Genomic DNA, 58,048 nt, shown 5'->3' on the forward strand with positions numbered 1-58,048 from the left:
ATTCCCTATCCCCCTTTCCTACTTAATTTTTTCTGAATAGCACTTACTTTCAAATATAATATTTTACTTTAAAAAAATGCATCTCTCTTTCCCCTAGAAAGTGCATTCCATGAGAGTAGGCATTTTTGTCTGGCATTTTTGTGCTGTGTCCTCGGTCCCTAGAATGGTGTGTGATATACAGGAGCCACTCAACAAATATTTGTTGAAATATTTGAAAAAAGGTGAATGATTCTGTCTCCAAGAACTTTATGTTTCTTCTCATTTTTTTTTCCTGTAATAAGTTAATGATTTGTGAGACTTTTACTAAAGATTAAGGAGTTATAATTAGCTCCATTGCTATGATTCTGTTAACATTTTCAAGGTTAAACTTAAACAGTAGCAGAGAGCAGTGGGAATCCAAGGATTCTAATGGAACTCCCAGTCCTAAACAAGAAGTGCCTTCCAAGGACTCCTTAGGGGACCTGGGTCTCACCCAAATTCAAGGAACCTCCTTAGAGGCAAAATACTACCCATAAAATTTTTTCTTGCTATTATAGCAATCAGGCCCCCATCCTCAATCAAACCAATAATGCTAATACTTTTTATTTCTGGCACGGTGGTAAAAAGGAAAACACATAGTCTTGGGGTTGTCCGGACTAGGTTCCAATTCTGCTATCACTTGCTAGCTTGTCTGACTACTGGTAATTCACTAAACCTTTCTGAACAGGTAAAATGGGATTTTTGTGAGGATGAAATGGGATGACTTGCATACTGCACAGCACAGAGCAGGTACTCTATAAGTGGTCGTCTTGTCCCTCTTCCATCTCTCTAGGACATTTTATAACTACCTGCCAAGGTTCACAGGATCCTGACGGCTGGAAGTAGGAGCCTGTCCAGTCTTTTGGTGCATGTAAGCCCCTTGCCACTAGACCCAATCAGAGAGGTTTCTTTAGACTGTGCCATTGTAAATTGGTGCCTCCATTCCCACTTTAGGTGTGTGCTTGAGACTGCCATCTGGACCTTGACCTTGAAGTCCACCATGTATGACAGTTTCTTTCTGCACTTCTTTTTTGCCCTAACTGGGAGCTCTTGTATATGTCCTCATGGAGGGCAAGACCGAAATCATTGTCCTCCAGTTTTTCAGTGTTGAGAACTTTCAGGGAGCCATTCACCTTTCCAAAACTTAAGCACCAGAGCAAGTGCTAATGTGCACCTTGCACTCTGAGCCAGGCCATGGTTTACACATATAAGCATGTATACACACATACCCCTTCAGGAACCCTCTAGCCATCCTGTTCTGCAGAAGAAGAGATGGAGAGATGAATGCGCTTGCTCAGATCAAGTACCTTCTCAATCGACAACCCAGGAGTAGAATCCAGGTATTTAACCATTTTGTTACATGCAAACAGCCTGTGACATGTTTTCTGGCACTGAGTTTGGGCTTGAGAAAATCCTAACAACTGACCACGCAGAGCTAGAGTCAGGTCTAACCAGAAGGTGGTACCCCAGTTCCTCAATCTTGCTAGATAAGCTTCCCCAGACTTTGTGAATGAAGGCCAAGGAAGAAGAGGTTGCAATGACTCCCCTTGAGCTCATATTTCTTTCTTGTTGCAAAAAGTGCTTATTTCTGCATTCATCATCTCCCTCTTTGTTGTGTAGACAATCTACCCTGTCAGAGGATTTGTGCTGTTATTATGAGTTTGTTTATTATTAGATTTATTTCTCCTATAAGCAAATGTGTTCACAACATTCCATCGGGGGATCTTTTTAATTGTCACATAAATGTCATCTTACTTAAATTGAGTATTTATCTTTACATACACGGGTAGTGGGGAGGGGGAAGGAAAGAAAGAATAAACAACTTTAAGTCTTGGAGAGGGACAGGTCTCCGTTCACAACTCACCCATGTGTCTTCAAAGCCAAAGGTGAGTTGAAAAAATTATTGGATTATCTTTGAGGGGCAGCCAAAAGGGAGAGGGAAAGAAAAGTTGGCAACGATGCTTTTGGGGATGTTGACCCAGGCTCCCAAGTCTCTCTACCAAACCCAGCCTGAGACCAGACCTCCTCCTCCTCCTCAGCTGGGAGCATCCGGAGAAGGCTGCAGCTTGCCCCCCACACCTCCTCATCCAGGAGGCCAGCCCAGCTCCTTCCTCGAGAGAAGGTGAGCGCGGCGGGCGCAGCGGGCTGGGTGGGTGTGGCCCGCGGCTCCGGGAACCGACCCAAGGCCCCGCCACCGCCCGCGAGCCGCCCGACAGCCCGCCTGCCTGGCGAGCGCAAGCGCTTCTTCCAGAAACTGCGAGGATCCGAGCGCACTGTTTGTGCACCACAAGGTCAAGTCGGGAAGTGGAGCCGGAGGAGGAGGGGCGAGGAGGCGACGGGTGGGGAGAGGGGCGCCCCGCTTCCTCGCCAAGTGCCAGCCCTTGGAAGTTGCCACCTCGGTTTTTAACCCTTTAGGGGTAATGGGAAGGTCGAGGTGGGGGGAGGAAGGGGACACCGCGGGGCAAACTCCTACAGGGACAGGGACAGGGACGAGCAGCTACCCACCCACCCATCACTGCGTTCCCCACCCCCCGGAAATGCGGGGCAGGGCTGGGAGCCTGGAGACACCCGGGCGGGGGAGGGGGCCACGAACCCGAGAGGGACCCTCTCCACGGACCGCCCCTCCTTCTTTGAGGTCGCCCACAATTTCAAGTTTCCCCCGCCCGGGATGTTAGTTTCCATCTGCTGTGGGTGGGGGAGGAGGGCCGCGCCCCCTCCCCCAGACTCGTGCGCGCGCCCCTCCCCTCCGCTCCTGCCAGCACTTTCGGCTCACTTCTGGCGCTGCAAAGCGCCACGCGATTTATTCGATTCGCATTTTTAAACTAGCGATTCGGGAGCAGGGCCTAGGGCGAGGGTCTTCCAGCCTTGGAGCCCCGGGAGGCGGGGTGCTCAGTGCAAACCTCGTTCCCTCCGCGAGTGTCGCCTTCAGGCTGTTATTTGCAAAGAAACGTCTTTTTGACGCAGGGAGAAATGGCAAATTTTAAGTACGTCATTAATATGGCGCCAAAAGATTTTTTTAAGTATAAGCTTGCTTTTTTTTTTTTTTTTAAGGTTGCGGGGGGCGCCGCCCGGGTCTGGGGCGCGAAGGGGGCGGAGTGTGAGCAGAAAGTGTGAGTGAGAGAGTGGAGGGGCGGGGTATATGTGTGAGTGTGTGAAGTGTGAGCAGACCTGATGGGACTTGCACGGGCGCAGCCGCCGCTCGGGCCCGGCCCTGGGGACAGGGCGGGCTGGGGGCGCCCCAGAGCCCATGGGGAGTCTGGGCCCGAGGTGCAGGCAGACGGGCAGACCGGCAGAGCACCCTCCCCCCGAGGCCTGCAACGCTACCTGGACCCGCTGCCGGAGCCAAACAACTGGGCGGGGGTGGGGCGGGCGACGGGGGGTGTCAGGAGTGGAGATCCGAGTGAATAAGAAAAAAGTGGCTACTCCCCCTCCCTCGCTCCTCCCGCCCGCCCCCACCCCACCCCCACCCCAACACATTTTTTTTTTTCTAAAGAGATCACAAGGAAGTCTTGGTTTAAAAAGAAACAGAAACATACACAGGGGGATTGGTGAATGGTGCCGACCGCGGCCATCGCAGTTGGAGGCTTTTTTTTGGGGGGGGGGGCGGTGAGTAGCGTCCATGGAGTTACTTTGCGCCCATTTCTAGCGGCAAGGGCTTAGGTCCAGCGGGCTGACCGTCCCCAGCAGGGGTGCGGGGCCGGGGACGCCACGGGCCCGGCCGCCTCCCTCGCCGCGACCCCGGATGGATGCGCGCCCCCCGCCCGCCCGCGCCGGCCCCAGGAGCTCCGGGTTTCGGGAGCATCCTTCCCGCGCCGGCCCCCGCCGCGGCGCGTAGTCCAGGGCAGCGCCCCTCGGAAGGGCACCGCGGAGGAAGGTAAGATCCAGCCCCCAGCGATGGGCCCTGCGCATCTCCACGGCGTTATTTTGTGTTTTTGCAACAGATCTGCCAGCGCTCCTCGCTCCCTCGCTCTCGCTCGCTCTCTCTCTCTCTTGCTCGCTCGCTCCCTCTCTCTCCTGCTGGCTGCCTGTTCTAGGAAGCCAGGGCGCGGAGGGGGGGGATGCACAGCACAGGGGAGAGAGATTGCGCATGTTGGTCAGTCCTGTTTTAAAGAGTACATTGCGGGGAGGCTGAGAGGGGCGCATGCAACAACAACTTTTGGAAGGGTGAGCTTGGCGACCTTCTTTATTAATGACTGCGGCAAAGCGCCCCCGGGCCGGTGAGGGGGCGCGGGCGGGCGGGGGCGCGCCAGGGCTGCAACTTGCCCCGCGGGCTCCGGCCGCGCGGAGGGGCTGCGGCGGGAGACAGCAGTGGTGGGGGGGGGTCGTTCTGCCGGGGACTGGGGTTCGGAGGACCTGGAGCTATCTGCCCTCCTGTCGCCCTGAGTTTCATTTTGTTGATACGCAGCACGTCCGGCCGCCGAACCGGGCTGAGCCGGTGCACATGACTCCGCGCTGGGCTCACGTGCAGCGGGTCCGGTCCCAGACACCTTCCGGGGGCCACCGCCTCCGCCCTGTCGCCCCCTCTCTGGGCTGGGTGCACGCGGGCGCTGCACGCGGGGGCAGCATGCTCAGCTCTCGGGCGCGGAGGCTCTGCACAAATTAAACACAGTGTTTTGGAGGGGCGGGGGACACCCTTTCCAGGTGAGTGTGCCGGGTGTGCAGCTCCGGCGTACGGGGCGGGGGCTGGGGTCGGGGGCGGCCCCCCCCCTGCGGGGCTGCGCGGGAGTCCGGCGGGGGAGAAGCGCCGGGAGAGTGGAAATGTACCGGCTGTGGCCGGAGCGGCGGGTGCGCGCCCGCGGGGCGACGGCAGGGGGCGTGGCCCTTGTTTACCTTCTCCCAACTCTGCCGGTTCGCGTCCCGCTTCGGGGACGGTACTGCAGTCCCCTGTCCTCCGCCTCCGTCCCTGCGCCCTGGGTGGTACCGGGAAGATGTAGGCAAGTGGTAGTCCCAGCCTGGGACATACACACCTGACCCTCAAATAAGTGACATTGCAGCCCCAGCCCCCACCGAGCACCGCTGCAGTCCTTCTCCCGGATCCCCAGCCGCGCCCCGCCCCCGGCAGTGGCATCTTCCCGGCCTCACCTCCTTCCTCCCTCTTTCCCTCCCTCCTTCCCACCCACTCGCCTGCGCCTGCGGAGCGGCTCCCTCCCGCTTCCTCCCCGCCTGGGTGCAGACTTGTGGCTCCCTCCGGTCCTTCCCGCCTATCCCTGGGCCTGAGACACTCTTCTCCAGGCCAAGGGATGAGAAGGGGTCAGCTTGGCGATTCGTAGCCGTTACATCAGAAGATGGGGATGTCTGCGAGACAGGCAGGAAGGCTTGGCGGTGGCTTCCAGAGGCCCAGGACACCCCCCGCACAGCCGGGCTCCCGCCCCACGCAGCTGCCCACTTCACTTCCCCGGAGGCCCAGTACCTCTACCCGCCTCACCCAAGCGCCCCCGCCCCCCGCCCTCGGCGTCTCGCCCGCCGCCCCGGGCCGCACCGCGTCTTGCCCTTCCTTCGCCTGGGCCGGAGCCCCCCGCGGCCACCTCCGGCTCCTCCTCCCGGCTCCCGCGGTCGGAATCACGCCGGCGCGCCTCCAGCCTGCGCTCCCGCCGACCGCCTCCAGGGGCAGGCTGGAGGCGCGCCACCCCCTCCCAGTCCTCTCAGCCTCCGCCGCGGGCTGGGACGGTTTGTTGTTTGGTTTTTTTTTTTTCCTTTTCTTTTTTTTTTTTTTTTTCTTTTTGTAACCACCTTGGCTGCAGGTCTCGTGCCCGGGGCTGGTGGGGGCGGGAGGGGCCGTGTTTCCCTTTGCCCCGAGCCAAGGGCGCGCTGTACCCGTCGACTCTGGTCTCTGCGGATTTCCAAACCTTGCTCGCGCGCTCAGCACCTCTCGCTCATCCACTGCGGGCACAAAGTTTTTACCCAGGGGCTGAGTTTGCAGGGGGTCGTCGGGAGGCTCCCGTCTGCGCGCGGGAGCGGCGCTAAGGGGGACTGGGGAGCGGCGGAGAGGGCACGACTGGCCTGCCGCCCTGCCTTTGTTGGAAGGGGGAGGAGCCCCGAGCTTTGAGCCCTGACTAGCCGGCAGGACGTCCCCTTAACATTTTATGTTTGCAAACTGAATCGGGGGCCCAGGTGGTGGTATGGCCGCCTGGCCCCTCCTCCCGCAGTGGCATTAACTCCCTCCCTTCACTGGTAGTATTCCCAGTAGGACATTTGGCAAAAGGGCCGTGCAAGGAGCTGCCAACCGGGCCTGGCCCTGTTTCCTGGGTTCCCAGGGTGCTGGCTTCTCCCCTACCCTGACTTCCTCTCTCACCTTCGGGCCCCAAGTGAACGCACCATCCCTCCAGTCTCTTCTTCCTCAGGCGGGTTGGGACTTGCAGAGCGATGTAACAAGCAGAGGAGAAAAATAACAACAGAATAACTGTAAGGGGAAGGAATGAGTAATAAAGCCGACCCAGGCAGGGAGGATGGCTTTCATGTTTAAGAGATGCTATTTGCTTTTTAGGTCACAGGCTGCAAAACAGGCTTTGATCCGAAGTGGGCGAATAATTTATTGAGAAAGTTTGCATGGTGGTGGTGGGGGGGAAGGGGGTGTTTGTTTGATCTGGAGTCCTCTCAGTTGTCCCAAGTGCTGTTTGTTGGGTGTTGTTTGGAGTGGAAAAGCATTTGGTTCTACAGCAAGTCCCTCGAAAAGGGAAGTCCTCACACCAGGCAGCAGGACTGCAGTGAATGTTGGTTTTGAAACTGTTTGGCCAAAGGTCTCTCCAGCACTTTTGGAGAAGTGTTTAAGGACAGAGTTGTTTGGACTTGGGATGCAGCAAATGTTTTCAGAACATTTCCCATCCAGCATGCTTCTCCTTTGGTTAAATTGCATGGCTAAATGGCCAGTAACACTAATTCAAGAGAGCTTCCTCCTGGCTTTTATTGACACCTGACGTGGGACTGCTGGTCCCAGCCCCCAAGGTGCACCCCAGCGTCCTGAGGGTAGACCTTTGCCACTGACTACCACATCCTTGAGGTGCGGTGGGGTGGGTTGGGGGGATGGGTAGAGTGTTCTGGTTAACTGGAGTTCCAAGTAATGGGGAGGTAGTTGTCTTATATCCAAGACCGGATTCAGTGACTTCCAGTCCAAATTCTTTACGACTCATCCACCATACTCTTTTGCAGACTTCACAGTTAGTTCTGCCCTTAAGTGTTTGAGAGGAAAGGCCAGGATTGTGAGGAGGGGGTACCCCTGGCCTGCTTTGTCCTCCGTCCACATAGGACCCTGTGTGTGTGTGTGTGTGTGTGTGTGTGTGTGTGTGTGTGTGTCTCACAGTTTAGGAACCCAGGAAGGTTCTCAGATAACCCATAGGAATCTGGTACCCCAGCCACACTCTGGAATTATAGGCCTGTGCATGGTAGCCCAGGGGGGGCAGGGTACATCACCTAGAGTCAGATAGCCTGGGTTTGAATGCTAGCTATGCATTCGCCAGCCGTGACAGTTGCTTTGTGCCTTACTTTATTCATTTGCAAGTGAGGTTAATAGCAGTACCTTGCCATGATGGGTAGCTGGATTAAGCAATATATTGCATAAAGGTTAAACCCAAAACTAGGCATGTGGTAAGCATGTGATTAGTATTGGCGATTTCTATTATTATTAATGATGTGGAGAGGGCCCAAATGCAGCTTTGACCTTTGATCTCTCCCCTTTAGGCTAGGCCAGAGAGCCAGCTCCCTTCTCTGAAGAAGGGATTGGAAGGACCCTGCAGTTGCCAATGGTCAGCCTTCTCTGGGAGCGAGCGGAGTGAGCTTTGCCCTCTTCTGAGGTGGAGGGTAGGGTGAGAGGGTGCCAAAGGACAAAATAGACAAAGCCCCTTTCATTCTTCCAGGACCCCCTAGGTATGTCCCCAGAACTGGGTTTGGGGGGCTGGGTGTGGGCAGCATGTTCCAGGGGAGCTGGGTACCCTCTGGGACACTTGGAATTGCAGGTGGGCAACGATGAGTGTCGGAGGAGGGCTTAGGCGCCCTGTGCCTGAAGAAGCAAGTTTGAGGATCTGTGTGTACAAAATCATTTTTGTAATGGCAATTACCGTCCCCGGGAAGGCATTAAAGTTAATGAGAGATAGGAAAGAGTGGGGCTCTGACCCCCGCTTCAAGCGGTTTAAGAGCGTGCAGCTCTTGTTTTCTGAATGTCTGGCCTTCCCGACACAAGGAGGCTCTGAGGACAGGTTTTCCAGCCGAAATATCATTAAATTGTATTAGCATCTTATTACACACACGCCTAAGCGGTCTGCCTCAGACAGGGAGAGTTTTTGTTTCTCTTTGAAAGATTGTGTCTGGAATGGTAAATTGCCTGCTTGAAAGCTGTTCCCCCCACCTCCTTTTTTTAAGGAGGAAGACGAAGTCCTGCTGTGTGTGGTGGCGGGCAGGGCAGGCCTGGTGGCCCCCAGAGAGGAGAGGCCGGAGGCCAGGTTGGGATGTTTTAACTGCCCAGGGAGCGGCTGCGCTAGCAGACCTGAAAGGCCCACTGTTCCCAGGGTCAGCTGGAAGAGCGTTAATGGAAGCCCAGGGTGTTTATTTGAGTTTATTTGCGGAGAGGTCTTTAAAGGGGGCTGGCATTGGGCATTGGTGTTTCAAGTCCAGACCCAAGGCCCCCACTAAGACCAATGGCCAGTGCTGCCAAGAAAACATCTGCCACCAAATTGCTGCCCTATTACTGAGTTGACATTGATCATTAGCCAGGAGCCCAACCAAATAAAGCCTCCTGGAAAATGTGTGAGGTTAAGATGGGGAAAGCAGGCTGTGAAAACAGGACGAAATGTTGGCCTGGGGTGTTTGTTCCTGAAAGCTGCAGGCAGGCCAGCTGGGCTGTGCGCTCCCCACACTTCTCCAGGGAGGGGACAAGAACATACTCGGCACTCCCTGTATATCAAGCCCCTATTGTGTGCTGGGCATGACATGATGGGGCCTTGGGGCTCCAGCCGAGATCCAGACAGATGCACTCCTTACTGTCCTCTCCAAAGGAGAAAGACATTCAACAAGTAGATCTATAGACGGTAATTGCGGTGGATGCTCTGAAGATGTTGAATAACGGTGTTGTGGGCTTTCTTTAGATAAGGTAACTGGCATAGACTTCCTTGACATTTAAGCTGAAATGTGAAAGATAAAAAGTCAGACATGCACAGACTACACAGAACCTTCCAGGCAGAGAGCACACCCTGTGCACAGGTCCTGAAGCATGGAATATTTGACTTATTTCAGGAGATGAAAGGAGACCAGTGTAGCTAGAAAGTGGTGAGGAAGGGTATAGTGGTCCGTGTGAACTGGTTGAGGTGGGGAGGGGCCAGATCATGTAGGATATTGTGGCCAAGAGGTTGATTTTTGTCCTTTGATCAGCAGGAAGCCTTTGAAAGATTTTAGAAAGGGGTATGACATGATCTGATTTATGTTTTTTTTAAAGGTCATTCTGGCTGCTGTGTGGATTCTAGATGGTGGGAGCTGGGAGATGAATGGGAAATCCAGGCAAGAGATGGGACTGGTTTGGGTCAGGGTGATAGCAGTAGGGACACAGGGAACAGCGATGGCTTCACTGTACATTTTGGAGGGAGAGTCCACTGGATTTGCCACAGGTTGGCTTTGGGGCAGAAATTGCACAGAAAGGCTGTGGGCTGCTTCTTTAAAGGAACTGTAGGACACCCACGCACCCAGAGGAGAGCTTCTTCTCTCTGCCTCCATGCTGGGGATGGTGTGGGAGGTGCAAAGGGAAGGAAGGGGGGTGTCTTTCTTTCCTAGACTCTCTTTTACAGGGAGTGCCTCAGAAGCACTCCTGTTCTCCCCCCCCCCCCTCCAAGTAAGTGCCTTATGACACTGGGGTGTTCTCCCAGAGGAAACCTTGCTTTGGGAGAGATTGAAGGGATCGGGGGAAAGAGAAAACCAGAGGTCAAGACCCAGTTGTCAGTACCCACCAACCCAACCTGGATTTCTGCTTTGGTGAAGGAGTCCTCCGAGTCTCCTAGCTCAGTTGGAAGGAAGCGGTTCAAGGGACAAAGGGCTGTTCCATAGGAGAGCCCAGGCCTCATTTGGAGCTTTCTTAGCCACCACCAGCGGAGGCTTACCTGCGGCGAGAAGGCCTTTGGAACAGACTTGGTTCAAAGGAAAGAAGCTTCACTCACAAAACAGTAGCTTCCCTCTAAAGCCTAGTTATTATTCCAATTAAGCCACATGAAATCTGCTCCCTTAATAACAGCCTACCCAGGAGAACTCTGGAGTGTTTCCACAGAGGGCAGGTTGGACAGGGAGCCGGCTGAGGGTGGGGTGCAGGTCTGCACACTGACAGGTCTCTTGGGACAGGGCCCTAGGCAGCAGGAAACCGCATTACCAGAAGGGCATTAGCAGTCAAGGAGTCCTGTTCCTGGCGGCCTTACCTACTGTACTACTCCTACTGTACAGGAGCCCCTTGTAGGTGCTGGTGGGAGGTCTCCTCACCTCGCCCAAGATTATCATGGTATGACTAGCACCCGTAAGGAGAGCCAGCCACTGTGCATAGGGCTTTATGCTGCTTGCGTTTATTCTCACCAGCTGATGTGTTTAGTTGGCCCTCTCAAAGTGTTTTAAAAATTCTGAATCAGTTGCCAACATTGGAAGTTCAGGAGACTTCTGTAAAAATCCAGATCAAATTCTTGTCCTGTGGAGGTATGTCTTTTCCAAGGTCCCTGGTCTTTTGCGAGGTAGAGCTAGGATTTGAACTCAACACCCCTGAATCCAGAGCTCCTGCTTTTCTCCTTTGGGAGATGCTGGCTTGGAGGTACCCTCTTTGCTGGAATTGGAGACATGTGGGATCCATGGGCAGGATTGCAGGAAAAAACAAGTGGCTGTGTTTATAGCACTTGTCTTCCTCCTCCTCTGTCTGCCACCTGTGAGAGTGCTGGGCTGGTAAGATGCAGGCCAGCGTCAGGGCCCTGTCATAGTCCTCTTTGTCACACTCAGACCCTGGGGAAAGCAAGGATGCCAGCTGTGGGTGCCAGAGCGCTATTGCCCCATTCCGTCCATGACCTGGGCCACAGGGCTGCTCGTACTCTGCTGCACAGAGCCAGAGTAGTCTAAAGGTCAAGGGCATATGTTCCTGAGCCAGATACACTTCTTACAAGCCCTGCGATCTCAGGCAAGTCACTTAACTTCTGTATTTCCTTTTCCTCGTCTGCAAAAGGGAAGCAGCCATCATGCCCACTGGCAAAGAAGGGCTGTTCTGGGGGCTCCCTGAGATCCCTGTGTACTAGGGCATCCCCCTTCTGCCACAATGAGTGTTAAGCAATTGAACTTCCTGGCCCCCGTGCACCTGGTGTCCTCAGGGTTCCACCTGCCTCTTTGGAGCTGGCTGCGAGCAGCCCTGGTGACTCTTTCTGCCATCCTGATCCTGCTGTTAGGGGACCCTGGAGTGGGGAGGAGCTCTTGGCTGAAGTCAGGTCTGAGTGAGGCAAGAGGGTCCTGGTTTGCTCAGAGGTCGGGATAGTCACGCCCCACCTTAGAGAGCTAATGTTCTCTTGTCTCTGCAGGGCCACAGGAAGATAAAGGGAAACCCAGGGCTTGGCACCAACAGGCTTGGAGTGGGTGGCAGTGGCAGGCGGCCTGTGTGAGCCCAAGCAGAGATGGGGAACCTGGTTGGCCTGCAGCTGGGCTGGGCAGTGGGACTTTCTCTTTGCTGACACTGGCTCTTTGCCCTTTGTCATGGGCAGTGAGGCAGCCCAGGTTCCAGACTAACAGGGATGAGGTAGAAAATGCTTCAGGTCCCGAATCCCAGATCTGTTCTCACACTGGGACTCTGCCACTGTGAGAGCCGAGGCAGCTGAACAAGCCACTTGGAGTATGCTTCCCCTCCAAGAGGAGACCGGAGCAGGCGCTGCCACCCCAGACTCTGTCGGATCCGAGGAAATACTGGGTGGGAGAGCCCTCCCCACAGGCAAGAGCTCACAGGACACAAAGGCAGCTCAGCGTGGGCTCAGGGATAAGACCATGTGGATTCAAAGCCCAGTTCAGACAGTGACTAGCCGGACAAAGTCCTGCACGTTGCTAGTAAGGGAAGCCAATAGCTCACAACTTCCAAGGTTGTTAGGAACATGAGCTGAGCCAGTGTTGGCAGCAGAAGGAGCTCAGTGTGGAGAGCTGCCTTTCTTACCTTGAAATACTATAAAATACTATAGTAAAGATAAAGTTGGTTTGTAGTTATATTTGGAGAAGGACATTACAGGAGGGAGGGCAGCCCAGCCTAGGGCCAGTCACCCTAGGCCTGGTGCGTCTCAGGGACCCAGCTTAGAGCCTCCCTGTCCTTACTCGTTTTCCACACTCCTCTGCCCACCACCCTCAGGATGTGCCCTCAGTGCTGTCTGAGCTGGCTGGTCTCTAAACTCAGATGGCACAGTCCCTCTGGAAGAATCAATCTTGCTTCCCCTTTCTGGCCCACTCCCAGGGCTCCCGTGGGTCAGTAGGGAGAGAGTATGAGGCTGGCTGGGGAGAAGGTTAGGGCAATGCCTTGTTCTCATTCTTCCATTGCACCAGGGTGAGTATGGGGAGGTAGGTTATTGGGCAATTTTTTCTGAGAGACTCAGGATTTCCCAAGCCTCCCAGAAGTATAATGGGGCCTGCCTTTTGTTGCAGATGGAAGAGAAGAGGCGAAAATACTCCATCAGCAGCGACAACTCTGACACCACTGACAGTAAGGCCTTCCATTTGGGGTTCCTACAGGGAAAGCATTTGAATAATACTCAGGCCCACAGGCCCGGATGGGGGAGGCTGACCCATGGTCTCAATGTTGATGAAAGCATAAATCAGGCCAGGCCATTATGCTCCTAAGATGGTCCCCACACTTCCGTGGTCTCCAGAGCCTTGCTGTGTTCAGTAAATGTTTGTCAGAGGCAATAGAATCTCAGAGGTAGACTTGTAAATGGGCCAGGTGAGGAAGCCGGACATCTGAGGGTCGCAGGGATTGTGGAGGAGAAAAAAGGGTTTAAGGAGCCTTTTCTCAAATTTGGGGGGAGATAAGGGAGGTGATAAGGAGATAAGGTGAGAGCTTTTCTCATACAGCTCTTCCCAGATGCCCCAGGAACCTGGGCCTGTGTGAGCTGGTTGAGTAAGGAATTCCATTCTGCCCTACCTGTGGAGGCGAGGTACACTGCCAAGAGGATCCCACCTAGCACTGCACCCTGTGGGGAGTCCACACTGCCAGGGAGGCTGGGCCTGGAGCCCTGCAGCTCTGCACTACAGTTTGTTCACACAGGTGATGAGCAGCTGGGATCTGGGAAATCTCCAAGGCTGCTTGGAGCTCTTAGAGTCCCATAGCTGCCCCCTCAGCCCCCAAGAGTCTGAGGACAGATGCACCAAGACGGCCTGCCATTCCCAGCCCCTTCCCTACCTCCGGGTCTCATTTCAATGTCCTTTGGGGTCTTTGTGCTCAGCTTGGCTCTGGTGTCTAACCTGGCCATCCCTTCCTCCCTGTGGCAGGAGATCACAGCATCCGGCCCTCTGTGGCCGCAACCACACTGGCTGTGGCTTGTCTCAGTAGAGCCAAGAGGAACTGCATCCTCTGCTACTAACTTCGCTGCAGGCAGAGGAACCCCTGAGGGTCAGGCACCCGCAAGAGCAGGTGTCTGGGCAGCTGCAGCAGAGCTGCGCCAGGCTGCGGCATTCTCCCTTCCCTCCAGCCCCTGCCAACCCTCCGTCAGCATACCTACCCGGGGCTGCTGCTCCTTGGACACACAGGTAGAGGCTGCAGTCCTATAGTCCAGCAAGGGCCTCAGAGTCCAGCAATACTAGCTAATGTTCCTTGAGGCTGCACTCGGTGCTGGGGACTCCGCTAAGCCTTTACATGCATTGCATCACTTAATTCTCACAACTTTTTGCCTCCAGAGGGGTTAAGTCATTTGCCTGGGGAGACAAGCTAGTAAATGGGTTTATCTTATTTTACTTTTAAAATCTTTCTTTAATTTTTTTAGATTTATTTATTTATTTATTTACTTATTTATTTTTATTTACTTATTCATGAGAGACACAGAGAGAGGGAGAGGCAGAGACACAGGCAGAGGGAGAAGCAGGCTCCACGCAGGGAGCCCGACGTTGGACTTCATCCCAGGTCTCCAGGATCACACTCTGGGCTGAAGGTGGTGCTAAACCACTAAGCCATCCAGGCTGCCCAAATGGGTTTATTTTAGAGCAACATTCTTGCCACTGGCCTTTTGTGCCTCTGTATATCCACTGGGCATCGTCCCAGAATATCTCCACTTGGGGCAGGAATAAGCGTGGCCACAGAAGGCCTTCTTCACCAAGGAAGAAGCAGAGGACCAGAGAGGGCAAGGGACTTGTCGAAGGTCACATAGTAAGTGGATCCTGAGTCCTGGTCACTGCCGTTTTATCTCCTAAGCCCCTATGCTTGGTGAGTGGAGGAAGGTACTCTTGTCCGCACTGATCCCTGGAGAGGTCCAGAGCAGGGACAGGCGCTCAACAGAGGTTTCCACCTTCTAAACATTCGAACCAGAGCCTTCCTTACAGGTTTCCTGTCCTTGGAGGTGGATGGGTGGGTGGGTGGTGTTCCTGGCCTTCCAGGGGCCCCTCATGGGCTGTGTTCTCTCTGCAGGTCACGCTACATCTGCATCAAGATGCTCCAAACTGCCCAGCAGCACCAAGTCGGGCTGGCCCCGGCAGAACGAAAAAAAGCCCTCAGAGGTGGGTAGTGACAAGTGTCTGGGAAAAGCTGAAGCCGTGGTGGGGAAGCCACAGGAGTGGAGCCCTGTGGAGACCAAGGGAGTGCGCCCTGCAGGTGTCTGGGGGTGAGCATTCCTGGCAGAGGGCGCAGGTGTGGCTAAGTGAGACAAATGCGAGGAGGGGGTGTGGATGCCAGTTCCCCAGCCGTGTAGGTTGTTGTAAAGATGTTCCAGTTGGGCTACACGAGAGGAGCAGCCTTTCAAGGATTGTAAGCGGGGTAATAACAGAGCCTGACGTTTTAATAAAAGGAGGATTTAAAGAAGTGGCCCTGGCCGCCTTGAGGAGAAGGAACCATGCTGGCAAGGGCGGGAACAGGGAGGACTCCTGTGGTTGTCCAGGGGAGAAGCAGTGGTGGCTGAATGCCGAGTAGTGGCAGTGGAGGAAGAAGCAGTCAGATTTGGGGGAGGCTAAGCCAAGGGCACTGGGATATGTTGATACAGGGGCGATGGCTGGGGCCCTCAGGATCATCCAGTTAAGTTATCTGCTCCTTATGCCCGTGTCACAAGCATCTGCATTCTAAATCTTCCTTACTTAGACCTGGGATGTTTCTTGTGGCAGGTTGAGGTGTTTGTGACTTCTCGAGCCGTAGAGAAGAGTGCCAGGAGTGGGTAGTGTTGAGCACAAATGGACATCTCGATCCTGCTTTTTTGTGGCCCCTGAAAAATCACCTCTAGGGGCCACATCACTCCTTCTTAGGTCCTCAAAGCATTGCACTGAGCACAGAAGAGGCCCTTTGCACAGAAGCTGCAAGAGCACCCAAGAAGCTCGGGGGGTTTGAATCTGGCCCTTAACAGAGACATTGTTCAGCTTACAGAGTAGCCAGTAGCTGGGCTAGGCGCTTCACTTTTTTAAATCCTTCTCAATCCTTGTTACAATGGAAATTAAGGATCCCGGGATAATATAGCCAACACAAGAGGCTCTTGAAACCAACATTGCCAAGGGTGGGAAGGCCCAGAATCTTGAGGCAGAGTCCTTGACATGGGATGGGGGAGGGTACCTTTGTTCTGAGCCTGGAGCCCTCCCTGCTAACCACAGGGGCAGCCATGGCTGTGGGGGCAATCCTGAGCAGCAGTAGTTAGCCAGCCCCTTGGGGACAGTGGGGACATCTTTTGCAGAATCTTGCGTTTGAAAAAAAAAATCCCCACATCCTCCTTTCTTGAGCTGGCCTACCCTAGGACTCTCCTTTTGTGTGTGGGTGTGTGTGGTGGGGTTTGAGACCTGATGCCTCGTATCCCCATCCCCCAACCTAGTGTCCTCCTTTGGCCCCATGGGGGAAGGGTAGAGATAGAAGGAGATACCTCTGGAAATGCAGTAAGGACTGGAATAAAAGTTGGGAATTAGGTGGACATGGGATGCTGTTTTGAGATTCCTGGCACCACCCTCTTGGACTAACCCTGCTCAGTGGGAAGATGGATGTGCTCAAGAGCGCTGGGATGCGGGAGGCCTAGTGTGCTGTAGAGCTCTGGGCGCCTCTGGGACTCCTCTCTGCTCCTCCACCCTCACTCCCCTCTTGCCTTCCTACCCCCTTCTTGAGAGCCACTGGGGCTCTCCAGTTGCTATGGTTGCATTAGTAAAACAATAGCCACCTTTATGTGCCTTGCCCATACCCAGGAGACAGGAATTCTCTGCCCATTTTGGAGATGAGAAACCTGTCTCAGAATCCTGCCTGCCCCTTCTCTCAGTGGCTGCTCAGGTTGGAGAAGAGTAGGGCCATTCTCGGGGAGCTCCTGGGGCTGGCTGGTTCCCCCCACTCTGCCTGCCCTGCTTTTTCCAAGCACCAGGAGAAGGTGGAGCCGTTTCTCAAGGTAGAGATCCCAGGAGCAGGACTGCCATCTGTACTCTGGATAGGCCAGGGGCCGGGAGGAAACAGGTGTTGGTGAAGGCGGAGGGGAAAGAATGATTTGCATGGGGCTGAAAGCTCCACTCCCTCTTGGGTTTTCCAGCACAGAGCCTTTGAACCTTTCTCCACCTAAAAATAGAGTCACATCATTGTAGGGGTGCTGATGCCAAGCCTGCTGGGGACTGGTTGTGCATGGCCCCGGGTTCGAGCCCAGAGCCCTCTGCAGGCATCCCTGAGGCCTAACAGAAGATACCAGCCCTCAAGACCTGGGCTCCAGGAGGGCTGAAGAAGCCCTCCCTGCCTTGAACTGTCGCCAAGGACAAGCTTTTCCTCCCACAGCAGGCTGGAGTGCAGCCTGTGAGGTTTCCCTCGTCCCCTAAGTGAGGAGGCTGAGCCATAGCCAGCGTAAATTCCAAGTGATCGTGGGGCCGAGAGGAAACCATCAATGAAAGCTTCCAAATTATTTGGCTCATGAGAAGGCAGAGATGAAAAGCAAGGATTTGGCTGCAGATAATGTTTGCACTAAATCTCCTCACTGGGCTGTTCCCCTCTCTTTCTGTGAAGCGGTTGGTGAGGAGGGCCTTTATATAGTCTGCTGGGCCTGAGGGCAGAGGGCTTTGGTCACCCTGGTGAAAGGGGATCTGGGAACCCCACCTATCCAGTCCCCAGGAAGTAAGACATCTGCGGGGTGGTTGCCAGGCCCGTCACACAGCGTGCTCCCAGTCTGACCCAGGGTCCCAGCCAGAGTACTTGTAAATTGATATGCATGGTGCAGTCCCCTCCCTGGTGGAGAGCCCCTGGTTCCCTTAGTCTCTTCATTTCTCCATGTGGACAGTGATGGCGGGATTTGATGGCCAGGAGTACTTAGCATAGCAGCAACACCAGTGTGTAGTTCAGCCAAAAGCCACAGTAAGGGCTGGGCTTGGGTTTATGCCAAACTGGGCAGCTGCCCCTGTGATGACCGGCCAGGGGATGCCCTTCTCAATGAGTCTAGGGGCTCCCTCTACATGGGAGTGAGGTGCTGTGGGGCAGGAAAAAAAAAGTGCTCTGACTAGGAGTCAGGACCCTGGACAGGGCTGACGCCTTGAGGCCCAGCTTCACTTCTGGCCCCTAACCAGTGGGTGGCCTCCCTCCGCCAGAGTGAAAGTGGGGGTGGGGGGAATACAGGCTCTGTATCACAGCTGAAGGGACAGGCCCAGGGTTCCTGGGAGGCTGGGTTTCTGGTGAAAGTGCACCAAGTCTGAGATCAGTAGCCTCCTTTTGGCAGTAGAGGAAAAAGATAGAGTTGACCCCAAGGACACGGACTGCTCCCTTCTGCTCTGCCTGCCTGTGGGATCCCAACAAAGCCGAGGTCTGTTCCTTAGGGCTTAAACCAGCAGGCCAATCCCTAAGGAAAGGAAGGCATTAGCCTGCCCTGGGAAGGTGATGCTGGGATATAAAGCATGCCGAGGCCATGGGTTTCTGGCCTGGCTTGTCTGACCAGACAGCATAACCATCCTCGGTGCTTACTGTGAGTCCTATCTCTGAGAATATGATGGAGTCATGAAGGTTATTCTTTTTTTTTGTTTTTTTTTTTTTTTAAGATTTTGTGTATTTATTCATGAGAGAGAGAGAGGCAGAAACACACGCAGAAGGAGAACCAGGTTTTCTATAGGGAGCCTGATGCAGGACTCAATCCCAGGACCCCAGGATCATGTTCTGAGACAAAGGCAGATGTTCAACTACTGAGCTACTCAGGTGCTCCAAAAGTTATTCTTTAAATACTAATACCAAGCCCCCACGTCCCACCTCCCCCCCAGAAATTCTGACTAAAATGGGCTGAAGTGGGGCCTCAGGTACCTCTACTTTATTTAAAGCCCTTTTGTTGGAAGCCAGGTTTAAGAACTACTGCTACAGTCCTTTCTCCTTAGTTTGCTAAGACAGGAGGTCCTAGTTTGGTCTTTCCTGGAAGGGGGGCCCTGTGGTCAGGGAGGAAGGGGAGGATTTCCAGTCTGGTTCAATGACCTAAGCAAAGGCAGGGAGTGTGGGTGAGGGCAGTCCTCCAGCTGATCCCTCTCTGCCCCCGGTAGCCGAGGACTGAATGTTTCTACCAAGCTGTCAGCCTAGCCGGGGTACGAAGGACAGTTCAGGAGGAGACTGGAGGCCAGCCCTGTGGGTTGGAGGCTGCCATTTGAGGCCGTGTCTTCCTCAGGGCTGGGACAGAGGCAGACTGAAGAATGGGCCGAGCAGGGCCTGTCTCCTGGGCAGGGTTTTCAGGAAACCTGAGAGTCCCTGGAAATCAGCCAGTGGGCAGAGCCCTGGGTCTCAAGGACCCGAGAGCTACTGACAGTGATTAAACTCAGCAAGCACTTGAGAACACCCAACAGGCCCAGCTGGGTGCAAGGAAAGAGGGCAGAAAAGGCAGGCCCTGTCCCTGGGGAGCTGGTCCTTTGACTGGTAGCAGGATGCAGGTGCTACACAGGAAAGTGTCCGTTATGAGCGGTGCAGCCAGCTCTGCCACGGAGGAGCTCTGTGACTTTCTCCCTGAGCCTCCAGGTCATCATCCGTAGAGCCTGCCCTGTCCCCTGCCATGGCCTTTCTGTTTGGTGCGAGTCACTATCTTTTCCTGAGGCCTGGGGAGCTTGAAGGTGGAGGAAGTGAGTATAGGTAAAAGCTGGCCTCCTTGGGATGGAAGGAAGCCTCGATGGTGGGTAGGAGTTGGGATCCAACCGCAAGTTTCCTTTGTAGGCCCTGGTGACAAATAAGTATATTCCTAGACGAGAGAAGAGGGCCTCTCTGCAGTTTCCACAGGGCCCTTTACCAAGTCTCAGCTTCTTCCCCTTGGGAACAGGACCTGAGAGAGAAAGGTGATCCTTGCGCATGAATAGTCTCTGTCACCACCAGGGTGTCCCCCAGACCCACGGTCCATGAAAGTTCCTATAGAAGTCCCCCACCCCGAAAAGGCAGCTAGTGAAGAGTGAGGATGCAGCTTATTGGCTTGACCCATTGTTTTTAAGAGTGGGGGCCTTCTACCCTGGGTGAAGGCATGGGTGGCCAGAATGTGTTACGGTGCAAAGCCACAGGATAAATTTGATGTCTTCCCTGAGGAGCACAGGTGCCATCCAGATGTTTGAAATAATGTATTTTATATTAAAACAGTGATAGCATATGTTGTAGTAAAAGGCAAAATGTCGACAAGCTTGAGAGATAAAACAGAAATCCAAAAAGATTTCATGCTCGTCCTGTGGTTTCAAGCCGTGTTTGCAGCCAGCAGTTCCCCCGTCGCCCTGTGGGGCAGGAAGGCAGGCAGTGAGGGGGAGCCCTTCCACTGGGCCCAGTGCCTGCTTTCTTAGATTCCTGCTGCCTTCCTCTGGGGTGGGGGCCGAATTCACTTCTAGTAGTTAGAAACATTGCTGCTCCCGCCAGCTGGAAAATCCTCCTGGCCTCTGGGGCTTGTCTTGCAAAAGAAATGTGTGTAATATATTCTTTTAAAGAGCAGGAAGTGCTGTTATCCTTGTGAAAGAGAAAGGGTGTGTGTTTGAGAGAGAGGGAGAGACACACAGAGAGAGAGGTCTGACCAAATTAGCCTCGCGGTAGCTTGAATGAGACTGGGCAGAGGGTGGCTATGACAGCCCTTCTCTGGTGTTTTATGACTAAGTAAGTTTGCTCTTGGCTGAGATACTCTTTTTTTTTTTTTTTTTTTAAGATTTATTATTAGCAAGGGGGAGAGGGAGAGAGAATCCCAAGCGGACTCCACACTGAGCAGAGCCTGACAAGGGCCTCGACCTCAGGACCCTGAGAACATGACCTGAGGTGAAATCAAGAGTCTATCGCTTAACCAGCTGCAACGGACTCCGCCACTCAGGCGCCCCTGGCTGAGATACTCTTTATCAGCTTCTAGCCCAGGAGAGATTTCTTTAAAAAAGCAATACCTGGCTGGTTCCCAGGCAAGACTGCAGTGGTTAAAATATAGCGCAGATCTCAACTAAGTGGTTTTCTTCTTTGAGTCGCAGTTTCACTATCTGTAAAATGGGGATAATAGGGATTAGGTGGGGTTATATGTATATATACAAAGCTTGTAGCATAGGGCCTGATTTAACAGGACAAGTACTTTTTTTTTTAGATTTTATTTATTTATTCATGAGTATATTATTCATATACTCACACAGAGAGGCAGAGACACAGGCAGAGGGAGTAGCAGGCTCCATGTAGGGAGCCCAATGTGGGACTCGATCCCAGGACTCCAGGATCACTTCCTGGGCCAAAGGCAGACGCTCAAGTGCTGAGCCACCCAGGTGTCCCAACAATTTTTAAAATCAACTGTAGTTTCTAATGAGATGAAGTGTTCAGGGAAAGCAGTTGTGATTTAAAATGAGTTATGCAGTCTCATTTCACTTGGCTCTTTCAGGATAGACTCCAAATATCCTTTGGGGGATTTGGAGGAGGGTGCCACTCCTAGCTTTACGTTGGGGCTCCAAGTGTGGACAGAGGTCAAGCAAAGACCATCTTAGCCAAAACTGTTTTCATTGACTTTGGGACCTAAGCAAAGGCAGAGGGAATGGGTGAAGACCAGTTTCTGAAGAGCACCTGGAAGACTCTTTGGGGCCAGTCCCCCTGCCTCCACTCTCCCTACTAGGAGGAACGGGAAATTTTAGAGTTTAGTCCTGCTTCAAAGCCTGGGGTTCATTCATTCATTCATTCATTCACTGCACAGCATTTCTTGAGCACCTGCTGTGTGCCAGACACCGTGCCACAGCCAGCTACAGCGATAGACAGGAGACATGCAGCCTCTGCTCTTCTCAGCTGAATTTACTGGAGGAGATGGACATCAAACAAATAATGACACAAATAATCCTATTTTGTAATTATATTAAGTGGTGGAGCCTTTCCTTAAGTAACTGAACCTCCTCTCAGTCTCTCTTGGTCTGAAATACACTATGATACAATAATTCACTCTTGAGGAAAGGAAGCAGAGACCAAGGTCCCAGAATGAAATGTTCCAACAGCATCCACGGATCTCATGGTCACAGGCAAGAAATCTGCTCACAGGACAGTCTCGAGGCCATGCATGTGCAGTGTCCCTACATCTGAACCGAGCATGGTCTTCGGCTCCCCTCCAGAGCTACGCTGGCTCCTTGGCACTTAGACTGGTTTTTAACGTTTGAGTTTTAGACCTTTAAACATTCTTCATACTGTTTGAAGAAGCTACAATTAACATCTCCCAAGCAGCTCAGCAGAACTTGGTTGCTAGGCAGCAGACCTTTAAAGACAATTTGTCAATTTCTGCCATAAGAGAGAAAAAATAGTAAACATTCACGTCCTCAGAAAATTACTTGTCTTCCAACTTTCTGGCCATGGCAAGGTCTCTGGTTCTTCGGTGTCCATTCTATTCTCTTATTTAAGTTTCATAAATATTTCAGAGGCTTTTTTTTTTTTCTTTTTAAGTTTCAGTTTATTTTATTTATGATAGTCACACACAGAGAGAGAGAGAGATAGAGGCAGAGACAAAGGCAGAGGGAGAAGCAGGCTCCATGCACCGGGAGCCCGACGTGGGATTCGATCCCGGGTCTCCAGGATCGTGCCCTGGGCCAAAGGCAGGGGCCAAACCGCTGCGCCACCCAGGGATCCCTCAGAGGCGTTTTAGGAGAATAATTGAGCCTTTTTCAAGCTTAACCTCTGGCAGTTCAAAGCAAAAAGGATGTTTGGGTGACAGGTTGCCATATTTAAGGACAGGTTTTATATAAGTGTCCAGAGGCTCTTTGGGAAGGTACAGAGTACCCAGCTCTGCCCAGACATACGTAGCCTTGGGCAGCAACCCAAGATCTGGTGGCAGACTGTGAAGGGTCTCGAGCCATTCAGCTTTGTTTAGCACCTCACATATTCAGCCTGTGGCCCAGCCAGCCCTCACTGAACTCACCACCTTCTTATGGGGGTTTAGTAGGAAGAAACCAGGAGATTCCAGTATAGGGGCTGTGGGAGTTCAGAGGAAGCCCAAAACTCTGTCTGGGATCAGGAAGGTTTCCCAGAGCAGATGTGGACCAGACGGAGCCCTCCAAGATGAAACCGGCCAGCACCACTTTAGCAAGAGGGCAGAGTGTCCCAGTAGGGTGCTCCTATGTGCCAAGGGTAAAAAGTACTCCACACACTGCTGTGTATCTGTGTGGCCACAGGGCCTGGTAAGCCCTACAGCTCAGCCTGAGGGAAGACTGTGCAAAACCACTGAATGGCTTGGAATTTGCAAAAGCCACCATCTGATTTGCACATTCCAGCCTTTTGGGAAGCTGTCTGATTTGGCTTGGAGAGGGGGCATTGAGCACGTGGCCAAAGGGGGCAGGGCAATCTGTGGAGGAGTGCTAGCTGGCCCCAGAGTTCAGGGCCTGGGATCCCTCGCCCCTTCCAACACGTAGGACCTTGCATAGGTCATATAACCCAACTGAGTCCCAGGATAGGGATGATTGGAACATCTACCTCACAGAGTTGGTGTAGGGACTACTATTAAATGAATTCAAGAACATCCCTCAAACTGGTACTGGGTACACAGTGCTCTTTAAGTGTTGGCTGCTCCCATTATGACAGTGCTTCCCACACTTTCATCAGTCCCCTGCCTGAAAGGGCCACTTGTGTCCAGTCTGCCACTTGCTCCCTGAGTGACCTAGGATGAAACATAGAACTCTCTTGGGGCTAGACTCTTTCTTCCCTCTCCTTTTCTCTCCCCCCACCCCCCCCCACCCCCACCTTCCTGAATCTCTGATTCAGTTGAGCCTGGGATCCTTTCCTTCCTGCTGAGTTGTCCGTGCCATGCCTATCCCTAGTTCAGGGTCCCCTCTCCCCAGCTGATGTGGCTTGGCCTTCTGGTCTGTCAAGCTCCAGCTTTAAGCCCTGCAGACCAGAGGCTGTGTGTTGCTTTATTAAAGTCCCTGTGCTCGAGGACTTCAGCTCTACATAGACACACAAGGTATCTCACCTTGCCAGTGTGTAAAAAGCACCGCTGAGGAGCCAGCTGGGGGCTCAGACTCATCAGGGAATTTCCCAGAGAGGCCTTTTCATTCATTAATTTATTCATTCATTTGTTCATTCACGGAGTCACTATTTTCTGTGCAGCTACGATGTACCAGTCGTCATGCCCAGCACTGAGCACATAGCAGACAATGGGACTGCGGGGGTGGGGGGTGCCATGGCGGTGGGGGCCAGGGGTATGGCAAAAAACAAGCAACAAGAGTATACAAGTTAGTTATTGGGAGTGTAAGTGCTGGGTGGGAGGCGAGGAGGGATGTGGGAGTGGGAAGTGGCTCTGTTGATGGTTGGTGCTCCCTGAGTCAGGGCAGTCAGGAAAGGAGTTCTGAAGGAGATGGTACTTATATGACAGCCCAGGATGAGGAAATAGCAGAAGCTTTCAGACATACCTATATGTCTCTGGAGGGACACTTGGTGACAGTAGTGAAGGGTTGATTTCTGGGGCAAGATGATGGGCTGGCCCAGGTGCAAGATTCCCCATGGCATCAGCGTGACATGGCTCTGGCCTGTACCACTTGGTTTACCTGATCAGTAGAACTTGAAGGCCATGATGAATCTACTGTGGGTTCAGTTCACCCTACCAGGTCCTGCCCTGGGGCCCAGAAGGAAAAAATCCAGCCCCCAGTCCTGCTGGGCTGGGCAGAGGCCTCAGCTAGGAAAGGCCCAAGCTAGCAGAGGGGGACTTCTGAAGGGCAGCACAGAAGCACACACTACTTGAGTTAGTGTTCTTGTATCAGGCATCTTATTGCTTGCTAATAAGATATGCAAATTATCAGGGCTGTGAAATCTTTGCCACATTTCATCTTCTGCTTAATTAGCATTTAATCGTAATTTCATTTTAATTTTTTCACACTGGCACCCTAATTAAATGTTAGGGTGTTAGTTTTAACAATTAAATTATATTGGCAAATAGAGTCTTCAGGAAACTTGACCTTTTCCAAGCCAGAGCCCTCTCCAGCTAGATGCAAATGTTAATTAGATTTCTGTAAGATGCTGCCTTGAGTCCCCTTGGTGTACCCATTTCAGTGGTTTCCTTGTTGTGGCCCCAGATTCAAATGAGACACACACAGCTGGTGAATTGGCCCCTGGCAGGCAGCGGTTACCACTGAATGGGTTGGTCATGGGCTTCTGGAAGGCCAGTGATACTGGTGTTTTTTGTTTTTAATATTTTATTTATTCATGAGAGACACAGAGGCAGAGACATAGGCAGAGGGAGAAGCAGGCTCCCTGCGGGGAGCCCAGTGCAGAATTCGATCCCAGGACTCCGGGATCACGCCCTGAGCCAAAGGCAGACGCAGACTCTCAACCACTGAGTCACCCAGGTGCCTGATACTGGTGTTTCTGGGGAGGAGTAGATTTAGGGTTTGCTCTGAGGCCTGCAGTGCTTCCGGAAGTGGTTTCTCAACTTATGATTTTCATTTGGTGATCACTGGGAAAGTTGGTGCCTAAGCAAGTCACGTAGTAATCTAGAGCTGCCACCAAGTCTTGAACAGCCCTTTGTGGGAGGCCACAGTGAGGTCAGACAACGGGGAGGGAGAGGCATTGCCAGCGGCAGCTGGGGCTGGCCTTCAAGATTGTTCTGGGGTGGGAATGCGGGCGTGACAGACAGAACATTGGGAAGAGAGGGTTCTCCTTGAATGAGTTGTTGCCCAGAAGAAAACCAGAGCATGGAGGTGGAGGCATTCATGGCCTGGCTCTGAGATTTGGATGGGCTTGATTGGGAAGGAAAGCAGCCCTGTCCTCCTCTGTCACACATACACAAGATGGCTCCATGTTGCCCTGGTTGAGCAGGGGACACAGTGTCCTTGTTATTGAGGGACATTGGAGACCCTGACCCATAGGAAGCCATTCTGTAAGCTGCGGTGGGGCCTGGCCTCTCCCTCAGCTGTTTATATAAGATCCTGGTGTTTCCTCCATCTGGAGTTGGTGCCCTACACTCCTTAGCACCTCCACTCATACCTCTGGTAGCAGTAGAAACATAATTCTAAACCTTCTGTAGAAATGCCCAAGCAATCAGTCCCTTAATGGTAGCAGTGCCTTCGCAGAAAGCCTTTCTACTGTCTGATTTTTCAGTCAAGTTTTTCCCCTTCCCTCTGAGGTCCACTCCCATCTCTCATTCAGACTTTGTCCTTGAACAGATCACAGAACACAGGTAAATTCAGTTCAACACATTTACTGAACATTTACTGTGGGCAGAGCCTGTACTGAGTTCAGAGAAGATGGGTCATTGTAATTGTTGCTTTTGAGTTGGTTTCTTACTTGTAAGCCCACTTGAATTCCATTTACCTTTTCCTGCCCTGGCTGTGGAGCAGACCACTCTGAGGCCCTCTTTCCACTCCTGCTCCTGACAGGTTTTCCGGACAGACCTAATCACAGCCATGAAGATCCCAGACTCCTGCCAACTCAGCCCGGATGACTACTACATTCTGGCGGACCCGTGGCGGCAGGAATGGGAGAAGGGCGTGCAGGTGCCCGCTGGCGCAGAGGCCATCCCAGAGCCCGTGGTGAGGTAAGCCAGGCAGTCCGGGCGCGGGGGCCCTAGGCAGGGGAGGCTGGGGCAAGCGACCTTTGTAGCCTGTCTCTATTCCATCTTAGATTCTTTAGTCCCATGAACCACTGAAGAATTCAAAAAATACTGGCAGTTTATCTTTGAGGCTGAGGGCCCGGGATTGAGCTCAGCTCTAGAGCCAGGTGGCTTAGGTTCAAATTGCCACTCACATTCAGTGTGACCTTGAATGTTATCTCCTGAGCCTCAATTTCCTTGTCTGTGAAATGGGAATGGTAGTAATACACCTGTTTCATCCAGTGGTCAAGATGACGTGAGGTAATGATGCATGGAAGGCACTTTACACAGGACCTGACACACACACAAACGCTTAGTAGAAACTGGCTATGGATTAGCCTGATGTCACTCCAAATGGGGTCTCATAAGCAGATCTTACCAGGGAAATCTCCAGGCTTTTAAATAGTCTTTAAGACAGGGCTAAGCCACGCTCTTGACTTCTGAAACAATTTCAAGGAGTTTTGAATTGGAAGGAGTTGAATGCTGGCACACAGCAGATGTTCAGGAAGTAGTTGCTGTGACCATCCTCAGGAGGATTCCGTACCAGGGCTAGGTTGGGGCTGGGTCAGGGCTGAGTCAGGGTTACATCTTCTCCAGGCTATGTAGCCTTCTGGTGTTGTGGGTTGGAAAGACCACTGGTGCATCTTGGCTGTGGCCCCTGCCTCCAGTTACAGAGGTCAGCAAAGTGTGGCTTTTGCACCTTGAGAAACCCTCTAAGTCTTGTCTCTGGGTTGAGAAACCTGATGTTCTGGCCTACCCAACACACTACTTGGCCTTGGCAGCCCCACGCCTCTTTTTAGGCCCATTTTGACCAGGCTTGGGGCAAAGATTGCAGTCTTCATCGCCCTTGACGTTGGCACTGTCGCATCCTGGCAGCCACACCTATGAGTGGCCCACAGACCCCCAGTGCACAACTGGTGCCAGGCCTATGCTGGGCATGGGATTACAGAGGCAGATCAGACTCTGAAGCCTGCTTAGGTGCTCCTGTGAAGATTGGCTGCTGGGCAGGGTTCTTCCTGTGGTTCCTGAGGGCTAAGTGCCTGCCAACACTTGGTGTCAGGCCTCTGAGAATCATGGTACTTCTAGGTACCATTCTCTGGACCATTCTAGGTACCATTCTCTGTTATCCTCTGGAAGGAGAATATCTGGGATTTGTGCAGGGAATGTATACTCACATCCCCTACCCAGGGCCAGAAACATGGGTTAAGCTCCTAGCCAGTTTCACACTTTCATGTCTGCAGACTAAAGTACTATTATTAACCTATTTGGACCAGTTTTCTCTTCTGTACAATCAGGCTAATAACAGTAGCTGCCTAATGGTGTGGTGGGGATGAAATGAGAATGCACATGGCAAGGGCCCAGGGCAGTGAAGGGGAGGGGCAGGCCACCAACTGAGCAGAGAGGTGAGTCCTGATTAGGCTTGGCCCAGCTGTCTGTCCTCCCTCCTTGATGTCAATGTCAGGTGGTTCCAGAAACATCCAGTGGCCTCGGTAATTAATTACAGATGCTTCCACACCAGTAACGTGGCTTCTGTCTGCCTGTGCAGTGCTTTATCTGTTGACCTCAAGAGGAGAGCACGTGTTCAGACAGCTCTGGCTCAACTAGGTGTATTCCCCACATATGCACGGCTGCTCTAAGCTGACAGGAGCCAGACATTCCTGGCCTGTCCATGCTCTTTGGAGAGGACCGACTAGAGGCAGGGAGGGCTGTTCTCTTGGAGAAGTCTCACCTGTCTCCCACCAACCCAGTCCTTACATCTTCCTTGGCGCCTCCCACTGCAAGGCCCTTCTCTGGAAGCCAGCCCAGCCAGCACGGTCAGAATTGTTACAGCAGCTCTTCCTAAGAATTTCCTGGGCTGAGCCTGTTACATTCATCTTCTCATTTAATTATCACATCTGCCCTAAAAGTACATCTTACTGTCCCAATTTGATAGATGAGGAAGCTGGGAAATTCTGGGGAATTCCCTGCATGACCGTCAGGGCCTGGGGGGCTGGGTCAGGAAATCACAAGCCACGGAAACAAGCCCCAGGTTGCCCCTGTGAGGCCCAGAGACAGCGTGTGCCCCGATCACACTGGCATGCTGGCTCTGACTGCCCTCTCTCCTGCTGCTACCCTGGCCCCCTCAGGCTCCCCCTTTGTGTCCAGTCCTCCCTGGCCTTTGGGCAGGTCTGTGCACCTCATGGTCTGAAATTTATCTGGGTAATGTGAACCTGTCTTACCCCCGATCACGAATTGAGTGATAGCCTATGCTGCTCCCTTAATGTGGTCAAAAGACTCAATCCAGGCCACGACCAACCTCTGGTGTAGGTGTCATCTTTTGGAGTAAAGATGCTCCCCAACATCCCAGCCCCGCCATCTGCTTCTTCCAGCTGACCTTTGTCCTGCTGCCTACAGTTAAAATTCACTCTTTGGCCTAGGGTCAGGTCAGTCCACACCTGGGAGGATAGCTTTTGCCAGAGCCAGAAGAGGCTGAACAGATGAAGATGAGAGCCCTGGGAAGCACAGGAAAAAGCCTTTTCTTTTCTTTTTTTTTTTTTTTTTTTTTAGATTTTATTTATTTATTCATGAGAGACACACACAGAGAGAGGCAGAGATACAGGCAGAGGGAGAAGCAGGCTCCATGCAGAGAGCCTGATGTGGGACTCGATGCCGGGACTCCAGGATCATGCCCTGAGCTGAAGGCAGATGCTCAACTACTGAACCACTCAAGCGTCCCGGAAATGCCTTTTATTGTGTGAGCCCCTGGACCCTAGATTCTCTGAGGAAGAAAGGAACGTGATCTTGGCCCCAAGAGGTCTGGCCAGGTGGCAGCTAGCAGAGCACACAAGTGTAGGATGTTAGGCCTCTAGGTGGTAGGGCAAAGGTTAAATCCAAAACCTGATTGAGCATATGCTGGAGGCACAAACAAAGCAGAATCAAGACAAAAGTAGTCTGTGTTTTTAAAAGACTGTATTAATTCCAATAAGATCCTCAGGAGATTTTGTAGGACTGAGAGTATCAGTACTGCATCCATTCGGAATGATCTGTTTTACAGGATGGAGGAAGTGTTGCCACTAGTCATTACCTGAGACGTACCTGAATCTGGGCCTCTCATGTGGGAAAGGATGGCACTGAGCAATTTTCCTTGCTCCTTGCATCCCTCGACCTCCTCTGACCCTCCCTCCTGGTCTGGAGGCCATTTCCACCTCCCTGCCTTCTTCTTTCTTCCTGCCCCTGTGGGTGACACCTGGGCCACCTCCTGGAGCCCTGGAGCCCTCCCCAGTAGAGCTCAACCATGTGACTGCCACCCTGTCCTCCACTCCCCAGTCTGTGCTGAGTCACAACCCCGGGCAGCCCTGCCTTCAACCCCAGGAGGCCTCTTGGGCAAGTGAGGGGCCTCTCAGCCCTGGCAGGGCTGGCCAGATGGAAGCCAGGCTCTGCAGCAATAACCATGGCAACCGGTGGGGGGGGGTGGGAAGAGCTGGCATTTTGAACTGGCATCAGGAACTCGGGCAGCACACAGCTGAGCCAAGAGGGGAAACTGCCCTCCCAAGGCAAAAAGCCCTCCTAGTCCATTTCAGAAGGAATAAAGTGATATCCGGAGGACTTAAAATACGCACTCACACACCTGTAGTGCTTACTGTGTGCCAGGCACTGTTGTAAGAGGCTTAAATATATTCATCCATTTAACCTTCGCCAACCGTAGAAGGTAAGTACTATTATTACTGTTAGCTCATTTTTTTGGATAAGGTCACTGGGCACAGAGAAGTGAACCAGATTGCACACTGAGTGGTAGATCATGGGCCACCGGGCTGGCTCCATCAGAAGAGCATGCCGCTCTAGATCTTGGGGTTGGGAGTTTGAGCCCCACGTTGGGGATGGAGTTTACTTTAAAAAAAAAAAAAAAGTGGATCAGGACTTTGAGTCTACATTTTGCAGCCAGGACCCTTCCAAGCTGCCTCAGGAGAGCTGTGGCACAAGGGAGGGCTACCCTGGGGTATGATCCTGGCACTGTTGTAGGCACATCTTTATATCCGGGGCGGGAGTCACCACAGTGAGAAACTGACTGTTCAGATTATATCGTATCTGGGGAATGATCAGGTGTGTTGGGAGACACTGTGTCCTCTGAAGAGGGAGACCTTTTCCATGGAAAGGGCCATCCTGGGCTGCAACACTGTACTCAGGCCCCTTCTTACTCTAAAGGAGGCCTGGCCTTACTTCTCCCTGCAGGACTCGGGGACAATCTCTGGCCGCCTCCTAGCCTTGAGGGATGTACTGAGGACCTGAAGCCTCACTGGTTCTATCCCACTTGTCCCAGAGTGGCTGGTCCTGGGCACTACCCAGGAGAACACGTGGACTGCCTCCTATATAGGCCCAGGCAGGGCCGATCTACATCAGGGAGCTTAGGCTAAGCCCAGATGCCCTCATGGGAGGACCAGTAGAGGTGTGCTTTGGGCAGGATGAATGTTCATGGAATGTTAAGACAGTGGGTCAGCACCCATTCCCAACCCACACTCTGCCCTTTGTTCTCCTTTCCTGCCTAGCCACAGTCCTTTGAGTTTCTGCAGCCTCCTTTAAAGGGAGGAGGTAGTGTCAGGAGATAACCTCCAGACCTCACATCTCACTTGCCCACCAGCTCCTCGGCTGGGCTGGTCAATGTCACTGGAGGCGCCCAGACCCAATGAGGGTGGCAGGCTGAGAGTCCCTACCCTTATGATACTCTCTCTTGATTTCCTAGGATCCTCCCGCCGTTAGAAGGCCCCCCTACCCAGGTATCCCCTAGCAGCTCTGAACTTGGCGAGGGCTCTCAGCCTGATTGGCCTGGGGGCAGCCGCTATGACCTGGACGAGATTGATGCATACTGGCTGGAACTCATCAACTCGGAGCTCAAGGAGATGGGTAGGTGACCTCCCAGGCTGAGTGTGGGATCAGGCAGGCCAGGCAGTTTTCTTCTGAATGCCAGCATCCTCACCGTCAGAAGGGCAGTGGCCACGATGGGGCTCTGGTGCCACATGGCTGTGGGAGAAAGTCCCTCCTGCGTTACTGATTGGAGAATCTATTTGATGTCTCTGTGCCTTGTTTTCTGCAGCTATCAGCCGAGGGCAATAATAGCATGTGATTTGCAGAGTTCCTGAGGAGTAAGCCTATTAGGCTAAGGGCAAGTAAGCGCAGAAGTGAAGCTAGGATAACAAATGGGGTGGAGTCCGTTGGTATGGGCCTCCTGGCTAGAGCCTGCCAACATGTCCTAGGAAGGTCCGCCCTTGCATACAGCTGCATCCCAGAGAGATTTCCTTGTTACCTCCATGTACATGTGTGAGTGGTCACAAGCCAGCCGTCTGAAGTCACAACACAGTGACCGGCCTCAGGGGTCTGTGAGACTGAATGAATGGTTCAGCCTATCCTGTGTCCAGATGATGAAACTGAGGCCCCTGACAGTGGGTGCATTTTCCCAGGTCACATAGCAGACGAGTGGAGACCCCTCCATCTATCTGTCCTGACAAGCTGGGCTCCTAACCCCCTCCCCCTGCTGTCCTCACAGAGAGGCCAGAGCTGGATGAGCTGACGCTAGAGCGTGTGCTGGAGGAGCTGGAGACCCTGTGCCACCAGAATATGGTGCGGGCCATCGAGACTCAGGAGGGGTTGGGCATTGAGTATGATGAGGATGTCGTCTGTGACGTATGCCGCTCTCCTGAGGGCGAAGATGGCAACGAGATGGTCTTCTGTGACAAATGCAACGTCTGCGTGCACCAGGTGGGCAGCCCATCAGTAACCACTCTCCACCCCTGGCCTTATCTGCTGCCCGGCCAGGCTGCTGCCTGCAGCTGATCCTCCTGGCTATAGGCATGCAGTAGCATTGTGGCCACAGGATCCTGAGAAGAAGGACAAGGGAGGAGGTAGGGAATGGAGAGAGTGCCCCACGCCTCAACCCTGTCACCCAGACTTGAATAAATGCCCAATGCATAGTCTTTCCATCCTTTTCCTGTAGGCTTCCCTCAGACTCTCCCTGCTGAACATCCTTCCTTCTTTGTCCTCCTCCTCCTTTCTCCTCTGAACTTGGAGGCCGCTCAGTGCTGTGATGGAGAGCAAAGCCTGGAGTCAGGCTGCCTGATTGCAGATTGTGGCCCTGTCCTTTACAATCTGTGTGACTTTGTCTTAACCTCCTTGGGCCTCTATTCCCTTAACTCTAAATAAAAGAAGCTGTTGGGAGGATTCAGTTACTTCCTATGAGTTATTTGCTTAGAACAGTATAGTACAGGCTGTAAGTATTTACCACTCCTAATCTTCTCAACCAGGTGTGTTGCCTAACATGCCCCCCTCTTGATCTTGGGCTCCAAAACTCCCAGGTTTGGGGCATCCCTGGGCCTTATTTGCAGAAGACTTGCTTGGAACCCAGTGGACCCACTCTGGCCCTGACTTTGAGCACATACAACAACTCTTTAGCCTCTGCTGCTGGAATAGCCCTTGGGGAGCCCAGAGGGGCTTCACCACCTGTCAGTCAGGTGGGTAGGCAGTGTACCCTTTATTTATTCATATCCCCCTTATGCCAGTAGCTCTAGGCATGACCAGGAGACCCCTTCACACCTCTGTGGAAAAAAAAAAAGAAAGCTCAGGGCTTCATCTTCAGACAGCATACAGACCCAAGTTTGTGTCCAGCTCATAGATGTTCATGGATGCTTCTGAAGTCCGACATTAATAAATGCTGGAATAATAAGGAACCTCTGGCCAAAGTGACTGTCCTCCAACAGAGGGCAGAGCTGAGCCCTTCCTCAGAGAACCAGAGTCTTTGCCTTAAGATCTCTGTGGAGGCCAGAGCCTGCGAGCAGTAGGGCTCAGGAGCTCCTAGCTCGGGCCAGGACCGGTACCATTTGCAGCTGAATTCTGACCAGATGTAGATGGGCCAAAGCACCTGACTGGTGACCACCCTGCTTTCTCCCTAGGCATGCTACGGGATCCTCAAGGTGCCCACGGGCAGCTGGCTATGCCGGACATGTGCCCTGGGTGTCCAGCCAAAGTGCCTGCTCTGCCCCAAGCGAGGAGGAGCCTTGAAGCCCACCAGAAGTGGGACCAAGTGGGTGCACGTCAGCTGCGCTCTGTGGATTCCCGAGGTGGGCACATGGCGGGCAGGGAGGAGCAGCCCTGGGGAAGTGGGTCCGCATGGAGCTCAGAACTCCGCAGAAGAGCACTGGGAAAGAAGGTGACAGGCCTCCATAAAAAGGGGTATCTCGTGTGTGGCACCTGAGAAGAACTGAGGCAACAAGCCACAGGTGGACTTGGATAGAATTCAGGTGGTATTTCCATGGGTAGATGGGATTATGGGCCACTGGGGAATCCAGGTGGTAGCTCTGAGAGCTGGGCAGAAGTCAGGCAGCAGAGTAGAGAGGGAAGCATGTTGTGGGTCCTTCCAAATCCAGGCAGTGGTTCTAACCAAGGTCAAGGCTCCCTGTTTAAAAAAAAATAAGCCTACTGACCTAAAAGGAAATCAGGCAGAGAGCTAATGAGAAGCGAATGGTTGATCTGTTGTGATGGCTGTGGTGGGATAGAGGGTCTGAGTCTGGGTGGGTGGGGGGAACCGTGGGTGACAGTCTAGGCCTACGGTGAGTTAGGGAGTTGGGGCACTGGGCTCCTGGAAAGTCATCCTGTTTTATTTGAAAACGAAATGGTGACATTCCCCAGAGTTTCTGCCACAGCCCCGTTGTGTGTACTGACTCGAGTGTGTTGCCCCACCCCATGCTGCCTGTGCCTGCAAGTAAGCCAGGTGGCCCTGTCAGCATGTGCCCCTCCCCTTCATGGGCTTCCAGCCTGAAGGTTCTTGCAGGGACCCACCTTGTGGGCTTCTGTGGTGATAGAGGGTGTTTTGACGGCGGTAACATGCTCCCAGAGCAGCATCTTGAAAGTAAGGACTACCTCTGAGCTGTGCCTTGGGCTGGGCACAGCAGAGACAGAACCAGCAAGGACCCCTCTCTCCCCTGGGAGCCATTTGGTTCAGGACCTGGAAAGGAGCCCTCCTTCTATCTTCAGGCATGAGCAATGGGGAGGTAGATGTACCCGCGGGGGCTGAGGGGTGAGCTGTGCTCAGCAGACTTAGGTATGGTTGTTGGCTTATCCCTGTAGGAGGAATGGAAAGAGTTAGACAAAGGCATCCCCATTGGCCAGGCAAGCCCTGGAGGCCCCCAAGAAAGAGGTGCTGCCTTGGAGTCTTTACTTGCTCCCCAGAAACATGAACTATATAAGTAATGTTCTGATAAGAATTCTGAAGGTGCCGTTAACAAAGGGTGAGGTACAGAAGACACCGGGATGCTGTGTGTACTAACGTGTGTGTGTGTGTGTGTGTGTGTGTGTGTGTGCATGTCTGCATGCACACAAACACACTCTGGAGCCTCTCTGTCTTGAGGCCCACCCCACCACAGGCGCGCACACACAGTTAGTTACACAGACTGATGTGCACTCTCATACACAGTCACAAACAATTTAAGACTTGTCACAGGTGAGCAAACACTAGCACACTCTCTTAGTGGTCAGCTTTGGAGTTAGGAAGGTCTTGGGATTCAGGGGCTCTCCCCCTGGCCTGTGTGCCCACTGCCTGGTTTCAGCAGACAAGAGGCCTGATGCAGCTCCCTGTCTCCTGCCCAGGTCAGCATTGGGTGCCCCGAGAAGATGGAGCCCATCACCAAGATCTCGCATATCCCAGCCAGCCGCTGGGCTCTGTCCTGCAACCTCTGTAAGGAGTGCACAGGCACCTGCATCCAGGTACAAGGTCCTTCACCCCGCACCTGCCCGGGAACTCCTGCTGAGGTCAGCTGTGTAGAGGGGCACATCGTGAACGTTCTGGAAAATGGGCAGCTGCCGCCACCCTCCCCTTGTCCCCATGGTGCTACAGTCAGAACCATAGATGGGCCATGGAGGCCTGAGACCAGAGCCAGACCCAGAACCCCACCTGAGGGGCCTTCCTCCATCTCCACTTCTCGAGGCATGGGGCATAGGCCCTGGGAGCAAAGGCTCACCACACTGTTGTAGTACTCAAGACCCTGGCTTTCCCCAAGAGCAACTATCTTTGGGATTACTAAATATGTTGACCTCACTTCTAATCTCAGACTTAACATGTGGGAGGAATAGGAAACACTTTTCCTGCAGATGAGCTAACAGGCTTTCCCTATACAGGGCAGGGCTGCACCAGTCTTTCCATGGCAGTGGTTCCCAAATTCTGGTGTGCGTCAGTATTACCTGGAGGGCTTGTTAAAACAGATTGCTGGGCCTATCCTCAGAAGGCCTGATTCAGTAGACCTGGAACGGGCTGGGAATTTGATCCTCCAGCAAGTTCCCAGATGATGTGATGCTGCTGGTCTTTGGGTTGAAAAGTAGGGGTTCATTCTTTGTCTTCCTCATTTTTCTAGCAACAGTTGTCATTGCAAACACTAGATGTGCCTCCGCCCATTTTTAAGACTTTCAAATGTGAGTGCAGCATAAACGTTTATTAATAGTTGGGTGGGGTATTGCTGAAACATTTATCAACTGCCCATAGCCATCATCCGAGGCTGGGAGGGAGGAGCAGGTCCTGAGTTGGCCCTAGCTGCCTGGGCAAGAGAAGGAAGGGGCCCATGTCTTCCCAGAGGACAAAGGAGGTGCATGACTCCCCATCTTAGATCATCTTGCAGAAAGGAGGCAGTGACCCATCACCATCCTCTTTCTTTTGATGCCTCTTGTTCCAAAGTGATTTTGCCCACACAGTAATGCAGCTTATTCCCAATGGTTGTCAAACACCTGACTCTTCATTTTCCTGGGATATATATGGTGCTGAACCTCATTTCCTTCCAGGCTCCCCCAATTCCCCTTCAACTTGCCAGAGCTTCTATACCCACAGGATGTTGGGGGTCCATGCCATTTTATGTCGGGTCTCGCCAGCATCCTGGATTCTCGGTGGAACCCTGGGGGATGTCCCACATCCTCTTCGCTCCTAGCAGGGCTCCCTTCATGCCTGACACTTCCCCTCCTCTCCCTCCAGTGTTCCATGCCTTCCTGTGTCACAGCATTCCACGTCACATGCGCCTTTGACCACGGCCTGGAAATGCGGACTATATTAGCAGACAACGACGAGGTCAAGTTCAAGTCGTTCTGTCAGGAGCACAGTGATGGGGGCCCTCGGGGTGAGCCTACCTCCGACCCCGTGGAGCCCAGCCCAGCCAGCGAGGACCTGGAGAAGGTGACCGTGCGCAAGCAGCGGCTGCAGCAGCTGGAGGAAGACTTCTACGAGCTGGTGGAGCCAGCCGAGGTGGCTGAGCGGCTGGAGCTGGCTGAGGCGCTGGTCGACTTCATCTACCAGTACTGGAAGCTGAAGAGGAAAGCCAATGCCAACCAGCCTCTGCTCACCCCCAAGACCGACGAGGTGGACAACCTGGCCCAGCAGGAGCAGGACGTCCTGTACCGCCGCCTCAAGCTCTTCACACACCTGCGGCAGGACTTGGAGAGGGTGAGTGCCCTTACTGTCGTCTCGTTGCAGGCCTTGCCTGATGGGCATCCTGGGAGGCCTTTCCGCCCCACGCACACTGCCCCCTAGCAGCCATGGCTCTCCAGGACTCAGATGGTATGCTCTGGCCAAGGAAGGGGCCGTGAGCCTACAGTTCTCTGACAGCGTGGGGGCTACAATAGGGAAGCATCTAGCCCTTGAGTCTCTGAGCCCCTCTTGTCCCAGTGCTTTTGTTAGGCCTGAAGGGTGGGGGTCCTGCTAGGGTCCTGAGGCTATAGGGCATCAGAGCTGGGGCACAACCCAGACTTCCAGCATCTACTGCCCTCTGTCCCTGTCTGTGGCCTCTCTGGGCCATGCCTGTTCCCAACACATGTGCTAGACCAGGGCAGGAAAGACAGGTGTTAACGTAGGGCGTGAGGGCATACAGGTAGGCCAGAGACACAGTGGCCTGTATGGAGTAGAAGGATGAAGCTCAGTGGGTGGGCCAGAATGTATGTGGAAACTGCTGAATGTTTTAAGCAGGGACTGTCCCTCTGTAGCTGCAACTTCCAAACATTCCCCCTGGAGAGGGAATCAGGGGGCCTGCAGTGGATGGGTTGGCCCAATGGCCCCATCCCCTCAATACTAGGTGCTAGGAAACAGAGGGTCTTGGCTTGGTCCAAGGTGGTAGTTCAGGGTGCTGAGTGCTGTTCTGGCCTCTCCTCTTTGGGACGTTCAGTTCTAGGGTTCCAGAGCACATGGGGTCATGTCACAGTGTCTTCCACACATGGCACAGACACATGTGCCTCCCCTTCCCCCGGGCCTTATTAGGAAATAGCCCTGAGTGGAAACGTAGAGGGGCCTCTATGTGATTGGAGACAGCTGCCTATCTTAGGGTCATTTCTGTTGGCAAGTCTGTAAAATGGGTAGAACAGTTGGGCAGGTGTTGTGCTGTGTTGTGGGGAGGCGCTGAAACTGGACCTGGCTTGCCCCATCTCCTTTAGCCTACTCCTCTCCCCTGAGACCTGGTCAAGGGAAAACAACCCCACTGGCCTGGGAGGGAGCTTACTGCCTGCCAGCAGGGTCAAAAGGGGAAGGTGGAGAGTGGGGACAGCAGATGCCCTTTGCTCCAGCCAGGCCAGAGGGCAAGGCTGTCTACATTGCAGCCACCACTTCCTGGGCAGCCCAGCGTCCTGTCTCATGTGGCAGTGGCATCAGGTACATGAGGACATGGAGTACTTTCAGTGACCAGAGCTGCTACCAGAGTTGTCCTCAGGCCACCCCTGAGTCTGTACTCTCCGTGTCTCCAGCACAAACACCCTGCTTTTACTCCTGCTATTTCCCAAGTGACCCCTCAGGTCAGATCTCCCAGGAATCTATGCTCTTCGGCACATGGTCTGGTGCTGGCTAGGCAGTGTTGGGAGGCCAGGGTGCAGGGTGACTTATTTAATCATCATCCTAGGAAAATAGACAAAGTAGCTCCTCCTGGCCCTAATGAGCTGTTGAGAATACTAGGGCTTCAGAAGATGAATGACAGGAAACCTAAGAGGAATGTGTGTTTTCTAGAGTTTGACTTGAATTTGGACCTGAATGGGGTGGTGGGGTTTGTCATCAGGATAGTTGTTGGCCTAACCTCCTATTCTTTTTTTTTTAAGATTTGATTTATTTTTCACAAGAGACACACAGAGAGAGAGGCAGAGACACAGGCAAAGGGAGAAGCAGGCTCCATGCAGAGAGCCCACTGTGGGACTCAATCCTGCGACTCCGTGATCACACCCTGAACCAAAGGCAGACGCTCAACCACTGAGCCACCCAGGCATCCCCTTAACCTCCTATTCTGTACATTTCCTGTGCAAAAGCATCCCCTTATCAGCCTCCCAACCTCTCTACCTCATTGTCAGCTGGTACAGGTGTGGCCAGGGACCAAGGTCAAGGGCTAAGATGCCAGCAGGTTCCCAGGCAACCAGAGCTGCCATGCAGATTCCTCCAGTAGAGGGACAGAGCCCTCCAAAGTCAGGTGTGAACCAGCCTACTTTTCCTCCAGGAAGAGGAGGCAGGGCCAACTTTCCAGGGCGTTGGAGGGCCCTGTCAGCATGCTGCTTCTCCAGCAGCCCCCGAGCTGGACTGGCAGGCACCAGCTGAGAGCAAGGCGAGGGAGCGCGCAGCCCTGGCAGGCGGAGGAGAGGAAAGTTAGAGCACCATGCGTGCCAGCTTGCCCCCCTGCGAGTCTATCCTCAGGGCCTTTCACAGCCACGCGTTGGTGGCTTGTGTGAGTGAGCAGGGCTGAGAGCTCTGCCACAGGGGAGGCTTTCTGCAACGACCCATGACTGCTGGTGGCCCGGCCATGGCCCAGTGCCAGTGACCGAGAGGATCCAGCCTCTCACTGGGCACTAGGCCAGCTTGGGCTGAATCCATCAGGGAGGCAGGGTTGGAGTTGAGACTAAAGCCTTGGGCGGCCTGGGTTTGCATCCAGTTCTAACGCTCCTCAGTGCAATGCCTTCTGAGTTTCACTTCTCACTCCTCTTGAGTTTCAGTTTCCTTTCTGTTAAATGGGAGTAATGAGGTAGCTGACCTTGGAGTCCCCGTGGAGGTGGAAGCACAGTGACCTCTGCTGTTAGCCATGGTTATTGTTGTCTGGTGCTGCCTGGATACGGTCTCCAGGGAGGACCAGGAGCACAGGCCTGTGCTAGGACCTGGGAATGAATCACAGGGCATCCTCCCCGATCCCTGTGTCGTCATCCCCCATCCCCCGAGGCCCAGCAGGGTTTTTGCTGAGAGAAGCAGAAGCCAGGGCCACACTGCTGCCACTTCAGCATGAAGTCCCATTTTATGGTCAGCTTAGAAGATGCTATTTCCTAAAATTTCAGCCGCAAACCTTGGCCCCGGCAGGCAGCTCAGGAAGGTATGGCCACTGCTGGCTCCCAGAGTTATTCACAGCTGACACAAAAATTGCAGCTCTGATGAGCAGCCTGTCAACGCCAACTGGTGTCCCCTAGCAACCGTGCTGGCAGTTGGGGCTGCGCAGGGCTTGGTGCCCAAGGCTCTGGGTCTGGTTACCAGGAGTTTACTCGGGAGCATGACCTGGCTTGAGAGGGTGGGGATAGCGCTCAGAAACACAGCCCTCTCCCTGAAGATAGACCTGTGGATCTCCCCTAGGCCATGTGTCAGATAGTCCCACGGAGAAGACTCTGTCCTCCCACACACTTGCCACCCACCTGCTTCCTTGTCAGGTTGGCCATACCCTGTATCCTCTGTCTTCAGTGCCTGAATTGGCCTCCCACCGAAGCCAGCCTCATCCCCAGTAGCCTTGGCCTCCAGAGCTATGGCCCCCTCAACCCCTGTGTCTCCCATCTCTAGGTTGCTGCCAACCCATTAGGGCCTCCACCCCCACTGAAACCTGGCCCCACTTCCCCTGCTGCCTCGTCAGTCACCTGCAATCTCAAGTGCCCCTCCTCCCCCACTGCGTCCCGTCTCCCTCCTCGTTCCTCCCGCAGGCTCCCCGCACATGTGGCTGTGCTTGTGCCTATGTGAGGGCCACATACCTGGCGAGCCTCCCCTGGTAGCAATCCCGTGGTACTGGGCGGGCCAGTCCCACCGAGATTCCTGTCAGCCGGCCTTGTTCTGGGATGTCTGGGGCTCCCCAGCCTAATCCCTGTCTGCACCCCTGCTCCCCCTCGCTCAGGGCTCCCCCTTCTTAGCCCTCAACCTCGCTTCCTGTTCCTCGGACCAGATCCCTCCAACTTCTGGGCCGTCAAGCCTGTCAAGCCTGTCGAGCATCTCTATCAGTTCTCTGCCCTTTCTCCCCCTGCCCCCAGGACACACTGTGCCGCATGGGAATATAAAACGCTCAGTCTCTAGGATTTGACTCTGTTTCACTTTCTCCCGTCTCCAAAAGCACATCCTCCCTCCCTGTTTCCTTCCAGTCATGGCGCTCTCCCACCCCCATCCCCAGCTCTCCTTTCCTCTGCCACTGCTCACTCTTCCTTGCTTCTTCCTGCTCTGGCCAGGCTCCTGCCACCACCTTGTTCCAGGATTATCTGCCAGGGTTACCAACAGCCTCCATCTCCCTACATCTGGTGGCCACTTCTCCATCTTCATCCTCTGGCCTTCTCAGCAGTGGTGGCCACCGTCAGACATGCCTTCGGTCTTAAAATACGTTTCTTGTGGACACTCAGACCACACATCCTCCCTTAATACCCCAGCTCTCCTGCTCCCTCTGTGAATATTCCTTGGCCCTCGTGATTGTCAGTTCACCACACTTGGGCTGACCTCTCAGTGGTCTGCTCCATAGCTCTGCTCCGCATCCATCACTTCCCTTCTGAGCTCCAGCATCTCATGCCCAACACAACCACAGGCCCAGGCCTGCTCCCCCCACAGGCTCCCTGGTCTCCACAAATGCCTCAACACCAGGCAGTCTAGCCTAAGATAACTGGCCAGGAGCCCTCCTTGCTCTCCTCCCCTCTCCTCACCCACGTTCAAGTTCACTCTAAAATTTACTGATACCAAAGCAACTTCATCAAAATATAAAGCCTGCTTTCATGACCAATCCCTAGTTTGAGGCAACTTTGTTACTTGATTCATTCTTTCACTCTGATTTTTTTTAAGAGAACTTTTTATGTTTATAATCAGAAAAAACAATAATGATAATGACAGTGTCAGGAACCTGATAGCCTGGGAAAGCTTTCTAAGGTAGTATCAGTACTTAGTCTCCACAAGCCATCACAGAAGAGGAATTCTACAACATTCAGTAACCTGTAACTCTGTTAACCAACGGTCTTGAGAGAAATCAGAGAATTGTGGATGATTCCAGGGTGAGATGGGAACAAGCGGGGTCACATCGTGGCCAGTGTATCAACCACAGTATGTTGGCATTGTTGGGATTCTCACAGAAAGAACCATTCCTATCTTCCATAGCAAGAGCCTCCAGACACTACTGATTGTGTCATGTACCTTACAAGGGAAAAAATTGAGCACTTACCTGCACTATATTGTATTTTTCATGTCTCATTCATCTATCACTGCATATTATGAAACAGACATAATCAGAATTTCTAACAGGATCAAAGAGCATACCAGTAGAGGGGTACCTGGCTGGCTCAGTCAGTACAGCTTGCAATTCTTGACCTCGGGGTTGTAAGTTGGAGCCCCATGTTGGGTGTGGAGGTCACTTAAAAATAAAAGCTTTAAAAAAATATCTGTATAGATATGGATATATATCCATGTATGCAGTGCTATATAAAACGTACATTTGAGGATTCAGCCCCCAGAGACTTGACTATTCCCCCAAGCCTGGGAATCTCTGTGGGTTTTTGTTTGTAAGTAGGCCCCACACCCAGTATGGAGCCCAATGTAAGGCTTGAACTGACAACCCTGAGGCCAACACCTGAACTGAGATCAAGAGTCAGATACTTAACTAGCTGAGCCACCCAGACACCCCACTGTGTTTTTAACCAGCCACGCAAGGGGTCTCAATGCCAGTAATCCAGCTGGGTTTGCCTTAAGAAAATTTTTTGTAAAGTTTCAGATGATTTTGGATTTTAATAGGAAGTGATTATCTTTGAGAGGGACATCTACAACTGTGAGCCTCATCCCATCTTTAGAAATTAGTGTTAAGAGTAAGTTTGAGGATAGCATGTTTGGAAATTTTTTTTTTTTTTAAAAAGATTTATTTATTTATTCATGAGAGACACAGACCGAGAGAGAGAGGCAGACACAGACAGAGGGAGAAGCAGACTCCTCACAGGGAGCCCAATGTGGGACTTGATCCTGGATCCAAGGATCATGACCCGAGCCGAAGGCAGGCGCCCAACTGGTGAGCCACCCAGGCATCCCTGGGAAATTTTTAAAAGCCAGACCTTGACTGATCTGTTTTTAGGCTGGACACGTTGACCGGTTTGTTTTGAGGCCTCCAAAGATTCCATCTGTCTTCACCCTCACTGTCTCCATGCACACCAGGCCACATGGCTGCCAGGAAGGAAACAGACCAGGATACAGGAGAATAATGTTGGGCTGGTTGGATACAGTAGACAGGGAAGCCCTTTTGGAGGTAATGTTTGAACCAAGACCTAAAGGACTAAGTCCAGCCTTGGGAAGAACCTTGACTATATACCAAGGCCCCGAGGCAGAAATAGGTTAAACACAAAAAGGATGAGACTGGAGGGCAGTGTAGCTGGAGCCTAGAAGGCTATGGGACATGGGCTGAGAGGTGCCAGTGGGAGGCCATATTGGGCAAGGCTTTGAACTGGGCTCTGATTTCTTTTTTTAAGTGTGATAGGAAGGAAGCTATGTTAGTTTCCTAGGCCTTCTGTAACAAAGCATTACAAATTCAAAGACTTAAACAGCAGAAGTGCATTTTCTTACAGTTCTAGAGGCCAGAAGCCTAGGATCAAGGTGTCGGCAAGGTTGATTCTGTCTAGAGCCTCTGAGGGAGGATCTGATGGCTTCCAGGCCTCTCTCCTAGCTTCTGATTGCCGACAACCCTTAACATTTCTTGATTCATAGACTCCTGATTCCATCTCTGCCTCCATCATCACATGGCTCCTATATGTCTTTACATGGCCTTTTATAGTGATACCAGTCATTGGATTTAGGGCTCATTCATACCCAGGTAAGACCTTATCTTAACTGATTATATCTGAGGTTCCAGGCAGACCTGAAATTTGGTAGGGGACACTGTTTAGTCCAGTAGGAAAACCAGAAGAGGTGTTGAGGGAAGAGGATTTACATTTCAAGGTGATGGTTGGGGATCACAGCGGGGTCAGAATGCCTGCCTGTCCGGTGGGGCTGGCAGATGGAGGGGACTAGGCAGTGGAGGGAGCTGATGGGAATGAGTTCCATTCACCAGGGACTGATGGGACTCAGGGGTAGGCTGGCTCTGGGGGCGAGTGAGGAGGACCTGGGTCCTGAAGGGTGACTCCAGGGTCTCAGCACGTATACCCCACCCCGCCCCCAGCAAAGTCCCTCCCAGATTCCCCTGCCTGGCCTTATTCTGAATCCTCATCCCCAGCCTGTGCCCCTCTGTGTGATCAGCTCCCACTCAGCCTGGCTGCCCCTTCTCCAGGAAGCCTTCTCACCACCCTCAAGTCTGGGTCAGGGCTGCCTGGTCCTGTCAGTACTTGCTCTACATCTCTCTGCCCTGCTAGGTAGGAAGCCCTCAGAAGAAAAGGACCTCCCCGACTGTATTGCCCACTGCTGAGCCCAAGGCCCAACACCACATGAGTTCCCAGAGCCACAGCTTGTACTTAGGGATGTGTGGCTACGAGGAGGTCCTGAGGACATCCAGGATTTGAAAGGAAGCAAAGACCCTTAGGCTGGGCCAGGTTGCTGCCCCTTGGTGTAGGGTGCTGGTCTCGGATGGCCTGTGTCTATGGTGTAGGTTGGGTGCAGACAGCAATGTAGAATGCTGTTGAGCCAGTGTTCTGAGATTTCTTTCACTACTAGGCTCAGGAAGGAAGGGAAGGATGCCCGTGTCTGCAGAAAGATATAATCACAGCTGCCCCCCAGGCCTGGAGAAATGGAGGTCATGTTGATAGGCAGGGGCTCTAGAACCCACAGGTCTCCCCTAGGTAGCTTAAGGACGTGAAACCTGAACTCACCTTTGAAGATGGAACCCAGCCACAGACAGAGGTACTAACCTGGTGGGACCCAGAATTCCGGCTCACAGCTTCTGGCCAGCTGTCTCAGCTTTGGAGACTCCACCCTGAGCTGATGATGATGCCAGACCAAGGAAACGTCTTGAGGGGGGGTCCTGGTCTTAGCTCCAGCAGTGTGATATATTCTGAGAGCAGCAGTGAGGGGATGGCACACTGGGGCAGGGTGCCAGGTGGACGGGGAGTAGCATGGCCCAGGCTACAGGTGCTTCCTGAACAGCTGCAGAGTGGGTCTGTGTCCCATGAGCTAAGCAAACTGGTCTCCCAGGCACTAGATACTACTCTTCCTAGGGAGTCGGAGAACCCCCTGCCCTTCCCCTTGAGGACTTCTATCTTGGCCAGAGCAGGTGTGGGCTTGGCTCAGGTCCTACTGCAGCAGGTGGACATGGGTCGGCCTCAGCAGGACCCAGCTGGGTCAGAATCTCTTCTGCTTTGTATAGCATGGCCATTTGTGTCTCGGAACAGGAATTGGGTTTGCCATAGTGCTTATGGCTATGGAATATCTTTGATGGAAAAGGCCTTGGACAAAGGGCAGAAGGATGGACTTGGTGACCTTGCCAGGCCCCCGCGAGCCTTGGGGCGCTGTGTGTATAGGGGAGGGCACAGCCACATTGGAAGGGCCTTGAAGAGGGCAGCATGGCAGACTGGGCCAGGAAGTTAAGGCCAAGAGGAGAGGCAGGTGGGGTCACCAGCCTGAGCTCACTAGACACTTTGCCCTGCCTGCTCTGTCTCTGTGGGGGCCACAGGGTCAAGGCTATGCTTGGCCTGTGTTTTGGACCAGAAAACAGTGACTCAGGGCTGAGGACACACTCAGGGCTTAGGAATTGATTCTCAGACGTCCCAGGTGGGTTAAGCAGTGGTAGCCCCCCAAAGTTGGGAGGTCAAAGGTAGCTGCCCTGTGAGTAAAGTGGGAAGTCTCTCTCCTGTCTCCTTAGGTGAGAAATCTGTGCTACATGGTGACACGGCGCGAGAGAACGAAACATGCCATCTGCAAACTCCAGGAGCAGATATTCCACCTGCAGATGAAGCTGATTGAACAGGACCTGTGTCGAGGTAGGCACCTTCCCTGCCCACCACCAGCCCCTGCTCAGCGCACACACGCTCAAGGGGCTGGGTCCCAAGCAGGGGAGGGCGGTGGAGGGGAGGGCTGTCTTCAGGGCCTGGTGGGGGCACACACATGAAGCCAGGGTCCCCTGGCCCATCCAGGGACCCTTCATAACCAACTAACAGGCCAACCAAGATGGGACTTCCCAGGGTCCTGGGTGTGTGTTGGTGACAAGGAGCCAGACATGGGACTGTGGGCATCAGGCCTGTCCTAATGGAGCTTTCTGGTCCACTGGGGACACCTGGGTGGTTCCAGGGCCATAGTGGTTCAGGAGTAGATGCATGTGAACAGTGTGGCTCTAGGCTGCTCTTGGGACAGGAAGGACCGGAAGTGGTGAGCTTCCCTGAACTGTGCCTCCATGTTGATCCTGAATCGGGCAGCTGCCCCAGAGATGGAAGAGGACCTATGTGTTCTTTCTCTCTGACCTCATCTCATATAATTTAGATGCTGTACGAGCAGGGATTTTTTTTGTTTATTTTTGTCTTAAACTCCTGTTGTCACAAACACTTAAGAGATCTGTAAATCAAAGGCCAAAGAAGCTTCAGCATTGCTGTTATCTATTAGTTGTGTGGATAATACCAGACACAGGGCCCTTCCCAGAGTGTTTACATGTGAAAAGGGCATCACTTAACTCAAAAAATGGTGCTCTGATATTGAAGTACATGTAGCTGGATGGAGAGAGATGATAAGTCAGGAGCTGCCATGGCCAGTTCAGCCACTGGGTCAGGCTGGGCCCGGAGTGGAGAGGAACCAGAGCTGCTGGACCAACCCTAGTACGAATGCCTGAGGACCTGATGCCACCCCACTTTGGCCCAAGCCAAGCTGCCTCGTGTGCACTTTGGGATCACTACTCACTCCAGCCTAAGAAACCAGCACTGCCAAATACAGGTGTTGGTTCAGGCCGGATCATGTCCACGCAGAAGGCAGAGTTTACCATGCATCCCCAGGACTGGCAGCTTCCTGGACGCCACAGCTATGCAGACTCCCTCTAACCTGGTGATTTTTTTAGTGAGCATGACCTGAGTGTAGATGGCATGCCAGGCCCTGCTGCAGGGCACATTGCCATGGGCTGAATGGATAGAGCTTCTGTCCTTGTAGAGCTCACCATCTGGGAAAATAAAGGCAGGTGCTGCCCTAGGGGCTGCAGTGGTGATTATGGAGCAACAGGTCAGGCTTCCTGGGACCTCACTATGGCCACGCATCCAGCTACAGAGGGAGAGCTGCCCACAATCAGGGCGACAGAAAGTGGCAGGGCACATAGTACCCTCGGGAAGCATGGTCAAGAGCTGGATCTCTACCCCCGTATTGAGTCTGGGAATGTTTGTAGCTCCTAGACCTGAGTGGCAGCTACAGGTAGCCCTTTGTTCAGGGCAGGTCATTTGGAGTGAAAACTGGTTTGCCTCTGCCTGAAGTCAATGCCCTCAGTGTTAGGACACTTGGTCCCTGGGATGGGACATGGCTATGAGCATATTGTTGAGGACCGGCCAGACAACTGGAGAAGGCTTCCCAGGGCAGTGATATTTATGCCATGAGCTGAACCAGGTAGTAGAGGGCAGGACGATCTGAAATTGTAGAAGCTAGAGCCTGTCTTTTTAGAGAAACTGGAAGGAGGCTGGTATCACAGCAACGGGGGCCAAAGGACATTGTCTCAGGTAAGGTTTGGGGGGTTGATGGGGTCAAACATGCAAGGTCTTGTGGCCTCAGAGAACTCAGACTTTCCTGAGGACAGTGGGGGAATCTTAGAATTCTAGTCTCCCTCCGAAGTATGTAGGCACTGGTCCCATGTCAGAGATGAGGCTTCTGAGACTCGGCCTGAGGTTGCACAGGGGATTAGCCGCAGAGCTGAGGAGATCCCATTTCTCTCAACCTCCTTGTAAACCTTTATCTGGGAAGCGTGCCAGCTTCTGGCTGAAAAGCTAGATTTCTGGCAGCTGGGCCTCTCCCTACAGATGTCCTCCCCTGCTCCAGTGTTCTCTGCCTCCCTACACCTATGTGGTCATGGGCCAAAGGGATATGGGGGCCAGGTGTGCACCCCGAGTTGGCCATCTACTGTGTGACCCCAAGAGTAGAACAGGAGATTTGCTCAAGGGACTGACCACTGTGGCAAAACTAGAACCCGTGTCTCTCGACTCCTCAGATAGTGTTCTGTCCATCTTCGAGTCTGGCTCCTCAGCCTAGCATTGACGGCCCTGTCCTGGCCACTCACCTCCATCACCCTTCCCACCCACCGGGAAGGAGTCCCCCCAACACCTAGAGGCCATGTAGATCAGACTGCATTCTAGGTCCTACAGGGTGTCCTCCACCCTCTCCAGGCCACTCAAGGGCAGCAGTAGGCAGTGCCTCCTCTCTTCCCCACCTGCTGTCCCTGACTCACAGGAGCCCCACTTATCCCAGGTGCCCATGGCTCTGCTCCCGGGGCCTGTTGGCAGTGCAAGGGGACCTAAAAGGGGAAGCACAGGAGAGAGAGGACTCCTAGGATGGCCTGCAGCGATCGTGGTTTTGGCTGAGCTGCTCGGGGTAACCACCTCCTTCCTGCTCTCTCTTCCCTGGCACAGAGGGATCTGGGAGGAGAGCAAAGGGCAAGAAGAGCGACTCGAAAAGGAAAGGCCGCGAGGGCCCAAAGGGCAGCCCCGAGAAGAAAGAGAAAATGAAGGCGGGGCCCGACTCAGTCCTGGGGCAGCTGGGTGAGTGAGTGGCCACACTGGCCTGGCAGACATGGCCAGCCTCACACAGTCCCTCCACGGGCAGCTCCCAACCTAAGACCAGCGGGGTCTACCGGCACCTCCGTCGCAGAGAGTAGGAAGCCCAAAGGGCTAACTAACCAGGCCTTTCCATGCCCAGGCGCTCACACCTTTTAGCCGTAAAGGAAACCAGGTAGGGTCTCAGAGTCCTGCCTGGCATCCCAAGAAATACCCCTTTTGTAGACTTGGAGACCCCAGCCTGGGGCTCAGGAGCTTGCACACATTCCTCTAGCTAGAGTCCTGGATGCCAGATTTTTCTGGAGGCCCTCAAGGGACCTGTAGACCTTCTAGGCCCTTGCAGAATGCAGCCGTCATCTGCCAGAATTCTCCATCTTGCTCCCACCCTGCTGGCATTTCTCCAGTAAGCCCTCCCTTCAGCATTTAGGCCCCCAGGTCTGGGCTGTCTCCCAGCCATCCTGCTTCCCCTACAGCACTTCTCAGGGATGACTGTGGAGTCTTCCAAACCTCACCTCCAGCCTCAAGAAGGGGACCACTGGTAGCAAAAGGAAAGCCCAGGATTAACCTCTGGCCCAGACACCCCAGAGGGAATTTCTGTCGAGAAGCACTTCCGCTACCCTGTTGATGCCTGACACGCCTACCTAATGTTTCGGAAGCAGCTCTCATAAAAGCCCAGTGCCCCCTGGTGGCTTGAGGGCCTTTCCCTTCATTCCTCCATCCCCTGCATCCCCAGGATGGGGTGGTGGGCAGAGCTGGCTTCATGAGTGTGTACTTAGGCAACCTCAAAACTCTCTTGCTCAGTTCAATGCCATACTCATTACCTTGAAATATCTTAATAATTTTGGAACAAGGAGCACACCTGTTCACTTTGCATTCTGCTCCACCAGTCATGAAGCCGGTTCTGGGACTGGGTTGTCCTGGGGGGAGAGGGGAATATGGTGTGAACCCTCCTCTTTGGTGTCATTGGCAGGAAGGATCAGCAAATCAGGATGTCTCAGTTGGGTCTGTTACAGAGGGAGGGAGGGGCCCAGTGGCTCCCTGGGGACAGTCTGAGAGGGCTTCCTGAGAGAGGGTGGGACTCACACCTGTAAGCATCTCACTTGCCTCCTCTCTCACCTCGGCCAGGCCTGTCCACCTCCTTCCCCATCGATGGCACCTTTTTCAACAGTTGGCTAGCTCAGTCAGTGCAGATCACAGCAGAGAACATGGCCATGAGCGAGTGGTCACTGAACAACGGCCACCGCGAAGACCCCGCTCCGGGGCTGCTGTCGGAGGAGCTGCTGCAAGACGAGGAGACACTGCTGAGCTTCATGCGGGACCCCTCACTGCGGCCCGGGGACCCTGCCAGGAAGGCCCGGGGCCGCAGCCGCCTGCCTGCCAAGAAGAAGCCACCGCAGGATGGGCCTGGCTCACGGACGACTCCAGACAAATCTCCCAAGAAACCCTGGGGCCAGGAGGCAGGCAAGGCAGGGCAAGGGCCAGTGGCCCGGAAACCAACGCGGCGAACGCCCTCCCACCTGCCATCTAGCCCTGCAGCTGGGGACTGTCCTGTTCCAGTGGCCCCCGAGAGCCCTCCTCCTCTGGCCCCCGAGACCCCAGACGAGACAGCCCCAATGGCTGCCGACTCGAATGTCCAAGTGCCTGGCCCTACAGTGAGCCCCAAGCCTTTGGGCCGGCTCCGGCTGCCCCGCGACAAGGGAACCCAGAGATCGCCAGGTGCCAGGCCTGATGTTGGGACAGGACCGCCCTCCACTGTCGCCGAGAGGCCCAAGGTCAGCCTACACTTTGACACTGAGACTGATGGCTACTTCTCTGATGGGGAGATGAGCGACTCAGATGTGGAAGCTGAGGACAGTGGGGTGCAGCGGGCCCCCCGGGAAGCAGGGGCTGAGGAGGTGGTCCGCATGGGGGTCCTGGCCTCCTAAGTCACCCCTACCCCATCCCGGGCCCTGCCCTGGTCCTCCCGTGAGGCCTCAGCCCAGTCACAACTGCCATTTCCAATCTCTGCTGAGTGTCTCAGACCCTTGAGACTGCCACTCTGTCGTGGTTTTATTTTTAATATAGAGAGTTTTGAATTCCACACTGTTGTCTTTCCTCTGTGCTGGCCTAGGACAGTAGGATTCCTTCCACGGCTCTGGCCGCAGGGACCATTGCAGGTCCCATGCACCATCCCTGCCGTGGTAGCGCCCCGTCCCGGTCCTGGCCCCGGCCCGTGCGGCGTCACTGGGTTCCTGGATAGATGCACGCAAGGCGAAGAAGTGCTCAGGACTCCAGCCCGCTGCCACTGGGTGACAGACCGTCGTTTGGGCATTATTTCGTGGCCCAGGGCCTGCCCCGCCTTGCCCCCAAAATCCCACTGGGGTCCATCTGGGGGGTCCTGCTGCACTCCACTGATCCCCAAGGAAGTATACTAAGTGATACCCAGCCAGAGTCTACTCACTGTCACAAGCACAACGAGCTTATATAAGAAAGCACTGAGCGGGGGGCGCAGAGGGCCCGCTGGTTCCAGAGGAACCGCAGCTGTTCCTGATCAACCCGCATCATCCGAGGCCTGCCCGCCCACCCCGCGACCCTCCACTCCCTTGCTGCTCCGGCCCTGCCAGTGCCCAGCCCGGCGGCTCTGAGAAGGGGTTCCTAGAATCCTTCCTGAGCTGTGCCATTTACTCAGGGGACTCCCAAACAGCCAGCCGCCACTGCCGGTGGAGGCTGCAAGGGAGGGCCAGTGCCCAGACAGGGGCGTGGGGCTTAGACTCACCCACTTAGAGAATTGCTCTGCAGCTCCAACTTCCTTCCTTCCTTCGGGGCCAGTCTCGGCCGAAGTCTGGTCACTCCCAGACAGCTGACCTGACCAGACCAGACCATTTGCCTTTTCAAAATTTCCAGTCCTGCTATGAGACGAGCTTCTTCCTCGGTTTCCTTTTGGAAACTCCTCCTTCCAATGAGCAGTGGGATCCCGGGGCCTGTGATGGGCCGTGTTGGCCTGCTATGGCTATTTCAAGTCTTGCTGGATGATCCTGGTTCCTCCGTCCCTGTGAGCCCTTAACTCCTCTCCTGGCTGTGCCCTCCCCACCCCACCACACACACACACACACACACACACACACACACACACACCCTCTCTGTCACCACCACCCACCCGCCTTTTCCGTCCCACCCTCTAGGTCCCAGGTAGTTGCTCTGAAGAGTTTCAGTGGAGTGGCCCCAGGGTGATAGCTCAGGGAACAAACAAAAAAGGAATTCAGTGAAAACGTGGGTTTTTTTCTTTTATAAATTACTCCTGGGTCACTTCCACCACTGGGGAAGCCAGAACTTCTCCAACAACAACCTTGCAAAAGTCCAGTGAATCAGTCGAATCATTCTATGGATGCCAAAGAATATTTTGACCATAATACAGCACAGCCTGGACCTGACAACTTGTCACTTGGACTTTTTTTTTTTTTTTTAATGGAGTTCTTTAGCAACAAAGTGTAGAGACATGTTCATTGCACACACCCAAGGAGACTGAGCCCGAGCTCTTGGAAGAAGATGCCGTTCTGCTGCTGAACTGTTGGAATCGGGAAGCGGGAACCAGCTGTTGGATTTCGGATCCTGGGCTGGGCCCACTGTGAGCTTTCCTAAACTCCGAGACTCTTGGGGGGTGGGGAAGAGTACTGACCGCAAAACCAGCATGGCAAAAGTTTTTACCATGTGGTTCCCCACCTCCACCCCCACCCCCACCCCCAGTACACAACACTCAAATCAGCGGGATGGGGAGCAGCTTGACCACCCACCCCCCGACTCCAGAACTTTCAAGGTACGACAGTGGCATTGTCATTGACACTCGGTTTCATGTGAATTTTAGCAAAACAGGAAGCAAAGATAGGACTATGTTCAGAAGATCGGGCAAATTCGTCCAGTGGGAATGGACTCGGGACGGGCTGTAAGGATTCTGGGCGTTGGGATGGCACAAGCTACCATGTAGAGTTTAGTCCGCCTGCCTCCTTGGTAGTAATGGCCAGTGCAGTGTCCGCACCAGCGGCCCAACCCTCTTCTCTGTTTACTGCCTTTGAACAGCCCTCCTTCCTTCCCTATGCTTTGGGTCACAATCTTGTTTGTGCTGGGTTGCCCGGTCTGACCTCGCAGGAAGCAAAGGGACAAGCTTAAAGAACAACCAAACTGCCAGGGGTGGGGTGCCAGGAATGGCTCAGGCCCAATAGACTCCGCACTTGCCCCCTCACCCTTTAATGCATCTTGAGGCAGAGTCTGGGCTCCCTGGGGGTGGAGAGAACTGGGGAGGGAATGTAGCCTGGCTGGTGAGGGTCTGGTCTGGGTGGGCCAGATGGGGCAGTCAGCACTCTTTGGGGGGCCTCTGCCCAAGCTGACCTCTGGATTCTCTTATGTGTTGGCTCTTGGCTTTGGACTGGACTCTCTCTGGGACCATGTACTTACACTGGGCCCAGGGATCTGTTTGGCTAGCTGGTGAGAGAAGTGGGGAGCCCCCTCACTCCCTAGCTAGGCCCTAAAGCTGTTCTTGCCAGACAGCTGTCCACCTCTAGGATGTCCAGCAAGGCTCCACAGAGTACAAGGATGCTGGTCCCCACCACTCATTTCCTCCATTAGCTACAGCCTCTTCACTCTTTTTTCTGGTCTACTGTCCACCATGTATACAGCTTTGCTACCTCCTGGCATTGAGGTTGGAAGTAGGGAAGAAGGCAGGAGGCCTTTTGCAGGCCAGAGGCTGAAACTGCTTCTGCGTGACCACACCTGCCCCCACTCACTGGCCCTCTTCTGGGAGAGAGAAGCTGCTCTGTTCCTCGTTCTGTCATCCCCATTTTCAGTCCTGGCTGCACAGCTCATCCTTCCCCCTCATCACAGCAAGAAAGGATAAGGTGCAAGGAAAGTATTTTTATGGATCAGAAATGTATTTTAAAGTGAGTAAGAAGAAAGGTAGAAGGGTTTATTTTATTAAATGACCGCTCTGACTTTGTGACCGTGTGTGAGCATTTCTAACGTAAGGGTCTCGATTTCCTTAGAGAAGCCACTGAGGTTTCCAGACGTGGATGCTGGGCTCTAGGTGTGTGAGCATGTGCCAGGGCACATCCCTCATGCCCATGTGCATGCATGTTTGTGTGTTGTGTATGGGCATACTGGGGGGCTTGCTGGGGCAGATTCTAGAGAATCAGCTGCCCCATACTAACACATTGGCAGCAACTGGACTTGGCGTTTCCTTGCTCACTGCCAATGTAGCCATCTTCCGCCCATGCCTGGAGCTCTGCAGAATGGGTCTGGATGCCTGCAGCAAGGCCCTGGGGGAGGCCACCTCCCTTGTCCCTGGCCCAGCTGGCCACATTGGCCAAAGAGCCAGGGCTGGAGTCTGGAGTATTTTATATTCTGCCTCTGGTTGTTCTTTAAGGCACTTCCTGCCACCTTGTCCCTCAGACGCACAACACTCTGTGCTCCACAAATGACTTGGGGTTGGGGAGTGATATGAATGTCACAGGAGGAGACACCTTCTGTCCTTGTTTCAAAGAAAGTGATGTGCCATTTGTTAATATACAAGAGAAATATTGAAAATATATTGAAAAGAGCAATTTTAAATTATTTTTGGCTTATGTTGCAATATTTATTTTCTTGTATTAGAAAAGATTCCTTTGTAGAGAAAAAATGTATTTTTCATTAATGCAAAGACCTATTTCTCCTTTTTGTACATCGTCCACGTTCGCGACCCTTAATGAGCAATAGAATGTACGGCCACGTCGCTGTGGCCAGTGCCCGCTGTGCCCTGCATGATTCTGTGTGGCCGCTGCCGCCTAGTTCCAGCCCCATCCTGTCCTGCTCACTCATGGGGGTTTCTAGACCCCGGCCCCCAGCCGGGCCCGGGGCTCCAGGAGCCCTTTGCACTCCTCGTGTGTTGGCAAACGCAGTTAATAAAGCAATGTTTTCTGTGCTGGCTGGTGTGAGGCTTTGTTGCGGAGGGGAGAGGGCTCCTCCCCAGCGGCAGGCTTGCCGAATTGGGACCCAGCGCTACCTCCAAAGGCGCCCTGATAGGGACGGTCCTGGTGAGCGCTCAGCGTGCCCTGGAGGCTGTGCTCAAGGGCAGTATTTTGTTTGCTCCTCACTGGCAGCATCCACCAGGAAGGAATCCCAGCGGGTGAGGGAGGCACCCGGAGCCACACGCTGATAAAGACGTGAAATTCAGCATCACAGGCAAGACTGCTGGACTCTTCCCCCCGCGCCGTGAGCCACCTACCAGGGACAGTGGGAAGGCTTGCAGAGAACCTTGGGCATCTGTCCCTACATCAGGCGAGGTGCTGGCCCAGGTTTGTCCTCATTCGTGATTTCCCCGGCACCTGCTCAGTGCTGGGCTCTGGAAGGTGTTAGGAATGTAGCCACCATCCCTGCCCCAGGGCAGCTCACAGTCCAGCAGGGACACAGACCGTGAGGGAACAGGGAGTTATGGAGGCCTGGGCTGATTTGGGGATGGGAGACTTTCAGGAAGGGCTTCCCTGAGGACAGGATACAGTTCATTCATCTGTTCATTTGTTCTTTCGCCAAGGAATCTCATGACCACGTACCTCATCCTGCCAGCACGCTGGGTTGTATACCAAACGTCACCAGGATCCTGCCATCCTAGAGCTTCCAGGCAGTGGAGACCTGAAGAATAAATAGTTGCTTGGTCAAGGGTCAGGTGGATAGAAGGAGGGCTGACCAGCATTCCTGAAAGGGCTCGCACGTGCCAAGATGCATCAAACTGCATCTTGATCCTCCTCTGAGAGCCCCAGGGGAGACAGTTTGGGAAGAGGGTAGAATTGAGACTGAAAGAATCTGCTTCTGGAGCAACTGTGTTAATTGTTTACCAGTTGTTTACCCCATCTGTCACTGGTGCAGTATGCATTAGCCCCCAGGGGTGCATCCAGATCCAAGGTTCTGGGACCACAACGCAGAAGGCATGGGGAATGAACCTGGGCTCCTGATTGGCCAGCCCACCTGTCCAGTGGGCCAGCTGCCCTGGGCTTCGCACCCCAGCCTCTCCGTCCTCACTCCCCCAGCACCACACCATGCCTACTTGGCCACGTTGGTCCAGAAAAGTGACACAGGGACCCTGCTGCAAGACCCACACCTGAAAGCTGACCTAGCTGCTAGATGTAGGGTAGGAGAGGTCAAAGCACCTGTGGATCAAAAGCCACAGTGCTCAATGGAAATCAGGTCCACGCACACATGTAATTCTAAAAGTAAAAATAAACACGTAAAATAGAATTTTAGCAATTGTATTTAACATATCAGACCCAAATATAATCACTTAAACGTGTATTAATACAAAACCATTACCAATAAGATATTTTATATTCTGTGTGTGTTATATTTTTAGCACATCTCAGTTTGAACTAGTCACTTTTCAAGCTCAATGGCTATATGGCTAGTACCCACTCTATTGGGCACTGTAGCCCTAGAAGTCACTGGCTGTCTCCTGGGTTGCTTTGGATTGACCCAGGCTTGTGCAGAGCAAGGGACAGACAGCCACGAGGAGTCCTTGGCCCTTTCCACAGGCGAAGGCAGAGGAGTAGACCTCCCAGCCAAGTTCCTCTGCACCTACTTGAGTCCAGGTGACTGCTTCAAGGCAGGGGTCTCCCAGCTGCTGGCTGCTCCTAGGCCTTTGCCTCTGTTGCTGCCTCTGCTGTCTCTGCCCCTGAACACAGGACAGGATGCGCGTGGACCAACCTGTTCACAGCTCCCTCGTGGAGGGACAGTTCTCTCCCAGCATCTCCCAGGAGGGGTGCGACTTTCATCCACCTTCTATCTTGCCTGCATTGATTGCACACTCACTGAGCACCTGCTACTGGGCCCTGAGGACATTAGAATGTCCATGCACCCCTATGGAGAGACCGGGCCAGCGTGGGAGACACACTTTAATCGTGTAATCCCCGAGCAGTGTGAGCAGTGTCAATTACTCACAAAGACCATAGTGTGAGGGGAAAGCTGAGTCGGAAGAGGTCTCTGAGAACTTCCTTGTTCTCACCAAATTTCTGCGAGGGTAGGGTATGGGGCGCCATCTGCTGTCCATCAGGCCCCGGCCCACATGCCTCCAGCTCCAAGTCAAGGCCCACTGGGCAGGGGGCCAACCCTGCAGTCCCTCCTCTCAGAACTCCAGACACCCTTGTCCCCAAGATACCCATGCCCTGCCATCCACAACTCTTCGTGAGCCAGCACAGAGAAGGATCTTCTTTATCAGCCTTCAGGAACAGGGTGTCTGTTAAGGGACAAGAGGCCTCCTGAGAAGATAAGGCATTGCAGGGTGCCCATCAGGCAAGGTGCCCACCCTGGGTTGGGTCGGTGGACTGCAGGGTGCCCATCCTGGGTTGGGTGGGTGGACTGAGGATTTCCCTGCCCTGCTGTCTTGTAACTGCTAAAGCCAGGAAGGCAATCAACGGTGGGTTAGAGAGGGAGCACTCCACGCTCCCAGAGATGCCTCAGTCCCTCTCGTTGCACGTCTGTCTGTGTCCAGAGCTGCCAGAAGCAGCGAAGGCCCTTTTTCTTGGGGAGGGTTTCAGGACTCAGACACTGCAGACCTATGCCAGAAAAGCAGGTTGCTCAAAGTGGTCTCATGTTCCACTCCCCTTCACAGGAGAGCCCCACGCTCCAACCTCTCCTGGCCAGACTCTTGAGGGTGTCCACAAGGGCTAGCTCCTCCACACTCTGAGGGTCAAGCCACAGCTGCCCCTCTCTGTGTCAGCCCCAGCCACCTACTCTTCTTCATTCCCAAGGAGAAGCAAGGAAGCACATGAGACTTCACGATCACCATTTGGGGATTCCCTGATAAAAGAAGAGATTATGAAATAGGAATGTTAAGGCAGACTTCTGGGGTTCAGGCAGACTCACGGCCAAGAGTCAAATAGACCAAGGCAAAATAGGGGTGCAGTCAAGCAGGTGACTTAGGGACAAACTTAGTGTACCAGGATGCGGCTCGACACCCCATGCTCCAATCCAGGCCTAGAGTTCAGAAGCTTCCACACCATCCATTCTCAGGGAACCTGGTTGGGATGCAAAGGTCCTGGTCCTGGTTTGTGAGGGAGACCCTTGGTGGGTTAGGAGGTAGGGTTGCCAGATTTAGCAAATAACAGTCCTGGACCCACAGTGAAATGATAATTTCAGACAAATCCTAAATAATTCTTTAACATTAGTATGTTCCAAATATTGCCTCCTGGATTTTACCTGGCAATCCTAGTGGGAGACTCATGTCCTCCACTATGTCATGGCCCCAAGCAGAGGGGTGGCGCTGGTGAGTGATTTACCATGGTGTATAAACTGAAGCAGATCCAAGACTGTCCCCACAACCCCAAAATGCTCACCCCTGAAGTTCAATAGCAATGGAAAGGGGGCAGCAGCCAGTAGCCAGGACACATAGAACCCAAGCTGTACCTATCTCACTGGGCTACAGTCCCATCTCATCTCACATCCCAACCCAAAGCTGAAGAAAACTCCACCTGGAAGGGACCTTTCCACCTAGAGCTGTTTGAGGCCCATGGGCCATTTATTTACTGGGTCAGGTCAGCGTCTAAAATGCTTATATTGGTTGCAATACTATTCACCATAGCCAAGATGTAGAAGAACCCACGTGTCCATCAGTAGATGAATGGATAAAGAAATGGTGTTAGAGGGGACACCTGGGTGGCTCGATGGTTAAGAGCTTGCCTTTGGCCCAGGAGACCCAGGATCGAGTCCCACGTCAGGCTCTCTGCATGGAGCCTGCTTCTCCTTCTGCCTGTGTCTCTGCCTCTCTCTCTGTATCTCTCATGAATAAATAAATAACATCTTTAAAAAAAAGAAAGAAAAGAAATGGTGTTAGAGCCACGCCAGCCTTGAAAAGGAAGCAAATTCTGATGTACACACACATTTTGCTAAGTGCAATAAGCAATCACAAAAAGACACATACATCCCCATAGCACTTGTATGGGGTATCTAAAGTAGTTCACCTGGTAGAAACAAGAAGTAGAGTGGTAGGTGTCAGGGGTTGGGGGCAGAAGAGGCGGGAATTGTTCAGTGGGTGTGTGAGCTAGGACCCAAAGGTGAGT

General features: G+C 53.4%; 1 protein-coding gene and 1 long non-coding RNA gene across 11 annotated transcripts; one reads left to right on the forward strand and one right to left on the reverse strand.

Moving 5' to 3' along the window:
- The first annotated feature begins 2,186 nt into the window (after nt 1-2,186).
- JADE2 (jade family PHD finger 2) lies at nt 2,187-53,925 on the forward strand. 9 transcript variants are annotated; one of them, XM_077911711.1, is made up of 13 exons: nt 2,187-2,309; nt 7,693-7,878; nt 12,631-12,688; nt 14,603-14,691; nt 25,915-26,072; nt 30,844-31,004; nt 31,645-31,856; nt 33,044-33,211; nt 34,737-34,853; nt 36,106-36,570; nt 45,131-45,248; nt 47,856-47,984; nt 49,125-53,925. In XM_077911711.1, the coding sequence occupies exons 3-13, from the start codon at nt 12,631-12,633 to the stop codon at nt 49,922-49,924; spliced, it is 2,475 nt and encodes an 824-aa protein (XP_077767837.1). In that variant the 5' UTR covers nt 2,187-2,309; nt 7,693-7,878; the 3' UTR covers nt 49,925-53,925. The 9 variants fall into 9 exon arrangements, with proteins under 9 accessions (XP_077767837.1, XP_077767839.1, XP_077767835.1 ...); XM_077911709.1 differs by lacking the exon at nt 2,187-2,309 and adding an exon at nt 3,531-3,892; XM_077911710.1 differs by lacking the exon at nt 2,187-2,309 and adding an exon at nt 4,034-4,182.
- LOC144322112 (uncharacterized) lies at nt 4,173-5,656 on the reverse strand. Of its 2 annotated transcripts, none has more exons than XR_013387679.1 (4): nt 5,498-5,656; nt 5,143-5,313; nt 4,849-4,928; nt 4,173-4,608 (listed from the first exon to the last, which is right to left on the reverse strand). It is a non-coding gene; the product is annotated as an uncharacterized LOC144322112 (long non-coding RNA). The 2 variants fall into 2 exon arrangements; XR_013387680.1 differs by having other exon boundaries at nt 4,849-4,970.
- Nucleotides 53,926-58,048: the final 4,123 nt, after the last annotated feature.

Source organism: Canis aureus, chromosome 10 (assembly GCF_053574225.1).
Source record: "Canis aureus isolate CA01 chromosome 10, VMU_Caureus_v.1.0, whole genome shotgun sequence".
Lineage (NCBI taxonomy): Eukaryota > Metazoa > Chordata > Mammalia > Carnivora > Canidae > Canis > Canis aureus.

Excerpts from the sequence above, each read along its gene's own strand:
- JADE2 (XM_077911711.1), top strand. The coding sequence starts at position 12,631 with ATGGAAGAGAAGAGGCGAAAATACTCCATCAGCAGCGACAACTCTGAC. Across the intron at positions 31,005-31,644 it reads CTCGGAGCTCAAGGAGATGG|AGAGGCCAGAGCTGGATGAG; the intron begins GTAGGTGACCTC and ends CTGTCCTCACAG. Across the intron at positions 34,854-36,105 it reads GCACAGGCACCTGCATCCAG|TGTTCCATGCCTTCCTGTGT; the intron begins GTACAAGGTCCT and ends CTCTCCCTCCAG.